Raw genomic sequence first — 54,801 nt, 5'->3', positions numbered from 1 at the left:
CAACTAGCTGGATATCTGATGGGTGGCAGATCAACCTATTCAATCTCCTTGCCATTTTGTGTGTGCAGAAAAACAACTCTATTATGTCTCATTTAAGGGCAACTTTTAAAGGAACTATCCTGGCAGAAGAAATTATACTGTACTTATTGTTGGGAATTCAGTTCCACCTTAAGGACAGGCATGTAGCTGTTGCATGTCACATGTCTGTCTGCACTTCCGTTGTATATTGCTATTGCTTTTGCTGTGCTGTGCTGTGCTGATGAAGAAGGAGAGGACATGATTGTCTCCCTCCTGAGATATGCTTAATAAAAACCTGTAAATATGCCAACACGTCTGTCTCTCTCTGTGGCTGCTCAAGCTACGTAGATTCTGCTATAGCGTATCTAGGCTCTTGGAGTCTAGATTGATATCAGCTGGCTGCACCGGAGGGTGGAGACGCCCGGCGGGTCAGTACCGGGACGGCCTGCATCAGCTGAGGCCAGCCTGCTGCCCTATGTCTCCCATGGTGTCTGCCAACACTTATAAGGTGATTCTGGAAGAAACTACTTTAAAGATTAGCTTGCTAAAATCAGTACAAGTGGTGCCTCGACTTACGAATGTAATCCGTTCCGAAGGCACCTTCGTAGGTCAAAAAATTCGTAAGTTGAAAAGCGCCATTGGAAACGCAATTTCCCATAGGAATGCATTGGAAACGGAAAAATTCATAAGTCGAAGCAACCCCATCTAAAAATTTGTAAGTAAAAAAACCCTATCTAAAACCGCCGCGGTTTCCATTCGGATGTCGAGAAATTCGTAAGCGTGCGGCCATTTGCCCCATTCGTAAGTCGAAAAAAATTGGTTGTCAAGTCGTTTGTAAGTCGAGGTACCACTGTACTTGCCAGATTTTTCCTTTATTCACCCATTTGCCCAATGTATGTATATAATGGAGCATCACAAAGAATTCATTCAGGAGAGTAATGATTTGAATTTTTGCTGATCTAGGTATTCCTTCTAATTCTCTCTCACAGATGACTCTGCTACGAAGGAATTTGAAGAGGGATGTACTACAGATTGCACCTCAGAGAGCTACAGTTTCACTACAAAACAAGGTCATTTCATATATAATTTCAGGGAGTGCTGTCACGGTGTGGACTGCAACAAGATATTCTTTCAACGTAAGTATATGCTTATTTGTATATATCCTCAAGCATAAATAGCATTGAGGCTTTAGGGGTTTTCCTTGGTTGCCCTTATACATACAATATCAAACAGATGGCATTGGAGATCTTCAATGAAGCCCAAGATAGGTTACAGCTTCCCTGTAGCTGGTTAGAGGACACCAAAGGTGGTCCCCATGAAACCTCGTAGTCAGGAAAAAAAGGCAAAGAACCCCTGGATGGTTAAATCCAGCTAAAATTGACTATGGGGTGCAGCACTCATCTCGCTTTTTAGAGTGAGGCAGCTGCCCTTTGTCCGCAGACAGCTTTCCAGATCATGTGGCCGGAAACCGTTTCTGGTGCAACGGGACAATGTGATGGAAGCCAGAGCGCATGGAAACACTGTTTCATAGAATCATAGAGTTGGAAGAGACCACAAGGGCCATCCAGTCCAACCCCCTGCCAAGCAGGGCAGGAAACACCATCAAAGCATTCCTGACAGATGGCTGTCACACTCCTTGGCAGACTCCTTGGCAGACTCCGTCACACTCCTTGGCAGCAAATTCCACTGTCAAACAGCCCTTACTGTCAGGATGTTCTTCCTAATGTTTAGGTGGAATCTTCTTTCTTGTAGCTTGAATCCATTGCTCCATGTCCGCTTCTCTGGAGCAGCAGAAAACAACCCCTCACCCTCTTCTATACGACATCCTTTTATATATTTGAACATGGCTATCATATCACCCCTTAACCATCTCTTCTCCAGGCTAAACATACCCAGCTCCCTAAGCCGTTCCTCATAAGGCATTGTTTCCTGGCCTTTGATCATTTTGGTTGCCCTCCTCTGGACACGTTCCAGCTTGTCAATATCCTTCTTGAAGTTTCCCTAGTAGTAACTCCACCTCTGGAACACCAGTTACAGGGTGACATCCTGGCTCTGCTAATATGGTGTTGTAGGACCCCTCAACCATGACCTTGGGGAACAGGAGGCTGAAAACGTTCAGTAATGCTCCACAGATCCAAGGAAGTAAAGTGATAGGACAAGATAGGATAAGCCAATTAAAAACGCAAAGGCCTCAAAAGCAGGTTTAACTTCCATAGACTGTTTGCATTGCTAGGGAAGGAATAGAAGTCTCCCAGACTAACCCAAGCTAATAAAAGGGAGAAAAAGACAAAGAATAGCTTGAAGTCCAAGCCTAAACCAGCAACTAATGCAGGCCGAGAAAAGAGGATGGGTGACTTTCCTATTCTCCCTCCCCTCCATGAACAGGGCCGTCTTAAGCATATCGGGCGCCCTGGTGCCGTGGTACGAAGATCGCTCTGGCGCCCCCCTGCCCCGTTTCCCACTGCGGCTGTCTGGCGGGAGCAGCGCCGCTGCGGCAGCCGCAGCCGCGCAGCACCCCCTGGCGGCCCTGCACCACCCAGCCTTGCCTTAGAGCCAGCCCTGTCCATGAAGATACCTATGCACAGGAAGTAAGTCAGGGTCTTTTGCCATGGAAGTGTCACTGATTCCCTATGGCTAAAGCTCCCCCTCCTATTTATAATAACATTCTCAGCACAAAAATGGAAGGAAGTAGAAGTTACCACCAAAGAAGAATGGATAAGTAAGGTGATAGATTATGCAGAATTGGCAAGTAAACAGCCAAAATAAGAGAATCTAACAATGATTGCTTTGTGGAAGATTGGAAGCCCGTTTCAGACTATTTAGAGAAATATTGTGGTATGAAGAACTCCTGAGCAGGATTTGAAATATGAGCAACAGAATGAATTAGAGAATAAAGTATTGATGTGCTGGTACAAGGGATAGAAGATATCGTGCAGCAGAGCGAAATAAGTAAAAACACCATTGAAAAGGGGGTGGGAAGTCTGAAAAAGACAAATTTATTATGCATTGGTGTATATATATCAATTTTTTGAAAACTTAATAAAATATTATTACACTGTAGCGAGTGAAAGAAAGAAAGAAAAGAAAGAAAGAAATGGGCTGAAACTGTGTGCTGATTTTAGTGGTTGCTTTTCACAGAGCCACAACGTCGCTTAAATGGCCAGGAGTGTCCAACCTGTTTTCCTTCTCTCTCAAACGCCTGTATGGGCTCAGAGACCATCAAGTGTCTAGGTCGTGAGACTCAGTGCATAGAGTTTGTTGTTGCTCACGGTAAGTAGCACTGCCAGCCAATGAGGTGGAGACAGGGGGGTGGGCTGCTCTCTTGCTCTGTTTGTGGCTTTCTGCCAGAAAATGCACTATGTGTTTTGGTAGAGGGAAGTTCTAGTTTTTCTGAAAACATAACTGTGTTAAATGATCTTCGCCCTGCGTGTATATGGATGAAAATCTATATTTCTGGGGTGGGGGGGGGTGAGAAAGGAAGCAAAGTAATATTTTTTTTAATCATGTGTAAAACTGCCTTTTAAAAGAAAGTTTTTACTAACCTTTTAGAAGAAATAAAAGCAGCCGTGGAGTCCCTGCCCCATAATAAAAAAATGGATATTTCTTTTTCTAATTTTTAAACACCTGTGTCAAATTGATCTCATGTATGATTCTGAGATGCTTTCTATATTTGCTCAATACACTTAATAAAAATTAAAATGGTCCTATTCTCTCTTCTGCACACAAATTCACTCATTACTATCCAGGCACTCATGTGAAAATGTCTCTTTTTCTTTATTAGATGACAGTGCAATTCCTGACAAGAATTTCTACGGCTGTGCAACACCAACATTTTGTGCATTTGCCCAGAATTCAATGCATAATGATATCCTTAAAGGCACTATAACCAGAGCACGATGCTTTAATTCTCTGCTTCCCCTAGAGCAGCTCGACTTCGAAGGGTAGTTAGGAGAGAACAATGTCTTCTTCCTTTTGGACCCCACTGTTTCTTGCAGCAGTGGAGGTGGAAGTTGCTTGCCTGGTGGTGGGAGAGGAAGAGCGACTGCAATTCACGGGACCCCTGAGTCCTCTATTTGGCTTTTAGTGGAGGGTGAATGGGATGCAGGGAATAGAGAAACTAAAGTAGGAAAGAGGGGCTTGGGAGCTCTGTCTCATGATAATATGGTATATCAAATTTATCCTTGTTCATAATCAAAATAAATTGGTGTGGCGAATAAAAACTGTGTTCTGTGTCTGTATTCATCAAATTAAGAATATTTGTTAGCTGCAGTGGCAAAGAGGAGTGTTTTTAAAAGGAACAAATGGGTAATGATTAGTTATTTTATTGATTTATGAAATGTTTATACCACTCTATATTTCAAAGAAATCTTTGAGTGACTTACAATATCAAAAGGGCATCACAAAAGTTCAAACAAATACAATAAAAAGCTTCCCACCCAATTTATCAAGAAGAAACAATGAAGAAAGCTCTAAAATGCAGTCCAATGTTTGCATTTATAGCTGTTTTATGAGATTTGCGTGCCGAGGCCCCAGGAAATCCCCCCAATAATTCACACCACAGACATCATTTTTGTTTGGGTTTTTGGCATTGTTTTGGCCACAACTTTATTTAGATTACAATTTAAAATTGAGTGTTGGCTTAGGCTTTGGTTAATCTTCTGTCCCCCGCTTGGGACAGGACCAGCTCTGACTTTCCTACGGTAGGAAAGTCAAGTAAACACCCCATGTGAGAGGAGATAGCTGTGCCCAGGCAGTCTCCCCTCAACCAGAAATGTTCCCCAAGGCTCGTGCTCTGTAATGGCCCCAGCCCCACACCATCGCGGGGGTGTATGGACTAGAGCCCCGGAGCCCCAGGATTCCTTTAACGGAATTGAAATATACTCGGAGTCGAGAGTGAATTTCATGCTCTTTATTCAGCTCATAGTCATCAAGGAGAAGAAGAGAAGAATGACCTTTTCCCAAAACCATCTGCTTATATACATTATTTACACAATGGGCCTTGCGTGATTGGCTACTTCAGGGCTACAACTGTGGGCCAATCAGGTTGTGGATTGACTTCTGCCTGCAGCCTGATTGGCTGCTCCTACAGGCCAATCAGGTTGCAGATTCACTTCTACCAGCCGCCTGATTGGCTGCTCCTACAGGCCAATCAGGTTGCAGATTCACTTCTACCAGCCGCCTGATTGGCTACTCCTGCAGGCCAATCAGGTTGCGGATTCACTTCCACCTGGAGTTGGATTGGGTAGCTCCTGCAGACCAATCAGACTGCTTATTCTGAATCCTATTGTTCTAGGATTCAGCTCAGTACATAACACCCCTCCCCTCTAAGTTCCAGTCCTGCCCGGGAAGTTGCATTCGTAGTCCCCAAGGTCTGCTGGCTGCCTCCGTGTGCGTTGTGGCCTGGGGTGTTCCTTGGTCAGGGGTTCTGGTTCTGGCTCGTGTTCCGAGGCTGCTGGCTGTGCCGGGGCTGTCTGGTCTGACGCCACTGACCCACTAGGTTGTGGCTCTGGTTCCGGTGTCCTTCCAGCCTCTTGGGACCCCTCTGTCCTGCTCTCCTCCTGGGTTCCTCCTGGGAATCGTCGCCGTAGCTGGTCGCAGTGGCGGCGCCAACATTGCCCTCCTTCCGTTAGTACCTCGTACGACACGGGACCGGTCACCTTGGTGACTGTGGCGGGTACCCATGCTGGGCCTGCCCCCAAATTCTCCGCGTACACTGGGTCCTGGGCCACGAATGTCTGGGGGTTCCTGCCTTTCCCCACCACTACCTCATCCTGAGCTCTGTCGGGGTGAAGTCGGTCCAGTCTAGTTGTAAGGCGCCGGCCCATTAGTAGTTCCGCTGGGCTCCGGCCCGTCGTTGTGCTGGGGGTGCTGTGCTGTGCTAGAAGGAATGTGGAAAGGCGGTATTCCCAGTCCCCTTGTGTCATGCGGCAGAGGCTGTCCTTGGTGGTCCGCACCATGCGCTCCGCTTGGCCATTGGTGGCAGGGTGGAATGGTGCTGAGCGGATGTGGCGGATGGCGTTCTGCGCTGTGAAGGTCTGGAACTCCTCTGACGTGAATGCGGTTCCATTTTCCGAGACGAGGGTGTCAGGGAGCCCGTGGGTTGCAAACAGCTTACGTAGTACCCGGATGGCTGCCGCCGTAGAAGTGGGCGGTACCAGTGCGACCTCCAGCCATTTGGTGTAGGAATCCACCACTATGAAGAATGTTTTTCCCTGGAAGGGGCCAGCAAAGTCCACGTGCAAGCGTGACCATGGATGTCGGGCGGACTCCCAGGGCTGGACTGGGGCCCTTGGGGGATCCGGGCAGGATTCTTGGCAGGTCTGGCAGTGTTGGACCCAGGCCTCTATCTCTCTGTCAATCCCCGGCCACCACACATAACTCCTGGCAAGGGCCTTCATCCTCACTACCCCTGGGTGTGTCTCGTGTAGGGCTGTGAGGACCCTTTTGCGGAGGGCCTGGGGAACAACGACCCTGCTTCCCCATAACAGGCACCCCTTGTGGGCCGACAGTTCATGTTTGCGGGTTGTGTAGCCAGCGAATTCTGGCCCGGGGCTGCTGCTGGGCCATCCTCGCCACACCCAGTCCAGGACCCGGGAGATGACCCTATCTTTTGTGGAATGGTGCTCAACTTCTTGTGCCTGAATGGGCCGGTCGGGAAGCAGCTCCAGGGTCATAACCTCTTGCACAGGTGCTGGGTCGGGGCCTGTTTCTGGTAGTGGTAGCCTGCTGAGGGCGTCTGTGTGTCCCATCGCCTTCCCAGGGCAGTGGATTAGTGCATACTGGTAGCCGGCAAGGAAAATTGACCACCTGAGGATGCGGGGAGACAGCACTTGGGGGGTCTGCTTCTCGGGGGCAAACAGGCCAAGCAACGGCTTGTGGTCAGTCACTATGGTAAAGGGCCACCCGTACAAGAAAGCATGGAATTTTTTTTACGCCCTTCACGATTGCCAGACCCTCCTTGTCAATCTGTGAGTAGTTTCGTTCAGCTGCAGCAAGCGTCTGGGAGAAGTATGCCACCGGCACCTCTCTTCCATCCGGGAGTTGGTGTCCCAGGACAGCGCCAATGCCATAGGGAGAGGCGTCGCATGCCAGCACCACTGGCAGCCTCTCGTCGAAGTGTACCAAGACCGAGTTCGAAACGAGCAAGTCCTTGACTGCCTGGAATGCGGCCCTTTGTCACTGGCCCCACACCCAAGGGGCCCTTTTATCTAGGAGTCTGTGTAGGGGCTCCGCTACCGCTGCCTTATGGGGAAGGAAGGCATGGTAAAAGTTCAATAGTCCCAAGAATGACTGAAGTTCGGGCTTGCTCTTGGGCGCTGGGGCCTCACAAATGGCCCGTACCTTGTAACCGGTTGGATGGACCCCTTCTGCGTCCACCTTAAATCCCAGAAAGTCCACCTGCGGCACTCCTAGTAAACACTTTTCCCGCTTCACCTCTGAAGTGTTGAGCCGGCAAAGGCAGCAGCGGCGCTTTGCCGAGCTCCAAGCCGGCGGCGGGCTGCTGCCTTTGCTGGTTTTCGCTCCGTTGGGGGGGGGGGAGCAGGAAGTCGCTCGCAACTTTCCGGATCCCTCCCCGCCGGTCTCCTCCTCCTTCCCGCTGCGCCTCCCCTTTCTGGGTTTCTCGGCGGCACCTCCTTCTCCTCTTCCGACGCTGGCTGGCGGCTTTGTGCTGGAATGCCGCGTGCGCAGCTTTCAGGTACCGGTAGACGAGGACGCGGGTCGGGGGTGGGGATGCACGTGTGAACGCCCTGGGTGAAGGGTCGGAGGCTGCAAGGCAGGGGTACGAACGCAATTCTCACCCGATTCGGTGGAGCTCGGCAAAGCGCCGCTGCTGCCTTTGCCGGCTCGAGCTCCAAGCCGGCGGCAGGCTGCTGCCTTTGCCAGCTCCCGCTCAGTTGGGGCTCGGCAAAGCGTGCACTGCTGCCCTTGCTGGGTCCCGCTGGGTCGGGACTTGGCGCGGCGTGCCCTGCCATACCGTACCAGCATGTCTTATTTTCAGGGTATGCCTTATATTTCGCCAGGTCTGGAAAATCCTGCCATGCCTTATTTTTTAGGGATGCCTTAAAATATGAGAAACACGGTAGTAGTAATGGGGGATTTCAACTATCTTGATATTTGTTGGAAGTCAAACTCAGCCAAGAGCATAAGGTCGAACAGATTCCTCACTGGCCTTGCAGACAATTTCATTGTCCAGAAAGTGGGAGAAGCAACAAGAGGATCAGCCATTTTAGATCTGGTCCTAACCAATAGTGAGGACCTGGTTAGTGGGATAGAAGTGGCAGGATCATTAGGTGGGAGTGATCATGCTCTTCTGGAGTTTATTCAGCGGAAAGGAGCAACCAAGCATACTAAGACTCAAATCCTAGTCTTTAAGAAAGGTGACTTCAGAAAACTTAGGGAAACGCTGGGTGAGATCCCATGGACAGTAATACTAAAAGGCAAGGGAGTTCATGATGGTTGGGAGTTTGTTAAAAGGGAGATATTAAAAGCACAACATCAGGCAATACCAATGAGACGGAAACACGGAAGGTGCCTAAAGAAGCCAGGGTGGCTATCTAAAGAACTTTTGACTGAGTCAAGATTTAAAAGGGGTATGTACAAAAAATGGAAAAGGGGGGAAATCACCAGAGAGGAATTCAAACATATAGCCAGCACATGTAAGGACAAAGTCAGAAAAGCTAAAGCACAGAATGAACTCAGGCTCACTAGAGAAGTGAAAAGCAACAAAAAGGGCTTTTATGGGTATGTCCGTAGCAAAAGAAAGAACAAGGAAAGAGTGGGGTCACTTAGAGGAGAAGATGGTGAAATGTGAACAGGGGATAGAGAAAGGGCAGAACTCCTCAATGCCTTCTTTGCCCCAGTCTTCTCTAAAAAAGAAAACAATGCCCAACCTGAAGAATATGGAGCAGATGATTCAGCAGGGGAAACACAGCCCAGAATAAGTAAGGAGGTAGTACAAAAATACTTGGCTAGTTTAGATGTATTCAAGTCCCCAGGGTCTGTGAGCACCTAGAAAGAAACGCTGTGATCACTAAAAGTCAGCATGGGTTTATGAAAAATAAGTCAAGTCAGACTAATCTGATCTCATTTTTTGACAGAATTACAAGCCTGGTAGATGAAGGGAATGTTGTGAATGTAGCCTATCCTGATTTCAGCAAGGGGTTTGACAAGGTGCCCCATGATATTCTTGTAAAGAAGCTGGTAAAATGTGGGCTAGACAATGCTACCATTCAGTGGATTTGTAACTGGCTTACTGACCGAACCCAAAGGGTGCTCATCAATGGCTCCTCATCCTGGAGAGAAGTGACTACTGGGGTGCCACAGGGTTCTGTCTTGGGCCCAGTCTTATTCAACATCTTTATCAATGACTTGGATGATGGGCGTGAAGGCATCCTGAGCAAGTTTGCAGATGACACCAAATTGGGAGGGGTGGCTAATACCCCAGAGGACAGGATCACACTGCAAAATGACCTTAACAGATTAGATAACTGGGCCAAAGCAAACAAGATGAATTTTAACAAAGAGAAATGTAAAGTACTACACTTGGGCAATAAAAAATGAAAGGCACAAATACAGGGTGAGAGACACCTGACTTGAGAGCAGTACATGTGAAAAGGATCTAGGAGTCTTGGTAGACCACAAACTTGACATGAGTCAACAGTGTGATGCAGCAGCTAAAAAAGCCAATGCAATTCTGGGCTGCATCAATAGGAGTATAGCATCTAGATCAAGGGAAGTAATAGTACCACTGTATTCTGCTCTGGTCAGACCTCACCTGGAGCACTGTGTCCAGTTCTGGGCACCACAGTTCAAGAAGGATACTGACAAGCTGGAACGTGTCCAGAAGAGGGCAAACAAAATGGTCAAAGGCCTGGAAATGATGCCTTATGAGGAACGGCTTAGGGAGCTGGGTATGTTTAGCCTGGAGAAGAGAAGGTTAAGGGGTGATATGATAGCCATGTTCAAATATATAGAAGGATGTTATATAGAGGAGGGAGAAAGGTTATTTTCTGCTGCCCCAGAGAAGCGGACACAGAGCAATGGATTCAAACTACAAGAAATATGATTCCACCTCAACATTAGGAAGAACTTCCTGACGGTAAGAGCTGTTCGGCAGTGGAATTTGCTACCAAGGAGTGTGGTGGAGTCTCCTTCTTTGGAGGTCTTTAAGCAGAGGCTTGACAGGCATATGTCAAGAATGCTTTGATGGTGTTTCCTGCTTGGCAGGGGGTTGGACTGGATGGCCTTTGTGGTCTCTTCCAACTCTATGATTTTATGACCATACTTGCATTGTTTTGTACATTCACCTCAACTCCAGAAGGGTATTGTAGATTTTGAAAAATTTGAGAAAAGGGGAATCATGATGCTGAAGGGGATGGAATAACCTTAATTTGAGAAATTTTAATTTAGAGGAAAGAAAAAAAAGAGAGGTGAGAAACCTATTTAAGATCATGCATGCTACAGAAAAAATGGATATAGAAAACTTCTTCACCTTCTCTGATAATGCTAGACACAGAAGGAAATGGAATGCTGGAATATCCAGGACTAATCAAGGAAGGTGCTTTTTCAAAGTATGCATAGTTAAACTGTGGAGACCATAAAATTAAAAAGGTAAACTTAGCTGGATCCAATAATGTAAACAGGTTCCAGCATCACAAGATCACTGGGAAGATAAATATATGTGCATGTGATGTACCAATTGTTTGTGACTTTGTGCCTGACAGTGAACATCTTGCCTGATGTGCATTGTGTTGAAACTGAGGTGTTGATAGACTGGAAGGGCATTTGGTGAAATTTCATGGAGTTCCAGAAAGGGACTCATCAACTTACAATTCATGTATCTGAAGAAGTGTGCATGCACATGAAAGCTCATACCAAAATAAAAACTTAGTTGGTCTTTAAGGTGCTACTAAGCTACGAACATGAGTTTGACCAAACTGCGGGAGGCAGTGCAAGACAGGAGTGCCTGGCGTGCTATGGTCCATGGGGTCACGAAGAGTCGGACACGACTAAACGACTAAACAACAACAACAAGGTGCTACTGAAGGAATTTTTTTATTTTGTTTCGACTCAGACCAACACGGCTACCTACCTGTAAACTTTATGTCATTCTTCCATAGTTTTTCCCATTCCATCATATGGATATTATGACCCACATCTTGTGCCCATTTAATCATAATGGATTGAACCTTTTCACCTTTTGTTTCCCATTCTAGCAACCGATTGTCATTTTCAAGATTAATTTTGTGCCATTTTCTATTATTTCTCTCTGAAAAGTTGAAATTTCATACTGAAATCCTTTCTTTTAATCATTTTTAATTTTTCATTTAACTGAAAATAATAATAATAATAATAATAATAATAATAATAATAATAATAATTTATACCCCGCCCATTCTGGCCGGGTTCCCTCAGCCACTCTGGGCGGCTTCCAACAAAACATTAAAATACAGAAATCCATCAAACATTAAAAGCTTCCCTAATCAGGGCTGCCTTCAGATGTCTTCTAAAGGTCTGGTAATTGTTGTTCTCTTTGACATCTGGTGGGAGGGAATTCCACAGGGTGGGTGCCACTACCGAGAAGGCCCTCTGACTGGTTCCCTGTAACTTAGCTTCTCGGAGCGAGGGAACCGCCAGAAGACCCTCGGCGCTGGACCTCAGTGTCCGGGCAGAACGATGGGAGTGGAGACACTCCTTCAGGTATACTGGACCGAGGCCATTTAGGGCTTTAAAGGTCAACACCAACACTTTGAATTGTGCTCGGAAACGTATTGGGAGCCAATGTAGGTCTTTCAGGACCAGTGTTATGTGGTCTCAGCGCCCGCTCCCAGTCATCAGTCTAGCTGCCGCATTCTGGGTTAGTTGTAGTTTCCGGGTCACCTTCAAAGGTAGCCCCACATAGAGCGCATTGCAGTAGTCCAAGCAAGAGATAACTAGAGCATGCACCACTCTGGCGAGACAGTCCGTGGGCAGGTAGGGACTCAGCCTGCGTACCAGATGGAGCTGATAAACAGCTGCCCTGGACACAGAATTGACCTGTGCCTCCATGGACAGCTGTGAGTCCAAAATGACTCCCAGGCTGTGCACCTGGTCCTTCAGGGGCACAGTTACCCTATTCAGGACCAGGGAGTCCTCCACACCCGCCCGCCTCCTGTCCCCCACAAACAGTACTTCTGTCTTGTCAGGATTCAATCTCAATCTGTTAGCCGCCATCCACCCTCCAACCGCCTCCAGACACACACACAGGACCTTCCTCGCCTTCACTGGTTCTGATTTGAAAGAGAGGTAGAGCTGGGTGTCATCTGCATACTGATGGACACCCAGCCCAAACCCCCTGATGATCTCTCCCAGCGGCTGCATATAGATGTTAAAAAGCTTGGGGGAGAGGACAGAACCCTGAGGCACCCCACTAGTGGAGCCTAGGGGTCTGAACACTCATCCCCCACCACCAGAAGGATGTTATGGTCGATGGTGTCAAAAGCCGCTGAGAGATCCAGCAGAACTAGGAAACAGCTCTCACCTTTGTCTCTAGCCTGCCGGAGATCATCAACCAGTGCGACAAAGGCAGTTTCAGTCCCATGATGAGGCCTGAATCCTGACTGGAAGGGTCCAAATGATCCACTTTTTCCAGGCATGTCTGGAGTTGTTCAGCAACCACTCGCTCAATCACCTTGCCCAGGAATGTAAGGGATTTATAAGGATGGGTAAAATATATTTAGTAGAAGAATAGGAAAAGGTATTGCAAGTAATAGAGAGTTTATAAGAAAAGCGATGTATAATTGGTTGGGAAGAATGTAATGTAAATGTATTGATGTGGATTATTGTTGACTTGTATAATTTTGTTTGTTAGTTAGTTTGTTTTTGTGTTTATAGGTTTGTATTTGTTTGTTTATAATTGTTTATCATTTATGAATTTGTTATGTTTTTAAGAGAAGAAATAAAGCTTATTTTAATCTTAAAAAAAAAAAACCTTGCCCAGGAATGGAAGATTTGAGACTGGGCGATAGTTGGCCATATTGGCCGCATCTAAAGACGGTTTTTTAAGAAGTGGTTTAATAACCGCCTCTTTCAGTGGGTCTGGGAAGGCTCCCTCACAGAGAGAAGCATTCACCAACCCGCAAAGCCCATCGCCCAGCCCTTCCCGGCTAGCTTTTATAAGCCAGGATGGGCAAGGGTCAAGGAGACAGGTGGTTGGTTTCACTCGTCCAAGCAGCCTGTCCACATCCTCAGAGGTAACAGATTGGAATTGATTCCACACAAATTGACTAGACAGGACTCTAGCGCTCCCCCGCCCCGGCCCTGCTCCCACGGTGGAGTCTACCTCTTCCCGAATCTAAGCGACTTTATCTGCAAAAATTTTGCAAAAGCATTGCAGGATATCATGTGGCCCGTACTGGGCCCGGATGGAGCAGGTGGTTCCGCTAAATTGCGAACCACCTGAAAGAGTCTCCTGCTGCTGTTTTCTGCAGATGTGATAGAAACGGTGAAGAAGGTCCTCTTCGCCGTTGCCATTGCCACTTGGTAGGCTCAAAGTTGAGCTCTAGCCCATGTTCGGTCTGATTCAGAATGAGTTTTTCGCCACCGGCGCTCTAGCCATCTCAACGGCTGTTTCATTGCCCTCAGCTCTGGGGAAAACCACAGGGCTGTCCAGGCTCCATGCAATCAGAGAGGGCGCTTTGGAGCCAGACAGTCAATATCCCTGGTTAGCTCCGCATTCCAGCGGGCCACCAGGGAATCAGCTGAAAGGCCATCAACATGGGATAAAACATCCCCTACCACTCTCTGGAAACCAATTGGATCCATTAAGTAGTGGGGGCGGACCATCTGAATCGATCCCACCTCCCTGCAGAGGGGAAGGGTTGCGGAGAAGTCCAGTTGCACCAGAAAGTGATCTGACCATGGCACTTCTTTTGTTTCGCTTTTACTTAATGTCAGATCTCCAACATCCATAAAGGTAAACACCAGGTCCAAGGCATGTCCGCGGCTATGAGTTGGGCCAGACTTATTCAGGGAGGGACAGCCCCATGGAGGCCATGCTTTCCACGAAGTCCCGAGCGGCTCCTTGTAAGGTTGTGTCTTTAGCTGAAAGTATTGAAGGCAGTCTGTTACGTTCTCTCTAATTTCGTTAAATTCTTTCAATTTTAATTGGTTTTCTGATTCAAGCAACAATTCTCTATACGTAATGCATTTAGTGTCCATATTTAATTTGGTGTGGGCCCTCTACACCACCCCCAAGCAAGAACCCTGCTCCCGAGTAGGAACAACAAACTGGCAGGAGTCCCAAGCGCATCAAAACCCAACACCTGCCCAGCCTTGCCCTCGCTTGCCAGTGTCACCGTGGCTCTAAATGCACCTGAGAGCAGAGCAGGAAGGCAGGTTGGGCATATGATGGTGGGGAGGCGGAGCTGGCGCAGAGGTGGTCACCAGGTTTGGTTGTGGTGGCAGATTGGCTTGAGTACCGGTGCTGTAGGTTTAGACGGAGCGTTGGTTGCCTGGCATGAGCGCTGCTCTCCCCACCCCACCTCCGGCATGGCCCTGAGCATGAAAATGGTGACCTAGCAGTGCTGAGAGCCTTGGACCATGCCGGAAGCAGTCCAGAGCCTCCGGCAATGCTGGGGTGCCAATTTCAGGAAAGGCACCGACTTTGATTTTGTGCTCCCCTCTTGCCACCCCCTAGCTAAGGCCCTGCTTTGAAGGTGACCCGGAAACTACATCTAATTCAGAATGCAACAGCTAGACTGGCGACTGGGAACACACAGAAACACGCAACTGCAATAAGCTGAACTTAATCTTTTCTAACTGAGCAACCAGCCGACAGCCTTCTGTATAAGATTCAAATAAACTTCAACATACAATAGCATATCAACCTAGGGTGTGTGGCTAATACAGGCTGCAGAAAAGCAGATAAGAGGAAACCTCGAAAGGGGTATGGCCTGTGTGCAACGGAGCATACAAAAATAAAGAAGAGGAAAGTAAGGGGTGATGGTGATAGTGGTGTGTTTGCATGCACATTTCTGCAAAGGAGAATGCAGAGACAGTAGGAGAGAGGTGAAGGAGTGGAAATGGAGGGGCTGTGTGGAAGGGAAAGTTGAGATGAGCAAAGTAAAACACACAATAACTGTGCCAAGAGGGTTGCAAAAAAAGAAGGGAGCAGCAGGCATGGGGACATAGTGAATACAAAAGCAGGGGCAGTCTGCAGAATAGGAGGGGGTGGCTTCCAAATTGGGTGGAAGGTGAGAAAGGGCATATTAGTTGTAATCTGTGGCAGGAGGAAGATACAGAAGGCAACCACACGCTGGCTTCCCTTCCAAGAGGGTTGCACAAAAAGAAGGGGTGGAGGCATGGGGTGTAAAAGGGGAAATGGGTGCAAAGCAGGCCTGCAGAATAGAAGAGAGAAAAGGTCTCAGACATGGGTTAAACTCGTGGCCAGTAGTAGCTGCGTGGGGTGGGAATGGGCAGGTCTAGCAATCTGATGAGCAGAGGGAGCAGCAGAAAGCCTATGTAACATCATGGAAATGTCACAAAGAAGTCCAAAAATCTACCCACCCAATCTACTTATCAAGAGGTTGATACTGTATTTAACTTCAGCTGATTTGGGGCTATAGTGCAAAAATTTGCTACATAGTTCTTGGCAACCAGGGCAGATTAGTATTATTTGATAGGCCACTGAAGATGCACTGAGGAGTCAGGAGTCCGGGACATAAGAGGATCCCTTCTTTTTTTTATTTTTGAAATATCTTTATTGTTTAAAAAGGCATAAATACAATCAATACAAGATACACAAATATTCACACATTCAAAAAAGAGGAATATATAAAGGATCAAAAAAGACAAAAAGGACAAAAATAAAAAGAGAAAAAAAAGAAAAAAGAAATTTTTTTTTGTAAAGAGATAAAAATAAAGATTGGTCTTCCAATTATTCCGTCTGTAACTTCTATAATTCCTAATTTCTTGCACATTCATAGATAAGTTAACTACTTATTTTTTCATTCATGTATTGTAACTCAGGTTCAGCCTAAACCCGCTATTAGGGATTTCGATATTCCATTTTTCATTAGATATTCTTCAAATATCTCCCATTCTTTCTTCACTTTTTGTTTTGTTTGCTCTCTTATTCTTGCAGATGTTGTTGCCAGCTGGATATATTCTACCATTAACGTTTGCCATTCTGCTATATTTGGTACCTTCTCTGATTTCCAATTTCTAGCTATCAGGATCCTTGCCGCTACTATCCCGTACATAAGTAATACTCTTTTTGATTATTTAATTTCCTCCGGTATTAAATTTAACAAAAATATCTCAGGTTTCTTCCTAAATGTGTTTTTTAATAATTTTTGCAACTCATAATATATCATACTCCAATAGTTACTTATCATAGGGCAGCCCCACCACATATTTATCATGGATCCTTTTTCTCTTTTACATCTCCAACAAAGGTCTGAATTGTTTTTAAACATATTGGCTATTTTCTCCGGTGTTTGGTACCACCTGTACATCATTTTTAATATATTTTCTTTTAAATTATAGCAGGCAGTAAATTTCATATCTTGCTTCCAAAGTTTTTCCCAATGTTCTATTGGGACATTGTATCCAAAATCCTGGGCCCATTTTATCATCGTTGATTTAGTTTGCTCTTCTTTAAGTTCCCATTCTAGTAGCAGGTCAAAAATATTTGAAGTATATTTTCCTTTCCTTTGAATCAATTCTATTTCAAATTTAGATTTTTCTTTTGCAAGTCCCAATTTTTTATCTGCTATAAATCTTTGATTTATTTGAAAATATTGTAGCCAATCCGATAAATGTTCTTTTATTTCTTCATATTTCTTTAATACTAATTCATTTTGTTTCTTTTCCAACAAGAGGATCCCTTCTGGACTACACAAAAGGCTCATCTACAGGTGAAACTCAGAAAATTTGAATATCATCAAAGTGCATTTATTTCAGTAATGCACCTTATTATTATTTATTTTTCTTTTAATTTTTACAAATGCTTCCTTTTGGAAATTCCACAGTAATAAAACAAAGAGTTACAATAATACAAAAATAAACAAAAATAAACATTGCTATTGTTGTTGTTGTTGTTGTTTAGTCGTTTAGTTGTGTCCGACTCTTCGTGACCCCATGGACCAGAGCACGCCAGGCACTCCTCTCTTCCACTGCCTCCCACAGTTTGGTCAGACTCATGTTGGTAGCTTCGAGAACACTGTCCAACCATCTCGTCCTCTGTCGTTCCCTTCTCCTAGTGCCCTCCATCTTTCCCAACATCATGGTCTTTTCCAGGGAGTCTTCTCTTCTCATGAGGTGGCCAAAGTATTGGAGCCTCAGCTTCACGATCTGTCCTTCCAGTGAGCACTCAGGGCTGATTTCCTTAAGAATGGATAGGTTTGATCTTCTTGCAGTCCATGGGACTCTCAAGAGTCTCCTCCAGCACCATAATTCAAAAGCATCAATTCTTTGGCGATCAGCCTTCTTTATGGTCCAGCTCTCACTTCCATACATCACTACTGGGAAAACCATAGCTTTAACTATACGGACCTTTGTCGGCAAGGTGATGTCTCTGCTTTTTAAGATGCTGTCTAGGTTTGTCATTGCTTTTCTCCCAAGCAGCAGGTGTCTTTTAATTTCATGACTGCTGTCACCATCTGCGGTGATCATGGAACCCAAGAAAGTAAAATCTCTCACTGCCTCCATTTCTTTCTCTTCTATTTGCCAGGAGGTGATGGGACCAGTGGCCATGATCTTGGTTTTTTTGATGTTGAGCTTCAGACTGTATTTTGTGCTCTCCTCTTTCACCCTCATTAAAAGATTCTTTAATTCCTCCTCACTTTCTGCCCTCAAGGTTGTGTCATTAGCATATCTGAGGTTGTTGATATTTCTTCCGGCAATCTTAATTCTGGCTTGGGATTCATCCAGTCCAGCCTTTCGCGTGATGAATTCTGCATATAAGTTAAATAAGCAGGGAGACAATATACAACCTTGTCGTACTCCTTTCCCAATTTTGAACCAATCAGTTATTCCATGTCCAGTTCTAACTGTAGCTTCTTGTCCCACATAGAGATTTCTCAGGAGACAGATGAGGTGATCAGGCACTCCCATTTCTTTAAGAACTTGCCATAGTTTGCTGTGGTCAAATGCTTTTGCGTAGTCAATGAAGCAGAAGTAGATGTTTTTCTGGAACTCTCTAGCTTTCTCCATAATCCAGCGCATGTTTGCAATTTGGTCTCTGGTTCCTCTGCCCCTTCGAAATCCAGCTTGCACTTCTGGGAGTTCTCGGTCCACATACTGCTTAAGCCTGCCTTGTAGAATTTTAAGCATAGCCTTACTGGTGTGTGAAATGAGTGCAATTGTGTGGTAATTGGATAATTCTTTGGCACTGCCCTTCTTTGGGATTGGGATGTAGACTGATCTTCTCCAATCCTCTGGCCATTGCTGAGTTTTCCAAACTTGCTGGCATATTGAGTGTAGCACCTCGATAGCATCATCTTTTAAAATTTTAAATAGTTCAGCTGGAATACCATCACTTCCACTGGCCTTGTTATTAGCAGTGCTTTCTAAGGCCTATTTGACTTCACTCTCCAGGATGTCTGGCTCAAGGTCAGCAACCACACTACCTGGGGTGTACAAGACCTCCATATCTTTCTGGTATAATTCCTCTTCTTGATGTCTTCTGCTTCTGTTAGGTCCTTTCCACTTTTGTCCTTTATTATGGTAATCTTTGTACGAAATGTTCCTTTCATATCTCCAATTTTTATGAACAAATCTCTGGTTTTTCCCATTCTGTTGTTATCCTTTATTTCTTTGCATTGCTCATTTAAGAAGGCCCTCTTTTCTCTCCTTGCTATTTTTTGGAAATCTGCATTCAGTTTCCTGTATCTTTCACTATCTCCCTCACATTTTGCTTGCCTTCTCTCCCCTGCTATTTGTAAGGCCTCCTTGGACAGCCACTATGCTTTCTTGGGTTTCCTTTTCATTGGGATGGTTTTCGTTGCTGCCTCCTGTATAATGTTACGAGCCTCCATCCATAGTTCTTCAGGCACTCTGTCCACCAAATCTAAATCCTTAAACCTGTTCCTCACTTCCACTGTGTATTCATAAGGGATTTGATTTAGATTGTGTCCTACTTTCTTCAGTTTAAGCTGGAATTTTGATATAAGAAGCTGGTGATCTGAGCCACAGTCAGCTCCAGGTCTTGTTTTTGCTGACTGTATAGAGCTTCTCCATCTTTGGCTGCAGAGTATATAATCAATCTGATTTCGATGCTGCCCATCTGGTGATATCCAAGTGTAGAGTCATCTCTTTTGTTGGAAAGGAGTGTTTGTGATGACCAACTTGTTCTCTTGCCAGAACTCTATTAGTCTTTGCACTGCTTCATTTTGAACTCCAAGGCCAAACTTGCCAGCATAGCTGCCAAATTATCCCTTTTTTTAAGGGAAATTCCCTTATGCTGAATAGGCTTCCTCGCGAGAAAAGGGAGCTATGCTTGCTAGTTGTTCCTTCTATCTCTTGATTCCCTACTTTAGCATTCCAATCCCCTATAATGAGAAGAATATCCTTCTCTGGTGTAATTTCTAGAAGGTGTTGTAATTGGTCAATTGGTCAATTTCACTTTCTTCAGCACCGATAGTTGGTGCATAAACTTGGATTACTGTGATGTTAAAAGGTCTGCCTTGGATTCGTATCGAGATCATTCTATCATTTTTGAGATTGCATCCCAGTACACCACTCTTTTGTTGACTATGCGGGCCACTCCATTTCTTCCACGGGATTCTTGCCCACAGTAGTAGATATGATGGTCATCTGAACTGAATTCGCCCATTCCTGACCATTTTAGTTCACTGATGTCCAGGATGTCATTATTTATTCTTGCCATCTCATTTTTGACCACATCCACCTTACCTTTATCCATGGTTCTTACATTCCAGGTTCCTATGCAATATTTTTCTTTATAGCATTGGACTTTCCTTTCGCTTCCAGGCATATCCGCAACTAAGCGACCTTTCGGCTTTGGCCCAGCCGCTTCATCAGCTCTGAATCTACTTGTACTTGTCCTCCACTCTTCCTCAGTAACATGTTGGATGCCTTCCGACCTGAGGGGCTCATCTTCCAGTGTCATAACTTTTATATGCCTGTTGTCTTTGTCCATGCAGTTTTCTTGGCAAAATACTGGAGTGGTTTGCCAGTTCCTTCTCCAGGTGGATCACATTTAGTCTAAACTCTCAGCTATGACCTGTCCGTCTTGGGTGGCCCTGCACGGCATAGCTCATAGCTTCTCTGAGTTATTCAAGCCCCTTCGCCACGACAAGGCAGTGATCCATGAAGGAGAACATCGCTATTACATTTCATTAATTACATTCCATTTATAATTGACCCGCCTAATGACAAATAATTACAATTACAACCAATAAAGGCTTGACATATCTTGCTTTGCATATCATGCATCTATCTCATATATTGGCTTCACCTTTTAAGTTGCATTACTGAAATAAATGCACTTTTCGATGATATTCTAATTTTCCGGGTTTCACCTGTAGTTCAGCATCCTGTTCTCAGAGAACTGAAGCAGATGTCTTTGGATCAACCTGAAAACAAGGCAGGAGCAGACTCCCAGAGGCTTCTTGGCTTTCATACCAAATGAAATGTAGCCATTGTGTCTAGTAGCCTTCTCTCATAACAATAGATCCTATGGGCATGCAATGAAACGGGAGGATGGAAACTTCAGGACAGATAGAGGCAATAACTGCATCACACAGCAAGTATTTAATATTTGGAATTTGGTATCAGAAGAAGTAATGGTTGGCAACAACTTGGATGTGCTAAATTGCGAATTACTCTCATCTTCCATGAATTTGTGTATTGATGGCTTCTAAACTTGATGTTTTAGTTCTATGTCTGCCATTTGGGGCAAGTTGGCTCTGAATGTCTGCTGCTGGGAACCAGATGTGGGGAGAGTTGTGTTCTCAGTTCCTGCTTGCTGGCTATGCCAGGCATCTGGTTGGCCTCTATCAAAATGGTTTTCTTGAACAGATGGCCTGATTTAGCAGGCTGTTGCAAGTTCTGGCCAGCTGAAATTTACAGGCAATCTCCTTACAGCAGCCAAACTCATAATTGGCTCCAAGTGGGACTCACCCAGTGTACCTGCTGAAGAAGAGTCATTCCAATATGTACCTGCTGAAAAACTGTGGTTTCATCATTTTCTCTAATTTGACACAATTGCTCGCATGGCTGAGTGAAGGAAGCCAAAAGAGACAACAGTTTGGGAGACTATGAAGCCCTTTTATAATCTGTATCTGGGGTTGGGATACCCTGGCCTGGGAGCCAAATGCAGCTCCGATCTCTCTATCTGGGGTCTCAATAAACCATAAGAGAGGAGACTTTGAGAGACGATGCATCCCCTTTATAATCTACATGGAGCAGGACAGTTGAGACTTCAATTTTTATCTGATTTATTTATTAAAGTTCCATCCTATCATTCCTCCCACAGGAATCCAGGCTGAATATTCAAATTGTTTTTCATAGTGAAAGACTCCTGAGGATGCCTAGGTGTTATTGGATAAGAAGCCAGTTCTGGTAGAAATCTGCAAGAAGCAGAATAGGTGTTAGACATAGAATCCTTGAAGGATCAGTATTTTGTATTGAGCCATATTCATTTATTAACATGTATTGCAACCCCAGCATTCCTCCTAAGGAACAAGGACAGGAGACAACACAAAAAAGACACTTGTAAATATAAAACCAAAATGTATACTCTGATTATTATTTTTTAAAAGAAACAATCTGAAAAGGTTGAGAAACATTAAGAACATTGAAAATAGCAATAACTGGCTCCCTGGACCTGAACGGGGTAACTGTGCCCCTGAAAGACTAGGTGCACAGCCTGGGAATTATTTTGGACTCACAGCTGTCCATGGAGGTGCAGGTCAATTCTGTGTCCATGGCAGCTGTCTACCAGCTCCATCTAGTACACAGGCTGAGACCTTACCAGTCCACAGACTTTCTCGCCAGAGTGGTGCACGTTCTAGCTATCTCCCACTTGGACTACTGCAATGCGCTCTACGTGGGGCTACCTTTGAAGGTGACCCAGAATCTACAATTAATCCAGAATGTGGCAGCTAGACTGGTGACCTGGGGTGGCCCCCTGAGAGCATATAACACCAATCCCGAAAGACCTACATTGGCTCCCAGTATGCTTCTGAGCACAATTCAAAGTGTTTGTGCTGACCTTTAAAGCCCTAAACGCCCTCGGCCCAGTATACCTGAAGGAGCATCCTCACCCCCATCATTCAGGTCCACTTCTGAGGGTCTTCTGGCAGTTCCTTGACTGCAAGAAGTAAAGTTACAGGGAACCAGGCAGAGGGCCTTCTTGGCAGTGGAGCCTCCCCTGTAGAACGTCCAGCATCCTGTTCTCAGAGAGTTGAAGCAGATGCCTTTGGGACAGCTTTTAAAAAAGGCAAGAGCAGAGCAGACCCCCAGAGGCTTCTTGGCTTTCATACCAAATGAAATGTAGCCATTGTGTCTAGTAGCCTTCTCTCATAACAATAGAACCTATGGACATGCAATGATACCGGAGGATGGAAACTTCAGGACAGATGGAAGCAATAACTGCATCACACAGCAAGTATTTAATCTTTGGAATTTGTTATCAGAAGAAGTAATGATGGTCAAAAACTTGGATGTGCTAAATTGCGGATTACACTCATCCTCCATGAATTTGTGTATTGATGGCTTCTAAACTTGATGGTTAAGTTCTATGTCTGCCGTTTGGGGCAGTTTGGCTCTTAATATCTGCTGCTGGGAACCAGTTGTGGGGAGAGTGGTGATGTTCTCAGGTCCTGCTTTCTGACTATGCCAGGCATACCTGTATGGTTGGACACTGTGAAAATGGTTTTCTTGAACAGATGGCCTGATTTAGCAGGCTGTTGCAAGTTCTGGACAGCTGAAATTTACAGGAAATCTTACAGCAGCCAAACTCATAATTGGCTCCAAGTGGGACTCACCCAGTGTACCTGCTGAAGAAGAGTTGTTCCGTAATGTACCTGCTGAACATCTGTGGTTTCATCATTTTCCCTAATTTGACACAATTGCTCATGTGGCTGAGTGAGGGAAGCCAAAAGAGACAACAGTTTGAGAGACTATGAAGCCCTTTTATAATCTGTATCTGGGGTTGGGATACCCTGGCCTGGGAGCCAAATGCAGCTCCTATCTCTCTATCTGGAGTCTAAGTAAACCATAAGAGAGGAGACTGCATCATCTGCATGGAGCAGATTTTTAAAATCATTTTTCTATGTTTTATTTTTTAAAGTTCCATCCCATCATTCCTCCCAAAGGAACCCAGGCTGAATATTCAAATAGTTTTCCATAGTGAAAGAAAAATGTATATTAATATTTTCCTTTTTAAAAAAGAAAGAAAGAAACAATCTGAAAAGGTTGAGAAACATTAAGAACATTGAAAATAGCAATAACCGGCTCACTGGACCTGAATTGGGTAACTGTGCCCCTGAAAAACCAGGTGCACAGCCTGGGAGTCATTTTGGACTCACAGCTGTCCATAGAGGTGCAGGTCAATTCTCTGTCCAGGGCAGCTGTCTATCAGCTCCATATGGTACACAGACTGAGACCCTACCTGCCCGCAGACTGTCTTACCATAGTAGTGTGTGCTCTAGTTTTCTCCCGCTACGTGGGGCTACCTTTGAAGGTGACCCAGAATCTACAATTAATCTAGAATGCGGTAGCTAGACTGGTAACCTGGAGTGGCCGCCAGGAACATATAACTTGTTGGCATGTCCAGGAGGGTGCTTACTCGTAAGTAAGGCCATGGCAGACACACATACCCGTCTGGCATGTCCCCTCCCTCCTGGGAGATCGTTCGGGAGCTTCTTGAGCGTTCTTCAGCCCGAACATTACAGTGACTGGTGATGTGAAGCACCAGCACATTTTAGGGATCTGCAGAGGTTTGCACAGTTGCGTGACAGACTCATCAGCACAGCATTCTGGCTAAGCTAGTTTATTTACATATAAACAGACTCGGAGCTTTTCATCATGGCTCCCTCTCTCTCTAGCATCACAGGCAGTAAAGAGAGAGAACAAAGGAAACAACAGTCCCACTTAGGAAGACAGTAAGACAAACATCCTGTTTACGTCACATCCACTCTGTGGAATGAAAACACATACAGTCATATGATCAGGGCAGTCTCGAGCAGGTCGCGCGCCCTGGCGCTGAGGGGCGGAGATCGCTCCGGTGCCCCCGCCCTCGCAGAGCGCAGCATGGCTTCCGCGCGGCTTTGCTGCACGGCGCCCTGCCTACCGGCCCAGCGCCCTGGCGCCCCACGCCACCAGGACTCTACCTAGAGCCAGCCCTGCATATGATACACAACAATCCTATGACTGCAGACGGGGAATGAATCTCCCAACAATAACACCAGTCCTAAAGGAACATCCTCTCATTAGATATCAGGGAGGTAAAGAATGACACAAATTTTATTAAACATCTGAAGGGAAGTTCTTAAGGCTTGATGTTTTTATTATGTTTTTAGATATGTTGTAGGCCGCCCAGAGTGGCTGGGGAAATGCAGGCAGGTGGGCAGGGTATAAATAATAAAATTATTGTTGTTGTTATTATATGTTGAAGATAGCTGAATTCCTGTTATGTGACTCAGCATTCTTCAGTAAAAAATATAGCCTTGTGTTATTGATGGAGTCATGATGAGATTAATGATGCTAGGGAAATAATTTTGATGTGCATAAACAACATGAGTCACTATCCTATGTAACTAAGACCTTTGAATTCTTTGTTCAGTATCTGCAAGTTGGTGTTTGTTCTAGCCCAGGGGTTAGCAACCTTTTTCAGCCGTGGGCCGGTCCACTGTTCCTCAGACCATGTGGTGGCCAGACTATATTTTGAAGAAAAAAATGAACGAATTGTTGGGATCCACAGAATGCTGTGTGAAATAGTAAGTCTGCAGGCCTGAGTGTACTAATAAAGTGAAACTGGCTGATGCAATACTTTCTATAGAAGTGCAGAATGACTCAGCAGTAATGTCCTGTCAGTTGATTGGCTGTCAGTGGTTTAAAAGGGAAACCTATCCAGCAGTGTTTGTGGTGGTGTTGTAGAAGGGTGTGGTCAGTGAGAGGTTTAGAGAGTGTATCAACTGCTTGTGTATGAACTGCCTGTAGATATTTGTATATAGCTCACAATAAATATACTGCACTAAAGAACCTGGAACTCTTAACATTTCTGCTAAAGTGCTGTGAAGGAATTCGCGACACGAATTCCTATGCCCCACAAATAACCCAGAGATGCATATTAAATAAAAGGACACATTCTACTCATGTAAAAACACGCTGATTCCCAGACCGTCGGTGGGCTGGATTGAGAAGGCGATTGGGCTGCAGCTGGCCCATGGGCCTTAGGTTGCCTACCCCTGTTCTAGCCACTTGAACTTGGTAGGCAATATTCTGAACCAAAGGCAAATTCGGTGGGTGCAGTTTTTTGCCAGGTTCAACTTCAGAGTGCAGTACATGGCCAGCAGTCAGAACCAGGGTGTGGATGCCCTTTCCAGAAAGCTGGAGTATCAAGGAGAAACACCGATTCCCGTGTGTCGGCTTATCCTGAAGCAACTGCAGTTAGCAGTGCACTGTGGCACAGACATCCAAGTTCCAATGGAAGACAGCGGAAGCTGAGTTTGTGGAGAGCAAGCTAGAGGTGCTGCTGCAGACAGTGCTGAGGGATACAAGGGAAAGGATGGCTTGCTATATTCCGGAAGGGGAACTGTGAGCCAAGGTCCTACAACAGTGCCATGATGAGGTGGACATTTTGGACAGTATAAGATAGGGGTCAGCGAACTTTTTCAGCAGGGGGCTGATCCACTGTCTCTCAGACCTTGTGGGGGGCCGGACTATATTTTTTTGGGGGGGGGGGGGAATATGGATTAATTCCTATGCTCCACAAATAACCCAGAGATGCATTTTAAATAAAAGGACACATTCTACTCATGTAAAAACACACTGATTCCTGGACCGTCCGCGGGCCAGATTTAGAAGGCGATTGGGCCGCATCCGGCCCCTGGGCCTTAGTTTAGGGACCCTGGTATAAGACACTATACCAAGTGACGAGGCATTCTGGTGTTCAAGAGTGAGAGGGGAGACCAAGTAGTATGTAAAAGCCTGTGAGACCTGTCAGTGGGCCAAAAGACCCAGAAAGGTGCCCGCTGGGTTACTGCAACCACTGATGAAACCACAAGGTCCGTGGGAAGCGATAGCTATGGACTTCATCACCAACCTACCAGAGTCACAGTGGCAGACTGATTTGGGTGGTAGTAGATTTGTTCACCAAGACGGCTCACTTTGTGCCATGTAAGAGGCTGCCCATGGTACAGGAGAGTACAGCTCTTCATTTGCATAGATCACCTTTGAGGGTGATCTCAGACCGCGGGCCGCAGTATACCTCACAATTTTGGAGGGAACTCATGCAATTGCTCAAAGTATAGGTGTGCCTCACTTCGGCTAGGCACCCACAGACGAATGGGGAATCACAAAGGACCAAGGCCACATTGCAGCAGTACCTTCAGTGCTATGTGAACTATCAAAAAGATGGAGGAGTTTACATATAACAACACCCTGCACGTGTCTACTCAGCAAACTCCCTTCTTCATCAATCATGGACGCCATCCACACATATTTCCTTCACAAGCAGACAGACTGTCGGTGCCGGTGGCAGAGGAATTAATGGAGGAGATGGCAGCCCTGAATAGTTTGTTAAGGGAGCAGCTGAACTTGGATAAGGAGGCATACAAGAGAGGGGCAGATAAACATAGGCAACAGGGGGAATCAATAAGGGTGGGGGACAAGGTGTGGTTATCCACGAAGGATTTTCCCCAGAAGGGTAGATGCAAGAAGTTGAAATAATAGAGTACTTGAACTTGGTAGGAAATATTCTAATAGCAGTCAAACCCTAATTGCCTCAAAGTGGTTTTCATTCAGTGCACTTTCTGAAGAATCATGGTTCTGTAAGAGTGGTTCCCAGAGGCATTGTGTTTAAATTGAGGTGGGACAGAGAGGAAATTTGTTTGGTGAATTTTCATGGGCTTCCAAAGGTGATTCAAGTACTTAAAATATCTGTTTCTTATCCCTGAGAATGAAATGGAAGAGGCAGCTTCATACAGTTCCCCAAAATGACTTAATCCAATTTCTATGCAGTGCTTTGTGTTCTAATATAAAATTACAAGATGTTTGGGAAAGCATGCAATCTCTAGTGTCATCATTTCCCACCCCCTCACTGGACCAGTTCTGCCTAGGACTCCTCTTCTTGGCCTATAAATACCTCCAAGTCAGCCTCTTCCTCCATCAGTTGCCAGCTTCTTTGAACTGAGTGCTCCTCAGCTCTTGATCTCTCCAGCACTATGAAGATCTTCCTGAGTACTTGTCTCTTCTTGGCCAACCTTTCTCCAGGTGAGTAGGAAGCTGCAATCTTGAATTGCTTTTTCAAATGTGGGAGGGGATATGCAGTGGGGTAGAGAAGGCAAACTGACATTGGCTCTAAAAGGGATGAATGAAGCTAAAAATATTGGAATACTGGGAATCTGGACTCCAAATTTTGGAAGACAGCCTTGTGGAGTGCACTTCTGTTTCATGAGGTTGGCTTTCTTCACATACAGCATGGGAGCTGCATATGAAAGTATGCAATGGGACTGCTGAAATTCCATTGTGCACCTCACGGCCTGAAAATGTCCCTGCTTGAGTGTAAGCTGGATGTAAAATGGATGAAGGCTGTGTGTTTCTCCATCTTTGTGTCTGGAGATGTTCCTGTGTGTGAGATAGGGGAAAGAAGTGTGTCAGTGCGCATGCAGCCTCCAACCGCTCATGTGGCTCTTGAGACCAATAAGATTGCTCATGTCTGCCTTGGATCCAGGTGGGAATGTAGATTCCATTTCTCAATGACTGAGGAACTGATATATTCAGCACTGAATATTTCTTCTTCTTTTCTCTTTGCAGTGATAGCTGTGAAGTGTAAAGTAAAGAAACCAGATGAAAAAGGAGCAGGAGAAACTTGCACCATCGAAAATGGCGCTTGCTTTACTCATTATTATGTCAATACTATGAGTGAGTATAAAGACTTTGTGTCAGATTAAACCTAAGTGTGTGGATGAAGTGCCAATGATGAATACAAGGAGACATGTCTTGGGTTCAGATTAGTCCACAACTTTATAGATTGCTGTTGAAAGCAGGTTTGGTGCAGGCACTGATTATGTAACCAGTGATCAATCAGTCCACCTGATGGTTGAAAGACAGTTGGGGGTGACCAACGTTAGGGTTCACCTATGGCAACAGCTAACAAACCCCAAGAAGCTACTGGTAAGGGTTTCTCTTTTTCCTGAGCCCCTGAGCTGGGTGTAGAGACAAAGATTGCAGTCTTCCCAGATGGCATGAGGCTTTGGGGGAGGGGGGCTTTCCATCCCATTGTTGGGTAAATTCAAAGGGTTCAGAGACTGGAGGTATAATCCAAACGATACAGTTCTATGAAAATATTATTTTCTCTATCAATACCCCATTTTTTTTAAAAAAAAGGGAATTGGTTCCATATTCATTTCAACATGGTACCTTTCTTAGGTAGAATATTTTTTACTTTTTAAATTTTTAATGCTTTGTTAATTTTAAAAACATAACAAAACAAATAGAAAACAAAGCAATATGCACCAATCATCAAAAGGCAGTCTAATAATTAACACTTTATACACCATACATACACACCAAAAAGAAAAGATTAAGTTCATCCATTGCTAAGTCGAACATGACAAGTTTCATTACTCTGCGCACTTAACTCTCTCCTAAATTCTTCTGTTATTTTAATTCTGTAACGATTTCTTAATTCATGCAGTAATCAATCCAGTAATCAATTCTATACAAGATCTCAAAGTAGCTGTCTTATTACAAAAGAATTACAAAAGAATTTCAGAAATAGACTGGAAAAGAAGTTGCTGAAGTACAAAAGTAGCTCTTGAATTATTATTAGTATCATTAAATGTCCAAGACAGTCCTTTTCCAGTCCGATGTGATGAATTTTTCTCCAAGGATTCCAGCAGATCTTAATATTAGTCCGCTTCTCTCCACTTTCTCCATTCCCCCCACCCCAACACCATTTGTTAGGGGCTTCTTGCTGTGCACTCAGCCCCTCCCTTTCAGCTCAGCCATCTGCACTCACCTTCCAGTTTCTCTGATGGTAAAGCCATTTATCTCTCCTGGTGTAACAACAACTTTCTTTGTCTGTCTTGGTCATTCAGACAGCTGCTAATCACTCAGCAGTGCCCCAGTTATCTGACTCCTGACATGTAAAAGGGATTTCCTGAAATGGAGGCACCTAGTTCTGTATTGTAAAATGTGGGCAGGCACATACCTTGTTGGTTTAGCTAGGCCATAGCCTTAAAAGAAAATGGAATCATTTGAATGATGCCATTTTATGAATTTATTATTTTCTCCATCATCATTTCCAGTAAGGATCCAGTACAAGGCAATTTCAGCTAAACAAAGTTGTGACCGCCAAATCACTGCCAAACCTACAAAAACATGGAACTTGTCTGGCGTGCTATTAAGAATGTCCATTACTCACATGTTGCAGACAGCAGCTCAGAAGTAAACTTCATCTGGCCAGCCAAAAGCCCCTCTTTGTGCATGGACCCAGGGTGTTGAATGTCACAACTGCATTGGGATTGCAAATCTTGGTGCATCACATGGTTCATCTTCCTCTAGTTCCTGTTAACTCATGTGGGATCAACAACTCCCCTCTACACATGTCTCTTTCATTTGCAGTGTTATACAAACATTGAGCAAGTCTACGAGGCCACTTCCCTGTCCTCCCATCATCTTTGAACTGCCTGGCACAGCAAGCTGATGCTGAAAACCACCACACAGCAAACCCATCCGCTGTCATGCTGGGCTGCAACCTGCACTCCTGGAAAGGAGGGATGGAATGGAGATTCTCAGATCAATCTGAATTTACTTGATCCTGGCCCCATCAAATGAATATTGTACTCAAAGCCACCCCACCACTCATTCTGAGAGCAAGCACTCTGACAGCAGCTGAAGGCACAGAAATACTTTTTTATGCATTTCCCCACAGAAAGATGCATGGAAAAAGACTTTTTACCTTGAGATAGCCAGTCAGATGTGACATCAAGAGAATCAGAAAATTAGAGGAAAGAGAAAACTGTAGAAACTGAGAAAACTCTCTGAGAAATTTATTACATAGTATAAGACAGCTTCTTGAGTCAGCCAGCTGGATATCAGATGGGTGGCAGATCAACCTACTGCAAGCCCTTGCCATTTTGTGTGTGCAGAAAAACAAGTCAAATTTGTCTCGTTAAATGCAGCTTTTTAAGGAACTATCCTGGAATATTCACATGATTCGGAAGAAGAATATATACTGTACTTATAAGGGTGATTCCAGAAGAAACTACTTTCAGGATTAGCTTGCTAAATTCAGTACTTACAGATTCCCCCCCCCCTCATTATTAGCCTATTTGCCCAATGTTATCTATATAAGGGAACATCACAAAAATTCATTCAGGAGACTAATGATTTGAATTTTTGCTGATGTAGGTATTCTTTCTGATGCTCTCTCACAGATGGCTTTCGTAAGACCAAAATTGAAGAGGGATGTGCTACAGATTGCTCCTCAGAGGGCTACAGTTTCACCACAAGAGAAGGTCATTATATATGGAGTTTCAGGGAGTGCTGTCAGGGTGTGAAGTGCATCGGCATATACCTTCAAAGTAAGTATATGTGTATTTGTATATATCCTTCGAGCATAAATAGCATTGAGGCCTTAGGGGTTTTCCTTGGTTGCCCTTATACATACAATATCAAACAGATGGCATTGGAGATCTTCGATGAAGCCCAAGATAGGTTACAGCTTCCCTGTAGCTGGTTAGAGGACACCAAAGGTGGTCCCCATGATACCACGTACTGTAGTAAGGTAAAAGGTAAAGGACCTTTGGGCGGTTAAGTCCAGTAAAAAATTGACTATGGCGTGCAGTACTCATCTCACTTTTGAGGCTGAGGGAGTTGGCGTTTGTCTGCAGATAACTTTCTGGATCATGTGGCCAACATGATGAAACCGCTTCTAGCGCAATGGGACTCTCTGATGGAAGCCAGAGCACATGGAAATGCTGTTTACCAAGTAGCAACTCCACCTCTGGAGCTTGTAGCTGGTGTAGCTGTACACCAGCTACAAGGTTACATCCTGGCTCTTCTTATATGGTGTTGCAGGATCCCTCAACCATGACCTTGGGGGACAGGAGGCTGTAATGCATTTCAGTAATGCTCCTCAGATCAAAGGAAGTAAAGTGAAAAGGACTTTCCCAATATTTTCAAATTAACGTGTATTTTTGAAAACATGTATTAAAAGCTTTTAAGGATTGAAAAGGTTCTGCTTGAAGGAAGAGATAAATTGATTTAAAAATGTATAAAATGTTACAAGAATGGGAAATAAAAGATGAACTGGTTAACCTGCAATGATACAATGGGCTAAAGATCTAAGACATAATATAAAAATGGATGCATGGGCAATGTTGTTTTTGGGAAATCTATATGATGAGATAAAAAGTTGTCTAAAGTGTGTGTTTGTTTGTGTGTGTGTGTGTGTGTGTGTGTATGTATATGTATATGTGTATATATATATATATATATATATATATATATATATATATATATACATACACACACACACACACACACACAAACACACACTTTAGACAACTTTTTATCTCATCACCTCTGGGAAATTTTCTCCTGGAGATTATAGGGAAGGTAGTTCCAAAATATATGATAAAGTTGATTATGTATGAAACAAGAGTGGGTAGGATTCTCTATCTACAAAAAAGGAAGGGAGTAGAAGTTACCACCAAGGATGAATGGATAAGTAAGGTGATGGACTATGCAGAATTGGCAAAGTTAACAGCCAAAATAAGAGAATCTAACGATGATCGCTTTGTGGAAGAATGGAAGCCAGTTTCAAACTATTTAAAGAAATATTATAGTATGATGAACTCATGAGCAGGATTTGAAATATGAGTAACAGAAGTAATTAAAGAATAAATTATTGATGTGTTGGTATAAGAGATAGAAGGTATTGTGCAACAGAGGGGAATAAGTAAAAACACCATGGAAAAAAGGGTGGGAAGTCTGAAAAAGACATATTTATTATGCATTGATGTATATATATTATTTTTTTGAAAATTTAATAAAATATTATTACACTGTAGCGAAAGAAAGAAAGAAAGAAAGAAAGAAAGAAAGAAAGAAAGAAAGATATGGGCTGAAACTGTGTGCTGATTTTAGTGGTTGCTTTTCACAGAGATAAACCGTACCTTAAATGGCCAGGAGTGTCCAACCTGTTTCCCTTCTCTCTCAGAAGCCTGTAAGGGCTCAGAGACCATCAAGTGTTATAATGCTGAGACTCAGTGCATAGAGTTTATTCTTGCTCATGGTAAGTAGCACTGCCAGCCAATGAGGTGGAGACAGGGTGGTGGGCTGCTCTCTTGCTCTGTTTGTGGCTTTCTGCAGGAAAATGCTCTATGTGTATTGGTAGAGGGAACGTCTAATTTTCTGAAACCATAACTGCGTTAAATGATCTTTGCTTTGCATGTATATAGATGAGACTCCATATTTCTGGGGTGGGGTATGAGAAAGAAAGCAAAATAATCTGTTTAATCATGTGTAAAACTGCCTTTTAAAATAAAGTTTTCACTAACCTTATAGTAGAAATAAAGGCAGCCATGGAGCCCAGATCTGGAAAGCAGTATTGATGAAGATGGGCCCCTGTCCCATAATTTTAAAAATCGATATTTCTTTTCAAAGTTTTAAACATCCATGTCAAATTGTATGATTCTGAGATGTTTTCTATACTTGCTCAATACCCTTAATAAAAATTAAAATGTTCCTAATCTCTCTCTTATGTACACAAACTCACCCGTTTACTACCCCGACACTCATGTGAAAATGTCTCTTTTTCTTTACTAGATGACAGTGCAAATCCTGACAAGCATTTCTACGGCTGTGCAACACCAACATTTTGTGCATTGTCCAAAATGTCAATGCATATTAATGCCCTTTCAGGGACTATAACCCGAGCACGATGCAGTGATACTCTGCCTATCTCTGAGCAGCTCGACTTTGAAGGGTAGTTAGGAGAGAACAATGTCTTCTTCCTTTTGGACCTCACTGTTTCTTGCAGCAGTGGAGGTGAAGGTTGCTTGCCTGGTGGTGGAAGAGGAAGAGCGACTGCAATTCACAGGACCCCTGAGTCCTCTATTTGGCTTTTAGTGGCGGGTGAATGGGATGCAGGGAATAGAGAAGCTAAAGTAGGAATGTGGGGCTTGGGGGGCACAGTGTCATGAAAATTTGGTCTAGGGGTCATAATTAAAAAAAATTGGTGTGGCAAAAAAAACTGTGTTCTGTGTCTGTATTCATCAAATTAAGAATATTTGTTAGCTGCAGTGGCAAAGGGCAGTGCTTTTAAAAGGAACAAATGGACAATGGTTAGTTATTTTATTGATTTATAAAATGTTTATACCACTCCATATTTCAAAGAAATCGTTGAGTTGCTTACAATATCATAAGGGCATCACAAAAGTTCAAACAAATACAGTATAAAGCTTCCCACCCAACTTATCAAGAGGAAAGATTGAAGAAAGCTCTAAAATGCAGTCCGCTGGTTGCATGTGTAGCTGCTTTTTGGAGATTTGCCACACAGCTCTAGGCACTCAATGCGTACTACTACTGTTTAGCAGAACTCTGGAGAGCCAGTGAGATTCAGGAGTCAGGAACATAAGAGGATTTCTGATGGGTTCCATCAAAAGCCCCTCTAGTTCAGCATTCTACTCCCAGAGCACCTAACCCCAGAAAACAAGGCATGAGCCCAATAGCCATCTCCCACCTGGGATCTCCACTAATTAGCTTCAAGAGCAGTGGAGGCTGGTCACTTTTGTGGCATAACCCTCCCACTGTAAATGTCAAGCAATTTTATAAAGGCACCCCCAGAAATCCCAAACCTACATGTTTCCATTTCTGCCCGTCCCTTATTCTCTGGCTGACCAGCTCTTTGCAATGCAGGCATCTTTAGCTCAACATGGGGTTCACACCCACAAACCAGTCTCATGCTCTGCCAAGTGAGCTATCCCACTGCTTGAGCATTTCCTCCTGGTCTGGTGTGAACGTTATTAGAGGAAACACACAAAACTGCAGTATTTTAAGTGCAGAAATCTTTTAAATTTATGTATTGCAATTAGGGACGCATGGGGGGGGGAGACCCAAATTAATATATGCATATCTCTCTCTCTCTCTCTCTCTCTCTCTCTCTCTCTCTCTCTCTCTCTCTCTGTGTGTGTGTGTGTGTGTGTGTGTTTGTACACAAACACATTAAACAATAAATCCAACTTTATAAAAACAAAGATTAAAATACATACATACAGTACTTACATACATGCATATCCTCCAACATTTCTCCATACAGCAGTTGTGAAAAAGGGAAATTCCACACCTAGGCTCATCAGGAAAGGAACTGAATATAAAATGTCAATATCATTGACACCGGTATAGAAATACGGTATATGCTGTGACAATACTTGCATTATTGTGTACATTCACCTCAACTCAAAAAGGGTATTGTAGATTTAGAAGAGTTGCAGAAAAGTTGCAGAAAAGGGGAATCCTGTTTTTGTGGAGTTTAACTGTCGTATGTCTGTGTTCTGCTGCTGTTGGTGGGGAGGGATTTCTTGCGTATGTGCTGGAGAGTCCGAAACATTTTTTTTAATAAAAAACAAACAAACTCAATGTTTGAGGTCCTCTGTTCTGTTTCCATAGAGAGGTTGAAAGAAGGCTGCATACTTAGCCTTCTTTGCTTTTTATATACCAGTTATTTCCCTGCTCTGACCGAGAGAACCTAGCAGAACCTAGTGAGATTGTGAGTCTCTTAGTAAGGGGGGATTAGCTGCAGCAGCAATCCCACTTTTTGTGTAACAAAGGGAGTGTTAAAAAAGCCAGGGAAGAAGAAAAAGCAAGTGTAGCTGGATAATGATGCGTGTGCAAAGGAGACTGCGGTATAGGAGAGAAGAGAAAAGGTGGAAATGAGAGATGTTTGCAAGGGAGAGTTGGCATAAGTAAAGAGCAGGAGAGGAATAGGAAGAGCAGCTGAAAACAGGTGTGTAAGGGTGTGTGTGAAAATGGAAGGTGTAGCAGGGCTGGGGACATGGTGAATCAAAAGCAAGACCATAAAGAGGCTGCAGAATAGGAGGGGTTGGTGGCTTCATAAATTGGAGGAAGGTGGGAAGAAGCCTTTGTAGTTGCAGCATGTGGCACAAGCAAGAGGCAGGAAGTTACCACAGGCTGGATTACATCAGGGGGGGCAGGGGGATATGCACAAAAGGAGGGTAGGGGTAGACATGGGTGTGAGCGGGAAAAAGGATTACCCTTATCCTCCATGAATTTGTCTATGGATGGCTAGTAAACCTGATGGTTATGTTCTACATCTGCTGTTGGGGACACGTGTTAAACAGGGTTGCATTATTGTCCCAACTCTATTCATTATTTTCATTGCCATGTTGGCAATTGTTGAAGGGAAACTCCCCTCTGGAATAGAAATCATATATTGAACAGATGGAAAGCTCTTTAATCTGAGTAGGCTGAAAACAAAGAGTAAGGCTACCGCAAATTCCGTCACAGAGCTTCAGTATGCTGATGACAATGTAGTATGTGCACACTCCGATGATGACCTCCAAACTGTCCTAAATATCTTTGCAGGAGCTTATCAAAAACTTGGCCTATTGCTCGAAACCCAAAAAACTAAAGTGCTACACCAACAAGCACAAACCAATCCCTCTGCAGCATCAGAAATTCAACTCAGTGGTGTAATGCTGGAAAGTGTTGATCACTTCTCCAATGTCTTTCCACAAGGGCTGACATTGATGCAGAAATCCAGCATCGCCTGAGCTCTGCAAGTGCAGCTTTTCCCCAATTGAAGTGCAGAGTGTTTGAGGACCGGAACACTTGCAGGGAAACAAAAATGCTTGTTTACAAAGCTATTGTATTACCAACCTTACTGTATGCTTGTGAAACATGGACCACTTATAAACGCCATCTCCAACTTCTCGAAAGATTCCATCAACGGTGTCTCTCAAAAATCTTACACATCACTTGGGAAGACAGGCAAACTAAAATCAGCAAAGATCTCCAGTGTTGAAGCATTGATTCTTCAACATCAACTTCGTTGGACTGGTCATGTTGTGTGGATGCCTGATTATCGTCAGAATAGAGCAACTACTCTATTCTGAATTTAAAAATGGAAAGTGTAATGCTGGTGGTCAACAAAAGAGGTTTAAAGACTGTCTCAAGGCAAATATTTAAAAATGTAGTATAAACACTGACAACTGGGAAACACTTGCCTGCGAGCATTCCAGTTGGAGAACAGCCTTTACCAAAGGTGTCATGGGCTTTGAAGACACTCGAACTCAGAAGGGAGAAACGTGCTAAGAGGAAGGCACGCTTGGCAAATCCACACCGTGATCAACTCCTGCCTGGGAACCAATGTCCCCACTGTGGAAGGACGTGTGGGTCCAGAACTGGCCTCCACAGTCACTTACAGACTCATTGTTAAAATCGTGTTTATGGAAGACAATCTTACTCAGCTACGAGTGATCGCCAAAGAAGAAAGAAGAAGAAGTAGTGATGATGATGATGATGATGATGATGATGATGATAAATACACTGCCCATTATTTATACCCCACCCTCTCTAGGCGGCTTCCAACATATGTAAAAACATAATAAAACATTAAACATTAAAAAAAACTTCCCTAAACTGCAAACTTAATCGGACTATCAAAGATGAAGTATGAGGTTTGCGTAATAATTCCTGCTGTGGGTGAAAATGGAAAGAAGAGAGGAGTAGATCTTTATTTTATTATTAATGTTATTATTATTATTTAAAGCCTTCAATAACTTCATACCTGCTCCGTCTGGATTAAAGGAAAAAAGTATTGTAAGTGAGGTCTATTAGAGGAAATCTGGAAGTTTGTGGGGAGGTAAGACTTCATGTGTGATGTGGCGCGAGGTTCACAAGGAAAGGAATTGTATATAAAACTGATGATGTCACCACACCAGTATAGAAATATATTCTGTGACCGTAAGGGCTGCCATCTTTTTAAAAATCCAGACATTTTGATGATTTTTGAACATTCCGCACAGACACTAAATCATGATGTTGAAGGCGATGGAATAATTACTCTTTGAGGAAAGTTTATTAAATCTTGGGCATTTTTGTATACAGTCGTACCTCGGGTTACGAACACCTCGGTTTGCAAACATTTCGGGTTACGAACTGCGCAACCCCGGAAGTGTTTTCGCCGCGCGTGCGCAGAAGTGGTGCACACGCGGTCTGTGCATGCGAAAATTGCGAAAATTGCGCTTTGCGCATGCGCAAAATGGCGCTTCACGTCGCATTCGGTTTATGAACTATTCGGGGTATTACTGTAGAGGAATTCAAAAAAGAGTTTAGAAAGTGTATAAGATTTTTCAGGGCCGCCTTAAGGATATCCAGCGCCGTGGTTCAAAGATCCCCTCCCCGTTCAAAGATCCCTCTGGAGGCCCCCCCCCCGGGTTTCACCTTTTTACAGTACTGCTATCCCTCTGGAGCCCCCCCCTCAGGTTTCACCTTTTTACAGTGGTGCCGGCAGCTTTGCGGGGGTTGAGGAGGCGGGCAGTGGCTGGAGGGCAGCTCCTCCGGTGGGGAAGAGGGCACGGCGCTGCTTCAGCGTGGCAGGCGAGGGCAGTGAGCTGATGCCAGGACGTGCCGCATCCAGCCTCCGCCTCTTCCCAGGCACCCTCCAGAACTTGGCACAAACTTGGAGCCCTGGCACCCTGCACCACTTGCCCCTTTGGGCAAGATGCCACTGAGATTATTCATGGCGTGGGCGAAATGGATGGAGAAAACCTTTTCTCCCTCTCTGATAAGACTAGAACTTGTGGCCACCCAAGGAAATTGAATGTTGGAAGATTCAGGACAGATACAGGAAGATGATTTTCAAAGCATGCGTTGTTAAAGTTTGGAGAATACAAAATTAAACACGTAAAGTTGGCTGGATCCAGGAATGTAAACAGGTTCCAGCATCACAAGATGGCTGGGAAGAGAAATATATGTGCATGTGATGTACCAATTGTTAATGGCTTTTGGCCTGACTGGGAGTATTTTGGCTCTATGAGCATTGTGGTGAAACTGGGCTGGGGGTAGACAAGAAGGGCATGTAGTAAATTTTCATGGAGTTCCAAAAAGGGATTCATCTACTTACAATTAGTAGATGGATCTTACAATTAGGTTGTTTATATATGTAACAACAGTGACTAGGAACTACACAAACTACAGTGGTACTTCTGGTTACAAACTTAATTCGTTCCGGAGGTCCGTTCTCAACTCGAAATCGTTCTTAAGCTGAGGCGTGCTTTCACTAATGGGGCCTCCGGCTGCTCATGCGCCTCCAGCGCACAATTTCCGCTCAAATCCTGGGGCAAAGTTCGCAACCAGGAGCATCTACTTCCGGGTTAGAGGAGCTCGTAACCCGAAGCCTTTGTAAGGACGGTTCGTAACCAGAGGTATTACTGTATACATAATTCTTTGGTTGCCACCATCCAGCAAAACCAGCAAATATCCAGGAATACCAATATAACCACCAACTACAAAAAAAAACATATTTCAACAAAAGCAACAAAGCACCTTAAAAATAACTTTTAAAATAAAGGTTTCATTTAGTAACATAAGGATTAAATCTCTTACCTCCATGCCAGCCTCAGTGAAGCCAGTGCTGAATGATGAGAGCAGGACAGGCAAACATTGAATTTTTAAAATTGTTGGCTCTTTTACCACTCGGGTTGTACCTCTGCCAACGCCAATCTCCACACTTCAATCCAGTTACTGAGACTCTGCAGTGTTCCAATGATCCTACCACCCAGCCCAAACCCCCTGATGATCTCTCCCAGCGGCTGCATGTAGATGTTAAAAAGCATGGGGGAGAGGACAGAACCCTGAGGCACCCCACAAGTGAGAGCCCAGGGGTCCGAACACTCATCCCCCACCACCACTTTCTGAACATGGCCCAGGAGGAAGGAGCGGAACCACTGTATGAAAGTGCCCCCAGCTCCCAAGCCCTCTAGACGGTCCAGAAGGATGTTATGGTCGATGGTGTCAAAGGCTGCTGAGAGATCCAGCTGAACTAGGAAACAGCTCTCACCTTTGTCCCTAGCTCACCGGAGATCATTGACCAGCACGACCAAGGCAGTTTCAGTCCCATGGTGGGGCCTGAATCCTGACTGGAAGGGATCCAAGTGTAAAAAGGTTCCAGCATCACAAGATCACTGGGAAGATAAATATATGTGAATGTGATGTACCAACTTTGTACCTGAATGACAGCATCTTGGCCCCATGGGCATTGTGGTGAAACTGAGGTGGGGATAGACTGGAAAGGCAATTAGTGAAATTCATGGAGTTCTACTGTTGTTTCAAACAAGCCCTTCTTTCACCTTATTTGTCCTACTCTTTCTGCTGTACCAAAATGTCTTTCTTCCGTTCCTGTGCTGTCTCATGAGAGAGAGACAAATGACGTTGAACCCTCAAATATTCTATAGGACCTTTGTGCAATGTATTTGCCTTTTGGAAACATGTGCTGTCTTCAACATGAAATTCCAGATTCAATATAGCAATTTATAACAAATATTTCATTAAAAGGGGAACACCCATACACAGGCAGTTACAATAGGTTGAACTTAACCTTCTGTGACTGAAGAACCAACTGACATGATTCCTCTTAAGATTCTAATAAACTTTAACATAGAATAACATCTCAACATAAGGTATGTGCACAAAGCAGACTGCAGTATAGCAGAGAGCAGACCTGGAAGTGGGTGTTTTCTGTGTGCAAGAGAGCATGAAAAAGGAGGGAGGAAGGACGGAAAATGGGGTGAAGGCAGGGTGTTGTTTCCCCCCCCCCCATCGGAACGTGCCAGAGTGCACTTCTGGCATCTCTAGGGTGGACACTATTACAGTTCGGCTTCCTGACAATGATAGTGCTGCTTGTTTACAAAATCATTCTGTGTGACATTCTGCCTCTGAGCGGTCAGTGAGAACAATGGAGCAACAGTGAGGCAAAGGGGCCACTACAGTTGCCTCATGATGCAAAGAACCAGTGGTGAAGGCCTACCCTCAAAGGGTGCTTGCGCTGCGCAAGCCATGCTGAGGCCAGGGTGCATGCATGGAGGTGGAAGATGAAGGTTGCAGTGGCCAGCTGCTGCATTGGCAGTGCACAATATGGTGCACTGCCAACAGTGAGTCGTCCACAAAGAAACAAGAGTAGAAAACAGCAGGATTTTAAATAGCAGCCCATGGGAATACATATGCACCTTCTGCCTGTTAATGAACAAAAGTGCTGGGTGTGGGGGGACAATCAGGATCTCCCTAGAAGATGGTGCAGCCGGGCATCTTGTCGCATGATTTTGGTTTCAAGATGGTGGTGACAGAGGTGGAGCTAGCTGCTCCGGCACCCGGAGCGGTTCACAGGCTGTGCACCTGGGGGTGGGGCTAGCTGCCTGTGGGGCAGGGTGAGTATCTGAGGGGGCACTGCCCACGGTGAGCATCCCAGTGGGACAATGTCACCCCCATCAAGGATGACACCCGGGGTGTACTGCCCCCACCGCTTTCCTCCACCAGTGGGTGGTAACAGCATCTGGGTTGGCGACAGAGGTGGTGAGTTCTAGCACTTTTTTATTAAGAAAAAAAGGACTAGGTGAAGGGGATAATGGTTTGTTTGTGTGCAAATGAGAAGTAATGGTGGCAAACAACTTGAATGTGTTAAATTGTAGAAAGTTGTTTGGTTAAATTTATGGGGTTCCCAAAAGGAATTCAATAGCTTAAAATATCTGTTTATTAATCCCGAGAATGGGGTGGAATAGAAAAGGTAGCTGGCAAAATTCATGCGGTTCCCAGAAATATTTAATTCAATTTTCACACTGTGCATTTTGTTCCAAGATAAAATTACAGGCTGTCTGGGAAAGTATGCAATCTTTGCTTTCATCATTTCCCACCCCCTCACTGGACCACTTTTTTTCCACGTGAAACCTTCTTCTTGGCCTATAAATCCTTCCAGGTCAGCCTCTTTCTCCATCGGTTACCTGCTTGTTTCTTCTGAGTGCTTCTTAGCTTTTGATTTCTCCAGCACTATGACGATTTTCCTGAGTACTTGTCTCCTCTTTGCCATACTTTCTCCAGGTGAGTAGACAGCTGAAATCTTGGGGTTGGGGGGCAAATCCAGGAGGAGAGATGCAGTAGGATAGAGAATACAAACAGATATTGGCTCTATGAAGGATAAAGGAAGCTCAAAATATTGGAAGACTGGGAAAATGGACTCTAAATTTTGGAGGGTGAGAGGAGACCAGAAACGCATGGGAGAGGGTCTGACAGAATGTTCTTCTTTTTCACGAGGTAGGCTTTGGGTATGTTTTCACAAATAGACACCACCCCCTGCCTCTGGTTCATTCAGACTTTTGCTTCCTGAGCCCATGATTAGTGACACAAAATGGAATATTGGAACTGGACAGAACAAAACTCAAAGGGATCCCAGGTAGTACTTGATTTTAGCATCAGCAGTTGTAGTGCTTCCTGCGCTGTTCTGGCTACCATGTTGTTGACTAATAAACTTCTCATGATGACTCACATAGCTTCCCATTGCTTCTGGCACAGGTGAGCAGCCCGAGGTCTATGGGTCTCATGCAGCCTGCTACATGTTGCCTACCTTCCACATTGGTTGATTTACTCATTCCTGTGTTGTTGCAATCATGCTTCCCTCAGCTGGCCAAGGTTTTAGACAGGGTTTGATTGGCATAATTTCTGTAGGGAGGAAAATGGATAGAGAAGACTTTTAGTGTACTTTTCTCTCCACTGCCCTGCAAAATCTAAGATTTTGGTATTCTCAAAGAGCTGGTGCCCATTTAAATGATGCATTGGTGATCGAGAAATCGAAGAAGTAAAAAGTTTCAAATACTTAGGAATCACCTTCCATTGCAATCTAAAATGGGTGGCCCATCATAACAGTAGAGAGAAAAAACTTAGCTAAATTACCTAAGCACAAATTATCATAAGCACAAATAAAACAGTTTTATTTTTTTGGAGGGTAATTGGAATGTGCCTGCACCGGTTAGGGCCTAAAGTGATAACACAGTTTCACATCTTCTTTAAAAGATCCCTTTATGGATATCATGTTTTAATATCCAAGTCAAGGGCATCCAGGAATCCTTTTGTGATAGATCTTAGGAGTTCTAAAGTTTCTGGCTATATGTAATGAGCTAGGTCAGCAACTCTTAGATTCTAGGAGCTGGGTCATGACTTTTAAATACTGGCAAAAATTTCATTTTAGTACAGACTGGGGGATTTAGGCAGTTAGGAGGGGCTGGGGGTTGGAATATTGCCCCTGCTGTTCTGAAGCCTGGGCTTGAGGAGTGGTATAGGGATGGTTGAAAGGGGTTTCTTCAGGACCTCCTCACCCATTTTTGCTGTGGCTAGGCAGCAGTTTTTCTATTTATCGGTAGGTAGTGCCATATAGTGGTTTGTGTGCTAAGCCTAGGAGCTAAGAGAGATCAGATTCAAAACTCCCCATTCAACCAGAAAGCTCAGGAGAGACATGTGGCTCAGGCACGCTGCAGGCCCCGCTCCGCAGTAAGTGCCACCCCCAGCGGTGTGCGGTGTCACCCCCCTCAAGGATGACACACAGTGCGGTCCGCAACCCCCGCACCCCTTCCTATGCCCCTGCCTGCATCCCAGAAGAATTTTCCACAGCCAGAAGAGGAAGGGCCAGACTAGATGGCTATATTGATGCACCTTGAGGCCTTGAAGAGGTAGAAATCAACATCTGCCACAGCTGCAGTTTCCAAGTTGGCAGCAGCAGAGCCCAGTAGCTGGCAGCAGCAGCAAAATAAAAAAAAGCCTAACCAGGGTGCTGTTGATTTAATTTTAGCATGTCTGGATGCCTTGGAGGCAGGTACCGGTTCTGCTTCACAGGAAGCGCCAGCTGTGGGAGTCACACAGGAGTCGGTCATGGCTGCTGATACTGCTACAGGTGAGGCATTTTCTTCCCTGCCATGGAACTGGCTAGGGTGGCATCCCCAATTGCCATGGACTTGTCAGGGTTGGAGTTTGACCCAATTGCCTTTCTCCCCTCCAGAGGTGGCTGAGGCTTCCTCAGGATCCCCCCTTATACAGTGGGTTCTGGCACCTTGTTGGCTGACTTGGTGGGCAGACTGTAATCATGCGTGGGACTCGGGGGTTGGGGTTGAATGTGACCAATCGCCTGGTCTGCAGAGATAACTGGGATGCCCTGGCTTCATGCATTAGCATCCACCAGTAGCCAGTCAGCCCTGTTCTTTGGAAATATTAGTTTTGATTTATAGAGTTCACCAGGGGTGGGGATATGGTAAGCCTATGATGAGGCTTTTTGTAAGCGGGCGGCTATTGAGCCTGCATTGCAATGGGACAAAAAAGACGTCTGACATGGTTTCATTCTATGTCTCATGCACTTACCATATTAGGGGATAGAACTAACAGCAGGCTCTTACTGCCCAGGCAAGCCCAAGCCACATTACCCTGTACATCAGTGGGGCAGGCGGGTTCAACCCCACCTAAGTAGGGAATATAGTGCCTGCAGTACTTGTAGCGGAAATCCATGTTGCTTCAGGCACGAGTGCTCCTTTTGGAGAGTTGCTCATCTATTCAGAGCCTGTCTCAGGGTGAGACCAGCCAGAGGTGGAGATGGGGAAGCTCATGGGGGAAAGCCAGGCCTGCATGCAATTTCAGGTCCCCCAGCTCTCTTATCCTTTCAAGAAAGGTCTGTGGTGGGCTCAAAGGCTGAATGAAAGACTCTTGGTGGACCATTCTCTCCATTGCCTTGATGCTTTTCTCATCTTCCCAAAACCTGTTTGTTTGGCTGAGGGGAGCTCAATTACCAGCACCCAAACTGTGTGCTGCATGTGAAAGTATGTAATGGGACTCCTGAAATCCCATTGTGCACCTCACTGCCCAACGAAGGGATGCCCCTGCTTTAGTGTATGCATGCGTAATAGTAAATGGGAAGAAGGCTTTGTGTCTCTCCATCTTTGTGTCTGGAGATGTTCCTGTGTAAGAGATAGAGGGAAGATATGTGTCATTGTGATGCAGCTTCCAATGCAAAACTATACATAGATCCTGAGACCAATAAGATTTTATCCAACTGGAAATATAGATTCCATTTCTCAAAGATGGAAGAACTCATGTATGTGACATTAAGCATTTCTTCTACTTTACTCTCAACAGTGAATATTATATTTTGTGCTAAAGCAAAAACAGGAAGAGGTGTAGTTAGAGGATGTAATATCACAGGAGGCAGTTGCTTTACACAGACGACTAAAACCTATTTCAGTAAGTATGAAGCCTTTCTGCCTGATTAAACCTGAGTTTGTGGGTTTTCATTTGGTCTCTGGGTTATTTAGGGGTGACCACAGAATACTGATCTCACACAATGTCAAAGAACTCAACTCTCCCCCCCCAATAAAATATTAGTAGAATTAAAACTATATACAAATCTGTTTAAAATGCACCAATAATTACAGTAAAAACAGCATGGTCTCAGTGCTTTTATTAAAACAGTCACTCCCCCAAAAACCTGTTGAGACCTGCTTGTAAAAGGACCATAGTTTATCCCATTGGATACTATATATCGTTCTCCCTATATCTTGTGCCCATTTTATCATGACACTTTTTACCTCCTCATCTTTCAAATTCCACTCCAATAAATATTTATACAATTTTGCCAATGGTTTTTCTGCATTATTAATTAATAATTCTTGTAATTTTGACAACCCCCCCCATAAATCCAATTTCTTTATGTTTCTTAAATAAACTTTGGATTTGGTTATATTGATCTTTGCACATTGCACATTGATCTTTAATCTGGTTATATGTTTTTAATGCGTATTGTTCCTCTTCTTTTCTTATTAACTCCTGATATGTTACCCATTTGTCTTTTCTGGATCCACCACTCAAAGCTGTCATTTCAAATGGTGATGCCCACCAAAGTGTTTTGGGTTCAAGAATGTTTTTATGTCCTTCCCATGTTTTAAATAATGACTTTTTGATGATATGGTCTGAGAATTCTTTATAGTTTTTTTCTTTTCCTGCAAGAGATAAGTATGCCATCCATGAACATTTCTAAAGCCCTCTAAGTCCAATAATTCCTTATCTTCCAACACTATCCATTCTCTAATCCAACAGAGGTTTGCCGCTGCATAATATAATTTGAGGTCGGGTACACCCCACCCCCTTCTTTCTTTAATATCTGTCAGTAGCCTGTACTGTATTCTAGCTTTCTTATTTCCCCAGATAAATTTGCTTAAATCTCTTCTCCACATTTCAAATACCTCATTTTTCCCTATTCTCTTAAATCACCTAGAAACATTATATAAATTCCCGTATCACAGAGGAACGGAATTTTTGCTGATCTATTCCAATTCTTTCTCACAGATGGCTCTCTAAACAGCACAAGAGAATTGGGATGTGTTAAAAATTGTCCCTCAGATTACAGCTTTATTACAGAACAAGGTCAATACATGCGGAGTTTCACGGAGTGCTGTCAAACGCCTAATTGCAACTGGAAAGACATTAATGGTAAGTGCATATATCTGCATATATCTCAGAGCATAAATAGCATGGAGGTTTCAGCTTTCTTCCTTGTTGCCCTTAGACAAACAATAATGTTCCAGTCCAAGATTCATTTCCCTAGTTTTTATGGGAAATGCTTAGAATCAGCATCACCACCTGTATCTCAAATAGGTAAATAGAGGGATGGGGGAGAACGCAAGTCTTTGCTCCCTGAAACCCTTGCTGGACCTAGAAGTCATCCTGCCTGAGCAGAACTGCAGAAGTAGTAAGTAAAACCAGCTGTTGCTGCTGGACGCCATCTAGCTAGAGAACTACAAAAGGGACACTGCAGAGTGAATGAGAGTTGGGGCTGTGGTGAGAGTGCCCTCAGACAAGGTTTCATATTATTAGCCTACCATGTTGCTTTTGGAATGTCAGAGAGAACTACAAAAGGGACACTGCAGAGTGAACGAGAGTGGGGACTGTAATGTAAGGTTACCAGACGTCCCCGTTTCCTGGGGACAGTCCCCAGATTTACAAATCAGTTTCCATACAAAATCCATTGAAGTTGAAAAATCCAGTAACTTTACTGTAATGAGAGTGCCCTCAGACAAGGTTTTTTTTAAAAAAAATTGCATCTTACGTGGGTTGAATTGTCTGAGGATATTCCTTGGTGAGAGGAAGAAGTACCAGGGACTGGATCTGCATAGCTCCATCTATCCTTAGGTGAGATTCTGGAGTGGGAAACAACAACATGGGAGGGAACCGGTTGCTCCCAGGAACATCTGTGTGACTGATAGGTGGCAAATTGTATTGTTATTGTATACGGTTCAGTAAGTGAATAGTATCTTTATGTCCTTGGTTTCTGCAGTACATTTTTGTAGAGTGGAAGGAGTGACTGACAATCATTGTTTGGCGACTGAGTGAGATAGTGGAGTGAGTGGGTGGATGATGCATTGTTTGCAATTGAATGGGATGAGTAATATGGAATGAGAAGCAGATACTTTATATTTGTGGAGATGAGCAGCAGTATTTGAATGTGGTGCATATTATTTTGTGAGTTGGGAGATGCCGTGGCAAGAGGAGCATTGAAGACAGAAGGGGTCCTTGAATTGAAATATACTTCAAGATGTGCTGATATGTTTTTGTTTTTGAGGCTTAGGAATCATTATTGACATTATCAGCTGGACATAAACATATGTTGACTTTAGTGGTGCTTTTCGCAGAAAAACTTTATCGGTTAAATGGTCTGACGTGTCCAATCCTTGGTCCTTCCGGCCCCATAGTTTCTGAGGGTCCGAAGCCCATCAGGTGTTATCTAGATGAGACTCGGTGCCTTGAGTTTGTTCTTGTTCATGGTAAGTAGCATTGGCATCCAATGAGTGGGAGAGGGGAGACAGGGTGGGTGGGTAGCTCTTTCTTTCTGTTTTTGACTTTTTGACAGAAGATAGACGGTGTTTGTATTAGTGGAGGGACGTTTTCTTTTTCCTGTAAACATAACTGACCTAAAATTATTCTTGCTTTGTAGGTTTATAAAGGAGACTTCATATTTCTTGGGTGGGGTATTAAAAAGAGAGAGAATTAATCTTTTTGTTAAATTACATATATAACCATCTTTTAAAGGAGTGCTTTTACTAGCCTTTTAAAAGAAGCAGCCCTGGAATCCTGATCTGCAAAGCAATATTGATACAGATTGGGCCCCTGTTGCATAAGAAAAAAATTAACATCTGTTTCATAGTCACCTCATGATGTGATTCTGTGATGCTTTCTATACTTATGCAATGCAGTTCAGAAAAATTAAAATGCTCCTGTTCTCTCTCTTCTACACACACATCCTTTACTATCCATGCACTCATGTGACCATTTCTCTTTTTCTTTACTAGATGACAGCGAAGTTCCTAATGAGGTTGTCAGAGCCTGTGCAACTCCATCTTTTTGTGAAATGGCCAGGGCATCAATGCATAGTGATGTCTTTTCAGGCACTATAACCCAAGCAAGATGCGGTGATACTCTGCCTTCCTCTGAGCAGCTCAACATTGAAGGGTAGTTAGGAGAGAACAATGTGTTCGTCTTTTTGGATCCCACTGTTTCTTGCAGCAGTGGAGGTGGAGGTTGCTTGCCTAGTGGTGGGACCACAGAGTAGCTGGGATTCAAAGGACTCCTGAGTCCTCTCTTTGGTATTTAGTGAAGAGTAAATGGGATGCAGCACATAGAGAAGCTAAAGTAAAAATGTGGGGCTTGGGGGCTCTGTCTCATGATAATATGGTATAGGGGTTAAATTCTTTTTAAAATAAATTGGTGCCGCAAATAAAAAACTGTGTTCTGTGTCTGTAATTATCAAATCAAGAATATTTGTTGGAAGTGGCAAAGGGCAGTGTGTTTAGAGGGAACAAATTGGTACTTTTACGAATTAAGGAAAAGTATAAACCAATCCGTATTTCAAATAAATCTCATAAGGACATGACAAACAAATGCAATAAAAAACTTCCCACCAACTTATCAATAGGGGAACATTGAAGAAATCTCAAAAATGCAACTGACAGTGGGCAATTGTAGATGCTTTCCCGGAGATTTGTCACACCGCACTAGGCAGCCAGGGGAGATTACTTGTGTTTGCAGAACTCAGGAGAGAGAGGGAGTCAGGAACATGAGAGGACCCCTGCTGGATCACACCAAGGGCCCCTCTAGTTCAGCATTCTGGTACCAGGGTGCCTAACCATTTGGCCATGAGAAGCCCAGAAAGCAAGGCATGAGCACAACAGGGCACTCCCACAATAGCTATCCACTGCTTGAGCATTTTCTCCTGGTCAAGTACAAAAGTCATTAGGGAAAGCACACAAAATTGCTGTATTTTAAGCCCAGAAAACTAGGCATGAACACCCTAGCCCTCTCTCACCGGGGATCCCCAGTAACTACTATAAATAGCAGACAAAGCTGGCCTAGTAGTGGGGCACAGTCCTCCCACTGAAAATGTCCAATCATTAACAAAAAAAGTGCGTCCCCAGACCTCAAAGCAACACACTCTTTCCTGCCTCATACGCCTTATGTTTTTTCCATTTCTGTCAGTCTATTATCTCGGGCCGATCCACTCTTTGCATCACTAACCCGATTCAAAATATAGGTACGATGAAATGGTCCCTTTAGCATGTCCCTAAGAAACAGAGCCAGGTGGCGCTGTGGTTAAACCACTGAGCCTAGGACTTGCTGATCAGAAGGTCAGCGGTTCGAATCCCTGTGACGGGGTGAGCTCCCGTTGCTTGGTCCCAGCTCCTGCCAACCTAGCAGTTCGAAAGCATGTCAAAATGCAAGTAGATAAATAGGAACCGCTACAGCGGGAAGGTAAACGGCGTTTCCATGTGCTGCTCTGGTTTGCCAGAAGCGGCTTTGTCATGCTGGCCACATGAACTGGAAGCTATACGCCGGCTCCCTCGGCCAATAATGCGAGATGAGCGCGCAACCCCAGAGTCGGTCACGACTGGACCTAATGGTCAGGGGTCCCTTTACCCTTTACCTTTAAGAAACAGAGCAAACATGACATTTTCAACTGCCCAACACTCAGCCCAGGGGTCAGCAAACTTTTTCAGTAGGGGGCCAGTCCACTGTCCCTCAGACCTTGTGGGGGGCCGGACTATATTTTGAAAAAAATATAAACGAATTCCTATGCCCCACAAATAACCTAGAGATGCAGTTTAAATAAAAGGACACATTCTACTCATGTAAAAACATGCTGATTCCTGGACCATCCACGGGCCAGATTTAGAAGGTGATTGGGCCGCATCTGGCCCCCGGGCCTTAGTTTGGGGACCCCTGAATCAGTCTGACTAGGAAGGCAAATAATCTATCTATGGTTATGATGCCAATCCCAAACAGGCGCTATGGAAGATATGAGACAAGTCACGACTGCTTGTAGAAGAGTCCCATATGGCAGCCTTAGACTATATCAGAATCATAGATTGTCCTTGTTGTGGTCTGGTCCAGTAATGCAAAAGAAAAGGGCTGGTGGTTGGTTGAAAATGGGCAAGTGTATTTCATTCTATGACCACCCTTCTGGTACACTCCCAGTACTGGTAGATGGGTGATGGGTGGTGGAAAGAATCTGGTTCTTTAGGCTGAGGAGAAGGTGTGTATTGGGGCATGTGCAGAGTGCAGTCAACATAGCAGCAGATTGTGCAATTGAACCCATGAAAATATTCTAGACAGGTCAACAACAGTATTTTTTATTGGGAGTGCAGTTCTTTAGAATTCCTAGTGCCCAATGAAGGCAAATAGTTTGTGCAATTAATCACTTTCAGTATTGCAGCAGAAAGTCATCCTACCTTTGTGCACCTCTCATGACAGACAGACAGTTTACAGAATCACAAAGGGTCTTTCCAAGCAGAGATGCAACACAGATCAGTTAGGTTCCAGGCAAAGGGTAGCTTGCTACTAACACAAGGCTAGTTGTACTCTTATTTTGCTCTGACTCACGGCTCTTGGGTTCCTTGACTCACATCTAACAAGCTGCAGCTGGAAAGTGGATCTGTTTAGCCTGGAAAAACGGAGACTGAGAGGAGATATGATAACCATCTTCAAATATCTTAAGGACTGTCACATGGAAGAGGGGGTTGGACTAGATGACACTTTAAAAATAATTTTATTAACTTTTTCCAAATAAACACACAAAACAAAAACAATTTTTATACAATTCATCTTATATTCCCTCATCTCAGTTCATTTCGCTCTGCCAAGCTGTGACTTTCCTCCCTCCCGTCATTCGGCTTTATTTTTCACTCTTATCTCGCAGTTCCTTTTTACCCACATTTTAAATCAGTTCGTAGGATTTATTTCAGTCCTGCAAGTGTCTTTAAACTTCTACAGTTCTTCTCTATATAGTCAATGAATTAATTCCATTCCCTTTGAAACTTTGTCTCTCCCTGGTTACTGATCCCGCAGGTCAACTTTGCTAACTCTGCATAGTCAGTCATTTTCATCTGCCACTCCTCAATCGTCGGTATCTCTTGTAGTTTCCATTTTTGGGCTAGTGAAGTCCTTGCCGCGGTTGTGGCATACATAAATAATCTCTGGTCTCTTTTTGCTATCTACTCTCCCATTAGTCCCAATAGAAAAGCCTCAGGTTTTTTGGGAAAGGTATACCTAAACATCGTTTTCAATTCATTATATATCATTTCCCAAAATCTTTTTACTTTTTCACATGTCCACCACATATGATAAAATTCACCATCTTTATCTTGGCATTTCCAGCATGATTTATTACTCATTCTATACATTTTAGCTAATTTTACTGGTGTTAAATACCATCTATACATCATTTTCATTACATTTTCTTTCAAAGCAGTACATGCAGTAAATTTCAATGTCTGATTCCATAATTTCAACCACGCATCATAATATTATACCCAAAATCTATTGCCCATTTTATCATCACATCTTTTGTCGGATCCATTCCAACCCAAAGATTCTATGATTCTTGTTCTACGGGCTCAGGTTGGTTGATGTGGGGATGATAGAATAGAATAGAATAGAATAGAATAGAATAGAATAGAATAATAGATGGGGGTGGCCTGGAGCTCTTCCCTTTGTGGCATTTATTTGATTTAGTTGGATACTATGTGATGGACCCTTGGCAGTCTTGCAGCCTGCAGTTGCTTTTAGTTTTTTTAGGCTTTGGGGTTATAAATAAATTACAATCACTATTTAAAATAATATAATCTGTTAATCGAAGCTACAAACATGAGTTTGACCAAACTGTCCATGGGGTCATGAAGAGTCGGACACGACTAAACAACAACAATCTGTTAATAGAATTACATATTTAGACTATGGTTGAAATAATATGGCAAAATTATATAGGGTCTTTGGGCTCTATATACGTGAATGCATTTATATTTGAGTTAATTTTGACCTGTGCTATTTGTTTTGGAAATAAAAATGAATTCATATTGATTTAATAGCTGATTCCTTCATTTGGAATGATTGTATTATTATTTATGAGATTTATAAACCACCTTTCACCATACCATCGCAGGGTGGTTCATAGGATAAAATATAGGATAAAAATGAGTAAAAAACAAAAACAAAAGAACAAAACACTCCCCTCTGCCCTTCCCACAGAAACATTTAAAAGAATGTGGATTCTCAAACCGTACATGGTTAAACCAGGGAAACAACGAACTTGAACACGTAAACTTGGCTGGATCCAGGAATGTCATTAGGTTCCAGCATCACAAGATCCCTGGGAAGACAATTATATCTGCATGTGATGTACTAATTGTTTATGGCTTTGTGCCTGATTGAGACCATCTTGGCCCCACGGACATTGTGATGAAACTGAGGTGGGGATAAAGTAGAAGGGCATGTGTGAAATTTCATGGAATTCCAGAAAGGGACTCATCTACTCACGATTCCCATTTTTCGACAGTGAGGGTGAGATGGACTGGAGATGAACATTTGTGTTGTACCCATCTCTGGAATTTGCCAGAACAGGCATATAATGAACATGGCAGGTGATGGGAGGGCCATAAGAATGACATAGGATAACAACTTCAACATCATCATCATCATCATCAACAACAACTTATTTATTTATTTATAACCCACCCATTTGGCTGGATTTCCCCAGCCACTCTGGGCAGCTTCCAACAGAATATTAAAATACAACAATCTATTAAACATTAAAAACTTCCCTAAACAGAGCTGCCTCCAGATGTCTTCTAAAAGTCTGGTAGTTGTTGTTCTCTTTGACATCTGGTGAGAGGGCGTTCCACAGGGTGGGTGCCACTACTGAGAAGGCCCTCTTGCCTGGTTCCCTGTAACTTGGCTTCTTGCAGTGAGGGAACTGCCAGAAGGCCCTTGGCACTGGACCTCAGTGTCCGGGCAGAACAATGAGGGTGGAGACGCTTCTTCAGGTATGCTGGACTGAGGCCATTTGGGGCTTTAAAGGTCAGTACCAACACTTTGAATCATGCTCAGAAACGTCCTGGGAGCCAATGTAGGTCTTTCAGGTCACCAGTCTAGCTGCCACATTCTGGATTAATTGTAGTTTCCGGGTCACCTTCAAAGGTAGCCCCATGTAGAGCGCATTGCAGTAGTCCAAGCGGGAGGTAACTAGAGCATGCACCACTTAGGGTGGGGCCCTAAGAAACATACCTTGGTGTCTGTTAAACCTGAGTGTGGTGAGGAGGGGCTGGCGACAATACATTGACCAATGCCCAGAGCCCCAAAGAAGGCCAGGGAGAATGCTGCATGGAAGAGGTGCGTTTCGAAGTTCGACCAGCCCAGCTCTGGCAACTTGTCCCAAATAAACCTCAGGGTATCTGGTGTTATAGGCTTCCTGCCATCTTGGCAGGAGGAATAATACGACACCACCCTGCGAGCAGCTTCTTGACATGGAAGCATTCACAAGGGTCAGGCCACCGGAAACATTTACTGAAGAATGAAATAGCTGCCTTGTAGAGCAGTAACATTTTGATGGCCAGGCCTCTACGTTTTTGGTGGAACAAGAATTTTAGCATCTCTGACTCAGAGGCACGTCTGGAAACGCTCCAAGGATGGCCACGCTCTGGCATATGAGCGCCTAGTGGAGGGTGCTAATGCCAAAAATACTCCCTGTGTTACTTCTCGCATCCAATCTGCCACAAGTCGTCTGGGAAGGGGTCAGGTGTCTGTGCTGCTTCAGGTGCCAGTTCACAGAAACACTCCATCTGGAAATGAGATAAAGCATCTGCAATGTCGTTGTTAAGACCCAGTATGAAATGTGTTGTGAAGGAAAAGTTGTGCCGAAAGCATTACAGTACAAACAGGCACAACACCCTGATGGCCCGGTCAGACTTTGCCAACTGCCTAGCTATAATCCTTACCACCGCTTGATTGTCCGACCAGAATAGGGAAAAACTCAAGAAAGGTTAAGTCCCATTTGATGCCTGCTGCATGCCTGAGTAAATAGTGTAAGGCTCCATTACCAATAAAGGAATCAACACTGCATCTTCTAAGAAGTGGTTGGTGTAACGGGTTAACACTATTTGTGATTTTGTTTGTTTGTTTGTTTTACCTGACCTGTCAAGGGTTAACCCACACTCAAGGCTGGCTGACTGAACATTCTATTAGGAGAGGAATGCTTGTGTTTAAAAGAGAGGAGCAGCCGTTTGTCAGTTAGTAGAGGGTTTTGAGGAATGGGAGCGTGTGTGGTTAATAAAAAAAGAAGAAGGTCTTATAGTTAGGATAGGTTTAGGTAAAGGTTGGAAAAGATATATACATTGAATGTTTGACAAAGGTGAAATAACAAAAACCAAGCTTGTACACATGAAGCCATAAAGTATTTGTTATGACTAGAAGCAAATAAATATTCATCGTTTAAGTGCCAGGTAAAGAGTCGTCTGTTTTATTTTCCAGTAAGGTATCAACACTTGTTTACAAGAGAAGAATGGATAGCTTGTGTCTTTGAGTCTCACTGAGGGGGCTGAATAGGAGGACAAACCCAAAGTGTCACAGTGTTGGCTCAGTGGAGAGGTAATCTTTTGCAGGGGGGGAAGTTCAGGGAGAGTGAACCCCTTTACTGTGGACAAAAGGGAAAGTCTCGTAAATAGTCCAAAAAGTGCAAATGATACCTGGCCGCGTGTTCTGGAAGAAAAACCTCATTACTATCAAGCCCACGCGGTAGAAGGGTTTACAGCAAGGCGAAAGGGAGAGAGGGAGGTTAGTTTTACCTCAGGATTCCCCAGTACCGTAGCTCTTTAAGTAATATAGAGGTTGAAGTGGAAAAGACGAAAGAAAAGGGTTTCGTCGCATTGGGCGGCTAAAATAATACAATTAAAGAATTTAATGTAGATTGGTGACCTTTTCCTTCAAAATTGTACGAAGGGCTTAATATGCCAGTGTCACAATTTCCTTCATTTGGTACAATTATTATTTTTATTATTTATTAGATTTATACACCCTTCATCATACGATCGCAGAGTGTTTCACAGAATAAAATATAGGATAAAAACAAGAAAAAAGTAGAACAAAACATCAAAACAACAACAACACCCTTCCCACAGACAAATTTCAAAGAAGGTGGATTTTCAAATCATACACAGTTAAATCAGAGAAACTACA

The 54,801-nt window shown here is 44.0% G+C and overlaps 1 protein-coding gene across 3 annotated transcripts; it reads left to right on the top strand.

The window, feature by feature from the left end:
- The first annotated feature begins 234 nt into the window (after positions 1 to 234).
- On the top strand, positions 235 to 48,014 carry LOC148685453 (uncharacterized). Of its 3 annotated transcripts, XM_088671303.1 has the most exons (8): positions 343 to 526; positions 1,008 to 1,154; positions 3,157 to 3,288; positions 43,055 to 43,156; positions 44,386 to 44,490; positions 45,592 to 45,735; positions 46,935 to 47,066; positions 47,592 to 48,014. In XM_088671303.1, the coding sequence occupies exons 3-8, from the start codon at positions 3,222 to 3,224 to the stop codon at positions 47,753 to 47,755; spliced, it is 714 nt and encodes a 237-aa protein (XP_088527429.1). In that variant the 5' UTR covers positions 343 to 526; positions 1,008 to 1,154; positions 3,157 to 3,221; the 3' UTR covers positions 47,756 to 48,014. The 3 variants fall into 3 exon arrangements, 2 of the variants coding, with proteins under 2 accessions (XP_088527429.1, XP_088527428.1); XM_088671302.1 differs by lacking the exons at positions 343 to 526; positions 1,008 to 1,154; positions 3,157 to 3,288 and adding an exon at positions 40,938 to 41,313; XR_015950391.1 differs by lacking the exons at positions 43,055 to 43,156; positions 44,386 to 44,490; positions 45,592 to 45,735; positions 46,935 to 47,066; positions 47,592 to 48,014 and adding an exon at positions 3,800 to 4,238 and having other exon boundaries at positions 235 to 526.
- Positions 48,015 to 54,801: the final 6,787 nt, after the last annotated feature.

This window comes from Zootoca vivipara, chromosome 6 (genome assembly GCF_965207765.1).
Source record: "Zootoca vivipara chromosome 6, rZooViv2.hap1.1, whole genome shotgun sequence".
NCBI classification, from domain to species: Eukaryota; Metazoa; Chordata; class Lepidosauria; order Squamata; family Lacertidae; genus Zootoca; species Zootoca vivipara.
Note: the sequence above shows the minus strand (reverse complement) of the source record. Positions and strands in the feature narration are given on the sequence as shown.

Excerpts from the sequence above, each read along its gene's own strand:
- LOC148685453 (XM_088671302.1), top strand. The coding sequence starts at position 41,019 with ATGCGGTTCCCAGAAATATTTAATTCAATTTTCACACTGTGCATTTTG. Across the intron at positions 41,314-43,054 it reads CTTTGCCATACTTTCTCCAG|CATGTCTGGATGCCTTGGAG; the intron begins GTGAGTAGACAG and ends ATTTAATTTTAG. Across the intron at positions 43,157-44,385 it reads GGCTGCTGATACTGCTACAG|TGAATATTATATTTTGTGCT; the intron begins GTGAGGCATTTT and ends TACTCTCAACAG.